This window comes from Prosopis cineraria, unplaced genomic scaffold (assembly GCF_029017545.1).
Source record: "Prosopis cineraria cultivar Desert tree isolate PC_DT_omini unplaced genomic scaffold, ASM2901754v1 PC12, whole genome shotgun sequence".
Taxonomy (NCBI): domain Eukaryota; kingdom Viridiplantae; phylum Streptophyta; class Magnoliopsida; order Fabales; family Fabaceae; genus Prosopis; species Prosopis cineraria.
In genome coordinates, this window is record NW_026555343.1 from 730134 (window position 1) to 789922 (window position 59789).

General features: G+C 33.4%; 5 protein-coding genes, 3 long non-coding RNA genes and 1 pseudogene across 16 annotated transcripts; 6 read left to right on the forward strand and 3 right to left on the reverse strand.

The window, feature by feature from the left end:
* Positions 1-5128: 5128 nt before the first annotated feature.
* On the forward strand, positions 5129-11295 carry LOC129287907 (uncharacterized). The gene is given in 12 exon segments (XM_054924189.1): positions 5129-5247; positions 6470-6645; positions 6858-7039; positions 7133-7286; positions 7289-7728; positions 7807-7884; positions 8230-8554; positions 8641-8840; positions 9225-9301; positions 10150-10251; positions 10703-10889; positions 10980-11295. Coding segments are annotated over 11 exon segments (2010 nt in total). The 5' UTR covers positions 5129-5247; position 6470; the 3' UTR covers positions 11070-11295.
* Positions 11296-17761: 6466 nt separating this feature from the next.
* Positions 17762-19900, forward strand: LOC129288877 (uncharacterized). Of its 2 annotated transcripts, none has more exons than XM_054925681.1 (2): positions 17762-17989; positions 19475-19900. In XM_054925681.1, exons 1-2 carry the CDS (start codon positions 17879-17881, stop codon positions 19742-19744), a joined length of 381 nt encoding a protein of 126 aa, XP_054781656.1. In that variant the 5' UTR covers positions 17762-17878; the 3' UTR covers positions 19745-19900. The 2 variants fall into 2 exon arrangements, with proteins under 2 accessions (XP_054781656.1, XP_054781657.1); XM_054925682.1 differs by having other exon boundaries at positions 17776-17989; positions 19517-19900.
* A 6837-nt stretch (positions 19901-26737) lies between these two features.
* LOC129288714 (uncharacterized) lies at positions 26738-29180 on the forward strand (annotated as a pseudogene).
* A 1552-nt stretch (positions 29181-30732) lies between these two features.
* LOC129289448 (PRA1 family protein B3-like) lies at positions 30733-31997 on the forward strand. The gene has a single exon (XM_054926220.1). The coding sequence runs from the start codon at positions 31118-31120 to the stop codon at positions 31784-31786; it is 669 nt and encodes a 222-aa protein (XP_054782195.1). The 5' UTR covers positions 30733-31117; the 3' UTR covers positions 31787-31997.
* A 3219-nt stretch (positions 31998-35216) lies between these two features.
* Positions 35217-38666, forward strand: LOC129289534 (uncharacterized). Of its 2 annotated transcripts, none has more exons than XM_054926310.1 (3): positions 35217-36243; positions 36589-36686; positions 38170-38666. In XM_054926310.1, the coding sequence occupies exons 1-2, from the start codon at positions 35362-35364 to the stop codon at positions 36643-36645; spliced, it is 939 nt and encodes a 312-aa protein (XP_054782285.1). In that variant the 5' UTR covers positions 35217-35361; the 3' UTR covers positions 36646-36686; positions 38170-38666. The 2 variants fall into 2 exon arrangements, with proteins under 2 accessions (XP_054782285.1, XP_054782284.1); XM_054926309.1 differs by having other exon boundaries at positions 35219-36243; positions 38173-38666.
* Positions 38667-39204: 538 nt separating this feature from the next.
* On the reverse strand, positions 39205-40806 carry LOC129289635 (mitochondrial pyruvate carrier 1-like). 7 transcript variants are annotated; one of them, XM_054926443.1, is made up of 5 exons: positions 40629-40806; positions 40138-40290; positions 39975-40029; positions 39641-39776; positions 39205-39420 (listed from the first exon to the last, which is right to left on the reverse strand). In XM_054926443.1, the coding sequence occupies exons 2-5, from the start codon at positions 40228-40230 to the stop codon at positions 39381-39383; spliced, it is 324 nt and encodes a 107-aa protein (XP_054782418.1). In that variant the 5' UTR covers positions 40231-40290; positions 40629-40806; the 3' UTR covers positions 39205-39380. The 7 variants fall into 7 exon arrangements, with proteins under 7 accessions (XP_054782418.1, XP_054782417.1, XP_054782416.1 ...); XM_054926442.1 differs by having other exon boundaries at positions 40138-40312; XM_054926441.1 differs by having other exon boundaries at positions 40138-40264; positions 40612-40806.
* Positions 40807-42320: 1514 nt separating this feature from the next.
* Positions 42321-43835, reverse strand: LOC129287688 (uncharacterized). Its single transcript, XR_008587779.1, has 4 exons — positions 43758-43835; positions 43288-43411; positions 42762-43194; positions 42321-42456 (listed from the first exon to the last, which is right to left on the reverse strand). It is a non-coding gene; the product is annotated as an uncharacterized LOC129287688 (long non-coding RNA).
* Positions 43836-49133: 5298 nt separating this feature from the next.
* On the reverse strand, positions 49134-49953 carry LOC129289549 (uncharacterized). The gene is made up of 2 exons (XR_008588155.1): positions 49693-49953; positions 49134-49540 (listed from the first exon to the last, which is right to left on the reverse strand). It is a non-coding gene; the product is annotated as an uncharacterized LOC129289549 (long non-coding RNA).
* A 3905-nt stretch (positions 49954-53858) lies between these two features.
* Positions 53859-55463, forward strand: LOC129287826 (uncharacterized). The gene is made up of 3 exons (XR_008587820.1): positions 53859-54022; positions 54688-54753; positions 55303-55463. It is a non-coding gene; the product is annotated as an uncharacterized LOC129287826 (long non-coding RNA).
* Positions 55464-59789: the final 4326 nt, after the last annotated feature.

A 59789-nucleotide genomic window follows, 5' to 3' on the forward strand; every position in this document is an offset into this window, starting at 1 on the left:
CATAATAAAAGTTCCTAAGTCTTTGCTTTTATTTAAGAGTGTTCATAGTTTTCGTTTAGTTTAGTTTTGACAATTTATTAATATTTGAAACCTATTTTTTTAAACTGTTTGGGTTTGGTTTAAGTTTGAATTTTTTTGGAAATATTTTTTTAATCAATATATATACATATTTACTTATAAATTTTAACTATTAATTACTATTTTGAACAAAAAAATCATGAGTACAAAAGAATATTTTTGAACATAATTAACACATTTAACTGTTTAAAACAAATATATTATCTTTAAAATACTTGATTATAAATTTTAAAAAAATTATCAAAAATAATTATAGACAATGTTTTGTTAATTGTAATAGATTTTGCATTAGTGATATACAAATAACTAAATTGAGGAATGAGAAAAAACTTAGGAAACTTTATAAAAATATATAAAACAAATATAATAAGGTTTAATTTGATTTGGTTCTAGTTTTAAGAGATAAAAGCTTGAACCAAGCTAAATTAATCAATTTTGTCAATAGAAAAATCAAACCAAACATTATTCATAATTAGTTTTAATCGATTCATGTTTGTTTGATTCAATTTGATTTAATGTTATTAGTTTGAATTGATTTTAAACACTCTTACTTTCATCACCCGCTATTTTTTAGGTGAGAAATGAGGGATGATGTGCAAAATAGATAAAATTCTTATGATATAAAAATCAAGTATCATCAATAATATTCTTAAAGGGATAGCACTCATTGCAGTCTTTGTTAACAGACGTTGACTATTTCACAATTTATATATGTTTTACAAGTTATATATGCCTAGCTATTTCATGATTTACATTATTACATATGCCCATAATAGTTACAATATGTTTTATAATTTATATACAACACTTTCTTTGATATCTTCCTATTCCTTTTATTTAACCAGACCATCCCCATATTTGGGAGTATGCCCTCTATATTTTTATAATTATAAGTTATATATAATCATACTTCATACACGACAAGAAAATCATTAGATGATAATTGTTATATAAAAAAATTTATAATCCTTTTTTTAATATGTCCTCATTAAATATATTTTTCTCTCCCATTCTACCCACTTCATCATAAATTATGAATCTAATAATTTTTAATTTTTAAAGGGTCATTTATATATTAATTTCTTTCAGAAGTTACTGAAATAATTTATAGTATTATTTTGAAATAATAACTTTTTTAAAATATGTTTTGTAATTGAAAACAGGGAGGGTAGTATAAATAATTAACGTGTGCATGGTTAAGGATAAAATTTTTAATCCCTCAAGTCTGTTTTAATTATTCATTTGGTTAATTAGTCACAACAGCCTATTTTTAATGTGCATATATTTTTTTAAATATATTATATTATATTATATGAATTAACTTAATGATTAGCAAGAAACCTTTTAAGAATCCAATCTATTAATTTTCTTTAAAATTTTAAATTGATTTCTTAAGTTAAAATCATGTAAACAAGGAAAGATAAATCTTGTATACATAACATGCTTATCTTTAATGAAATTAAGACATGTGAATTTTTGATGCATTATATTGATTTGATCATGTACATTGGATTGGCTCAATCCAACCCAAGTGCATGAAAACTAACCACTGAATTCAGCCTAATATTGTCTTGTTTGGAAGATTCTCTTGTAAGAATTAAACAATCTTTAAAGGAAAGACGAGAATACTATGATGAAGTAGGGGAAGGGGAGGAGGATAATTTTTCAAAGTGTGTGTTTGATTTTCAATTTGTTAAAAGTTCATTTGATAAAAATTAGTTTAATGAAAGTCAATTGTTGTAATGAAATTTGTATTTAGATACATTTTTTCAAAAGTCAATTTAATATACTAAAAGTTATTTGATTTTTGATAATAAAATGTACTTTTAAATGTACAATTATAAAAAAGAATATTGATTTATGATGATTTACAATTTTTATTATACAAATGTAATATATTTGAAATATTTTAAAAATGTAATAAAGATTTTAAATAACATAAATTTTGATCTATAATGCTAAAAATTTGATCTCTAGTTATTTATATTTTTTTAATTTATAATTTTAGAAAATGTGATGAAGATTTGTAATTTTGATTATACATTAATGTTAAAAATTAACATGATTAATTATTCAATTTATAATACTAAAAAATTGATACGTAATTATTATTATTGAAACAAAATTATATTTTTAATGAACTAACTATTTTTTAAATAAAAAAATAAGATATTAAATTTGAAGTAGTATGATCAGATAACATCATACTTTTCAAATTCACTTGTCAAATGTTTCAAATATTTATATTTTAAAAATTCACTTTCAGCCATTATTTGAATATGCTTTCAGGATGTGGTTTCCTGTAAAATTTTACCCAAACAATTTTCAACTTTTTAAAAATAAAATTTTATTTTTTGAATGTGAAATGAAAGAAAATCAAATGGACCCAAAGTGAAAAAAGCAAGGGGAAAAAAAATAAAGAATTGAAGTTAAGCGAATATTGATGAGGTTGAAGTGGTTATATTCAAGACCATACGTTTTATTTTCAGGGAGATGCATAGAGTTTGCTCTACTGTATTTAATTATATGTATCATGTTCAATATCCTCTCTTGGCTGTTTTGTTTTTCATCTGCTACTTTCTTTCTATCTCTGGTTTGCTTTAATAATGTGACATAATTATTATAAGTTTTTTTTATAAATAGACTAGAAAAGAAAATACTGTATCTATTACACAACACAAATACACATGTTTGGGGTGTGTGTCTGTAACAAAAATTGATAATTTTTTTAACTCTAGTTATTTTAACTGGAGTATAAATTATTTTTTTATGAATAGACCTAGAAGTAGTAATTAAAATTTGAAAATACTAGCAACGTGAGCGTAACCACATAGAGAAATGAAGTGAAACGTGTGTTCCATTATCATGCGTAGAATATGAATAGAGGATGTAATAATGAAAAATATTTGTATTTAATAGTTCTGTTTGATATAGAGAATGTATATAAATGGTATAAAAATAAAATTTTAGCTAAAAAGAAATAAAATAAATTTAAAAGTATCCAGCATTTTTTGTTTTTTTATTTTTTACAAATAAAAATAAAAAATAATTGTATAAATATTTCAAATATTATGAAAAATAATTCAAAAAGGAATAATCAAGGCAAAACTAAGTATATAACATAAAAATTATATTTAATCTATTCACATCTAGATATTATTAAATATTAAGCACAAAAGCAATAAGGGCAAAAGATTAAAAAAATGTGGAATCTTTGTCACAAACATAATTTGTATGCGATAATCATGCAAATAATATGAACAAAATATAAAATGTCTATTTTTTTATATAATTATTTGACTAAGTTAAATTCATATATTTTGAATTTAATTGAGGAAAGTTCTTCCAACTATTTTTGTTTCGGGTATTCACCCATACTTCAACATTTTATATTTAAGAGATCATAGCTCATTACACTAGGACAACGCTTGTCGATTTTTTTTTAAAATCAAATATGATATATTAACAATAAAAATAACTGGTAGAAGGTGGGAAGAAAATTAAAACAAAAGTATAATGAAATTGAAATAAGAGCCTGCTTGTTTTATATTTTTAAAAATAGAAAAAAAATTTAAAATTTATTTGGAATAAATGTTTTTCATTTGATTGTTTTTAAAAATTTTTTTTTTTTAAATAAAAAAATAGAAACAACTTCATGTTATTTCATGTTATTTTTTATTTTAAAAATACATTATATTTAATTATTAAAATTATAGTTTCTTTAACTAATTTATATTATTAATTGCCATCATTAACCATATATAATTATCATTATCAATCTATTTTTTAATTGACACAATCAAATGGATTTTCATTTTTTTGTTTTAAAAAAATAATTTTAGAAACTATAATATAAAATAATTTTTAAAAATAAAAAATAAGAATAGAAACTAAATAAACCCTAAAATTCTTGCATCTAATTTTTTTACACTAATGCACCAAAAATTTGCGTCAAACTTTTTATGCTAGTTGACGGCTACCTAGAAAATTCACCTTTTACACTTGTTGTCTTTATAAACAGCATAAAACATCTAATTACATTGATATCATAAAAATATATATATAATATTGCGATATACTCTACAAATAAAACAAAGTCGAGGACATAACAAAAAAAATTAAAAGCTTGTCTTAACATATCTTATAAATTAATTTAATAAATATCTTCTATTTATTTTCACATGAATTTTACGTAATATGTAACAATATGGCTTGTTTTGTTTAATCTTGTTAAAAAAATAAAGCCACATATAAGTTTGAACCTGTCAGGATTTTTGTAAATGTAAAATAGTTGGCAAACAAAAATAAAAGAAAAAAATGCATAGCATCGGGCAGATAGTTTCAAATAATTTTTTTTCTCATAATTATTACTCCTTTTATTTTAAAATGCAAAGTATTGTTAACTCAATCTTGCTCTTAATAAAAATATTTGTTCCCTCCATTAAAAAATATAAAATATTTTTAACTGAATCTCACTTTTAATAAATAGTTAGTTACTTTTAAATTAACTTTATCTTTTTATATTTACTCATATTAAATATTTTATAATAAATATAAAGTCATTATCAATAGAAATACTTTTAAAAAAAGACAATAATTACACTTAAAAAATTAAAAATGCTTTATATTTTTTAATGGAGGGAGCATTTGTTTTCAAATTAGCATCATTTTTATATTTATTTTTATTTAATATAATATTTTATTTTAAAATAAATATAAAATAATTTATTTATTTATTATAAACACTTTTTAAAAATATATTAATTATATTTTAAAATATTAAAAATATCTTTCACTCTTTAGCTTCCAACCCTTAAAAAATGCAAATGTTTTTGAAGGGAGGAAGTATGAGTAACTAATTAAAGAAGCCTATGGTATATTCATTTGCTATATTATATGTGAAAATTACATTCAAATCTTACCTAACATAATTAATTACTTTTAAGTTGACAGACTTAAAAGAATAACAATTGTTGATAATTAAATTTAGGAGAATGACGGCAGTTTTCAATCAACCTAAAAATAATTGATTATATCGGGCGGGATTGAAAGCAATTTTCCCACGTTATATACGCTGTTTGCTCCGTACCTCCGTTTGCATTTGGCGCTGGTTAGTGGTTTGTGTTCTTACGACGAACCTCCTACTATCTCAAGCCTCAACTTAGCAGAGTACTTTTCTTTTTTCAAACTCACATTCTCTGCCATTTCTTTTGCATACTCTGTTAATCATCTCTGTATTCTAGGAATTATGGGCAAGCAAAATGCTGAATCTTTATTATAGTTTTTTATATATTTATTTTAAGCGCAATGAACTCTTAGTTTTTGAAAATTTCTGGTGATTTCTGCGCTTATGAGTCTTAGGGTTCAAGATCATTTGCTCAGTTACGAATTTTTGAGTTCGTCTTTTTTTTTCCCGGGTTGTCATCTGTCTCGTCTCTTTCAATTCATATTCCGACAGGCGTTCTTCTTTGTTATGCCTTTCAGCAGAATACCAGAACTTTTTTCTTTTTCAAGAACTGGCATTCTTTGTTTTTTTTTTCTTGATAAATTGAAGAACTAGCTTTCTAAACCCTTGTTATTCGGCCATAAATGGAAATGAATGGGTCCTCTGAATCGGAATGTTTTCCAGGATCACTTTGCGATTATGGATAAACTTCCCTGCCGGAAATTTCATCGTGGCATTGACATTATTATTATTATTTTATTGCTAATCAGAATCATATACTTTTATATTTGTTAATTTTATTGGGACATGTGCTAGACTCAATACTGTCTTGCGGACTTGAAGTTAATGCTTAAAGTTTGTAAGCGTTTATCTTACCCATCCTTTTTCCCTTTATTTTGGTTTTAAGTTCCTATTCTATGTATTGGTAAATCTCAAAAATGTGATGTTAACATTGATTGGTTTGATTCTCTTTTGAGTTCATATCACACACTTTCTTTACGCTTCTTGTCTTAACAGTTTGTGTATGCAAAAATGGTCAGGGATCATATTCTAGAATTTTGATGTCATTTTTTTGTTTTTTGAGTTACTGTATTTGTATGTTATCTCAATCCATTTTCGTTGAAGTCTTCAAAATATTCAACTTTTATAATGGAATTTTTCTGAATTGCATGCATACTATGATTCCCTCAAATTTTACCCAGAAAAGGACCTTTTTCATAACTTACAATAGGGGAAAAAGCAAACCTGTTGCAGTAGCTATTTGTTTCGAGGGGCGGGAACGCTTGCATGCTATTTGCTTTTACGTTTTCCATTTAGTATTGGGGGGTACTTTGGCACATTTTGAAAGTTTTGATCATTTGATGGATACATGATCAGCATATTGATAAATTATATTTCTTTGAGGTTTGTTTCTTTCTTTCTTTGAGTTATCCCCTTTTATATTAGGATGGGGGCAGGAAGGGAAACGCAAACATTCTATCTCAGCGGGACTCAATCTCTGGCTCCGAATTCACTTGTCAGTTCTGTATGTGGCAGAAATTTGAAAAAAGATCAACTTGGTGGTGTAATATTTGGTTGCAAGACTGCTACCATAAAAGAATGTTTATCTAAACAGCTCTTTGGTTAGTCTTTTGCATTTGATTGCTTTTTCAGAAGTTCTTGGAATAGCTATTGTAGGATGCGAAAAAACACTAAAAGTGGTATTTTTTGCGTGCACATTACAAGTCTCCATCCTTTATGAGATGTAACGCAGATATGTTTCAAACAAACTACAAAACAATGAAAACATCATTGTGCTTAAGGAATTTATACTTGGGTTTTAACTTTTTCTCAGGCTTACCAGCTCAACACTTCTCTTATGTGAAGAATATTGAACCTGGGCTGCCTCTCTTTCTGTTCAACTATAGTGACAGGAAGCTTCATGGAATCTTTGAGGCGGCTAGCAAGGGGAAAATGTCTATAGACCCTTATGGATGGACTGCTAATGGCTCAGAGAGAACACAGTATCCTGCACAGGTTAATATATACCTGCTAAACTCTTGATTGATTTAGCTCTACTTCTATTGTGTGTGATCTTGGTCATGATTGACGTTTGTATTAATGTTTAAGGTGCAAGTTTGTATCCGGCTTCAGTGCCAGCCACTGTCTGAAGATACATTCAGGAAAGTAATTGCTGACAATTACTACCATGGCAATCGCTTCTGGTTTGAGCTAGACCATGGACAAGCTAGCAAGCTTATTTCCTTGCTAGCATCTTCAGCCATTGGCCGGGTACTTATATACCACAGAATACAATGAAGTGGGGAACTGTATCTCAATCTCTTCCATCGCATGAAACTTCAGTTAAAGATGAAGTATTTGAAAAACAAACATCAAAAGTAGAACATTCTACTCAATCAACTAGCAGATATCATTCTCCTGGAGTTGCTTCTTCCTTGGATGCTGATAGGGATATCCAGCAGTTGGATTATCATGGGGTATCAAAGGAAGCAGAACAGGATGAAAAATCCCTTATACTCATGAGACTAAAAGAATTGGCTTTGAATCGTAAAAGTCAAAACATTTCTTTGTCAGACAACGTGAAAGGCACTCCTGATGTGAATAACATGAACTCTGCTGAGAAGGGTTGTCTAGAGGCATCAACTGATTTGGAGAAGGAAGAGTGTCCTAGTCCTCCATTTGAGTATCATGACATCATAGCCCAGGTAGTTGAATGTGTTTGATGGAAATAGCTAAACCCTTAATTCTTCTCTTCCAGCAATTAACTTCTGGTGCATTTTCAGTTGATGCAAGAGGTCAAAGAATTGACAGCTTTCAAGGAAACACAAACTCAGAAGTGTCATTATCTAGAGCAGAAGCTGGTACTCTTTATTTTGTTGTTTATGCTTGCTAAATCATGTCACATCTCTTAACTGTTTTCCCATCCATAGCATCTTTAATTTATGTTGCTTGCATGTATTCAAATGTCCATGGTATTCATCTGACTTGACTATATCTGAAATTCTTCAGCCTGTTTCATCTATGTATTCTTGTTAAGTAATTATCACTACATTGAAAATAGGGTTCGGCTACTGTGTGAAGTCCTAAAATTTGTAGATTAGGCACTTGCAGCCTTAATTGTTACTCATTATATCCTGTTCTTAGACATTCATATTTATGTATCATGCCATGGAATTTTTGGTCAATTTCTATTTATGTCATTCTAGGTCATGGCAGAATTGGAAATTCACCATCTAAAAGACCGCTGTACAATATTAGAATCTGCATGTAATCTTTCTCTGGAGCATGATGACAAGACAATCATTCAGCCTTCTGATCATCAGCATTTAGACCTTAAAGAGTCATTGTTTTTAATAGGAGGCTATGATGGAGAATCATCCTTAGCATCTATGGATTTGTATTGTCCTTCCCTGAACGTGATGAAATCTCTGAGGCCCATGAGCTCAGTTCGCTCCTATGCTTCAGCTGTGCAGTTGAATGGGGAGCTTTATGTGTTTGGTGGTGGAAATGGCTGTATTTGGTATGACACAGGTACAATATCTTCCTGAATTTACCATTTACATTTCAACATTTAGCTGGAATGAAGTGTTTGATATTTCCATATCTTGTTGATGTAGTCGAGTCATACAGTCCAATTAGTGACAAGTGGACCTCGTGCCCATCTTTAAATCAGAAGAAAGGAAGTCTCGCTGGAGCTGGTTTAAGCAACAAAATATTTGCCATTGGTGGAGGCAATGGAATTGACTGTTATTCAGAAGTTGAGATGCTTGATTTAGACATAGGAAGATGGATCTATGTTCGTTCAATGCTAGAGAAGGTAATGTATATTACCTTGTCTGTAATACATGATATACAATCTGATGCTAGAGAAGCTATGATAATGCATTACTTCAAAAGACCTGAGGGTTTGCGTTCAACTTGTGCTTTGAGGCTAGCTTCTCAAAATGCCAGTCTGTAACAAATATTTGATTACAATTGATTTACTTTTATGAATTGCTTTTGTTAGCTGTTTTCCACTGGACATGGAAGCAATATGGTTGGTCTCATGCTTTTAATTCTTTTGTACATTAGACACTTTAGAATATGAAGTCACAGATCTGCGTGACCTAGTCTCTTTAGACATTAGGCCTTTTGGTTTACTTGTTTATGAAAAGCATCCAAATCAATCATTGAACTCAGGACTGTGCTTTTACATTTTCAGAGGTTTGCTCTTGCTGCAGTGGAATCCAATGGTGTTATTTACGTCACTGGTGGATTTGATGGGAATGACTATTTGCAGTAAGATTTATGGCTTTATCTCCTTCAACTTAATCAGTTCATTGATATCAAAGACCCCTATTTATAAGCACTAGCAGGACCTGTCCATATAGGTGTCCATTACCAATAAAATATCTGCATGACACTCCTACTAATACATGCATTATGATCCCTATGTTTAGAAGATCTATGATCTTTCTCATATTTATCACATGTTGAGCTTTGCTGGAATTTATGTGTTACTGTTTTTCTGGTGAACTTGTCGGTGTGTGGATGTATTACTGTTTATTGTACATAACAATCTTGCCACTAAGCTGTATGCTTGGTTGATTTAATTTAAGTTGATAAATGTTATCAGAGAAAATGTCTATACTATTCCTTATCAGCCAAGTCTTTGTCTAGAAAATTGTTGTCGACTTGACTTGATTAAATCATAAAACTAGGGAACAAACTGGCTTGAAAGAATGATGACAGTGGCATTTCACAGTTCTCAACCATGTTTTCTTTTGATCCATGGAATAATAATGTCCTGTTGAGTGGGTTTTTGTTCTGATTGTTGATCTGACATTCTTATTTCCATCAGATAGTTGTCTTCTCAAATTCTACTAGAAGGCAGCATAAAATAGAGTTGATTTGTACTTTAGAATCTCTGTAGGATTTTAATACTCTGCTCCGACCTTCTGAATATGATTTGATCTTGATTTGATCTGAATTGAGAAATGCACCTATCTCATTTTCTTTCTGGGTACATTTCTCATGTCCTTTCTAGATAACACTTTTCCATGTGCCAAACATTGCCTAAGAGTATTTATGTTCAATTTTACATTTATATCTGAATTAATGGGAGTGGCACTTCAAACTTTCTTTAGGTCTGCTGAAAGATATGACCCTAGGGAATATCATTGGACCAAAATAGCAAACATGAATGCAAAGCGGGGCTGCCACTCGTTGGTTGCCCTAAATGAAAAGTTGTGAGTTCAACTTCTCCTTTTCCTTCTCTGATTTTCTTCATTGTTTATCTTAATGATGCTGAGACTTGGGCTAGCGTCCTTCATTGTAAATTATGAGTTGAACTTGAATTGGTTTACCCTCCCAGTACAATTTATGTTGACCACATCCGCGGCATGATTTTGAAAAGCATGTGGGAAGAATTGGATGCAATGTCTTGAGAAGCCAAATTGTCGTTCTTAAGTTGCTTGAAGTAATTTTAACAGGAGATTTCTTGTTTCTATAAGTATGTAGTACTTGTTTGGGGTGCTCTCAACATATCTGCCAATGACTGTCAAAAAACTTCGTGATCACTAACAGGGTCAAAACACTATACAAAGTATTGCTGGTGTGGCTGCGGATTTTACTTTCCTTTTCAAAACATCCAAGCTTAACTGATACATGCATCACTTAAATTCTAACATTTACGTGTAGGTATGCTCTAGGTGGCTTTGATGGAGACGCAATGGTTCCCACTGTTGAGGTTTTTGATCCCCGACTTGAGACATGGATGATGGTGGAGCCCATGAATCATCCTAGGGGGTATTCTGCTGCCACAGTTGTCAATGATTCAATTTATGTGATTGGGGGAGTTAAATTTGGTGAGAACATCTTAGATAATGTAAGTATAACAGTTTTTTTTTAAATATTCTAGTATGGTGATATATTAGATGTAGCTTCATGTTTATATATCTTAAAACTCAAATGACAGGTTGAGAATTATAAGGAAGGTCAGGGATGGCAAGAAATTTGCAAATCAGTCGTTGGCAAAAGGTGTTTCTTGTCAGCTATTGCCCTGTAGTCAATGAGGCACTCAAGGTTGTTCAGACTGTATAGAGAATGCACATTACTAACATGATCTTTTTGATGCTCTTGCTCTTCATTATTCATCAGAGCGATTGCTTTATATATATTGTTTGTAAGTTTCTGGATAGGCCGATAGGTGTAGATTTTGCTTGACATAATGTCATTGGGATTTTACAAAGAAACTTTTAACTTAATATAAAGAGTAAGCTAGCATTCGGGTAGTTGATCATTGCATTCTCCATAGTTATAACTGATGTTGCTTTTAAATTTTGGTGGTTGACAAGTTTCACTTGGTCACTTCAAGTCAACTCAATCTGGTGCTGTCAATGTTGCTTACAGTTTTCCACCTAATTGGGCACAGGGAATTTATTGTAGTACGGGTGTTTATAAGTTATAACAAGAATCGCCCTTGGGATGCCAAGTGCTATAAAAAATTTAAAAACTATCCGCATGCCAGATATACTCCCGTCAAATATTCATGGTTTTAATAAAATGTTAGTTAAAACTTTAAATTTTTTTTTTTACAAAATTTACATATTTTTAATTTTTCTTTATCAAATACTCGGTATGAGTGTTTTAATAATAATAATTAAAATTTTAATGTATTATTTTTTCACAAAAAATAAAAATAGGAGTATAATTGAAAAAATAATTATAAAAGTTACTTAATGTTTTATATTTTGAATTAAGTAAAACTTCTAAAAGATATCCTATATTATGATATGAAAATAGTAATTATTAATTAGTATGTAAGACACATGGAAAGGAACCTGAAGTTAAAGATCAATGGTGCTTGCACTATTTTTATTAGACTCAGGCCTAGCTCCAACCAATTAAAATCACATGAATATTTATATTTTTTGTGAGAGAACTTAAAAACTAGTTTCTTAATTCTGTTCAATGTTTAGTCAATTAGAAACTGTTGTGATATGGAGTTAGCCACGACCTACGAATCTGGATTTGGATTAGGACATTCAGCTTAAGTTACATCTAAAATAATAACAAATGTCAAATATTGTAAATCTAAATATCATATGTTCTATCATCAAGTAATTGGGTGAGAGGATGAGATATATTTCTCTACATTTACTTCATGTCTTGCCCTCAATGTTATTTCTTTTTTTAATCAAAATGAGGACTGCATTAAAACAGTAGTAAATATTATAGATTAATGTTAATCATTGTCTCATCATTCTCCACCTCCAAGGGCAGAACTTGTGAATGATCACAGAAACAAAAAGGCCTATCTAAAAGATGCGAATATCTAGCTAGAGCATTAGTTTGTCCTACATTTTCTCTAAAAGCATGTTGAAGCTTAAGTTTCCAGTCACCATCTGGCATCACCGATAAAAGATGCACTCTTATCATTTTATATTAAATTGACATTTATTTAAATTTCCTGCTAAACTGGCACCTGTTAATACTTGCTAAGTGTAATTTTAAATGTAAGGAAACAGACGTGAAAACAAGTAAACAAATAAGGTTTCGTTCAATTTTGTTATTTTCTAATTCATAATAATTCAGCAATGCACTAAGAGTAATTATTTGTTTTGGTTATAGGTCTGGTTTTCAATCAAAACAAGAGGATATCACGACAACTACCAACACGAGATGTTTTCCTAAGCCCAAAAAAAAAAAAAATTTGATAACATAAACCAAAAAAATCTTCAATGCATCGTTTATAATTTTAAGAGCGTGTTTAGAATTTCTATTCATAATATATTTTTTAAGTTATCAGTTAATGGTGGTGAACGACAAGTTTGAAAATGCAAGTGAACGACTAAATGCACATTCAATGCATAAGGATGGCAATTAGTTAACTAGGCGGCATTATAGGATTGAAATTATAAAAAAATATGAAAAATCACAGACTTCTGATATACGTGAAAAAGTATATGTTATTTATATATAGAACGGCCCTACATCTTTCTTCCCACAATATGAGGACACAAATCATGATCTATAACCATTAGGCAATCATTTTTAGATAATAATTTTAGTTCCTAAATTTTCCTAGAATATCTAGTTAGTCCTCAATCTTTGATTCAGTTCTTTTAGTTTATTAAATTAAGAAATTATAAAAGTACTGAGTTGGATTGAGCTAAAAAAATAAAGATTGAATTGCTTTCGAATTAAAAAATTATAAAGATTGAATTGTTTTAAATTAAAGTTTTGAATTGATAATTAAGAAAAAAAATTAAAAACTACAAGTTATATATTTTGTCATATTTTGTTATAGAATATTTAGAAAGGCCACTGGAACATTAACTAGAGCTAGAATATATCATAACATCAGTCAATGAATTAACATATTATCAATATTGAATGTGTGTGTATTTACATGAAATAAAACTGTTAAATTATTAAAGTGTGAGTGGACATAAAACAATATAAAAATTCACATCAGATAAAGTTGACTTTAATAATTAATATATAATGAAGATGAAAGACTATCTTGAGCCTTAAATTTTAAGTTAAGATGTGATATTTTTCTTACTGTTTTTGTTTATCTCTTCTCTCCCCCCATTTTGGGCAATCTCCTTGTTCAGGGCAATATCTCCCCAAATTTAAACCATAAAGCTTGGAACAAAATTTCTTTGTGGCGAAGGCAAGCGATATATTGAAAGGGGAAGGAAACATGGGAGTCGCTTTCATTGGGGGATGATTCGCACAGTCATACACTTTTTGAACGTGGAAACTCTTCTTATTGTGACTTTGCTACCGTTCAATTTGCAATTCTCAATCCCACCCAAGTCTCTGGTCTTAGGTCTTTATATTTTATTTCTTATATGTAATTATTTCTCATTTTAAAAAATGCAGTGGGCCTAGAGAGGATTTGACAAGCAACCAACACACCCATTTTCATTAATAGATGGGTCCTCGAAATGATGTATAAGAGATCATATTCAATTGTATGACCAATTATGGGACCATCACTTCTATTTTGAACACATATTACACATATTTGCATTCTCCAGCACCATCGACATTTCTTTCTATCTTGTACCATCCTAAAGTGAGAATCTTGATGTAGATAATCTTGCCAATGTCAGCTTATATATGTAGTATGGCAAAAAATATTTAAGCTATCTTTAGTGGTGACATTAATTTCATAAGTGGCAATTGAAACTTTGTTCATCATCAAGAAAAAGCTGTCTTACTTGATTAGATGTGGATTAGTGAGAGTTTAAGGAGGTTTCCGAATGTCGAGTGATTTACTGAAGAAAACAAACAAGAAGAGAAGAGGAGAAGAGGAGAAAAAATTGGTGGGATGCATGATGGAAGGATGGAATGAGATGAATGAATGTGGAAGTGTCAGAATTTGTGGGAAATGATGGATCATACATAATGGCCATGGCACTCATTTGTAATGGTGGGATCTCTGCATGTGTGCCATTCCTCAATGCTCAATTTACACACGTCTCCTCATAAATTGGGACTAGAATTGTTTTCCACTCAACACCCACAATATTTTGTTTTTCCCCCCACTAAAATTATTTATGAAAAATAAAAATTCTTCGATTTTAAATTATAAGACATTTTTAGATAAAATTTTATATGCTAATAAACCTCATTAAATAAACTTAATAGCCTTATCTTTTCAAAACAAAAATATAAACTTTTTAAAATATCCATCATTTAATATATTGAAAAAAGAAGTGATGAAATTAATTATAAAAAAAACGGGTAATATTGAAATTGATGCATTTAATGAAACTTTAATTTACTCAAAATATTTTATATTTTGGGATGAAGAAACTCCTTTAAAAGTGCCCTGTAATTTGGAATAGAGGGAGTATTTCCTAAAATTTGTGCCAACAAAAAAAGGAAAAATTATCAAAAGTCCTCATCCCTTTTAAGTTAGATAAATAATTAGCCACATAAATACTTTCTAATTTACAATGTATGTAGTGGCGGAGCCAAGATTCAAAGCCAAAAATGTGAAATAACTTAATAAAAAATTAATATTTTTTAAAAGATAATAATTATATTATAGGAATAAAATTATAGTAGCATAAATATATTGATTATCATTTTTTTTTAAAAAATTATATTGAAGATATGATCTTTTATATAAAAATGCTCTTTATATTGTATATAAATTATTAAAATATATTAATTTAATAAATTTTTGAATTTAAATATTTTTTATTTAATTTAAAGAGGTGTAAAATATTAAGAGTAAAGGTTACATAGTTGTAATCACGAAGCTCCGCCATTTGAATGTATGAATATTGTTTGGGCAAGTTGTCAGCGGAGCAGGAGCTAATAAAGTTGGGGAAGGCGGTATAATATTTGTATACAAGGTGGAGAGCTATATGATCACAGCACATTTCATTAGTCACCCACGTGACAAATATGATATATTATTTAAATACGAGGAAAAGTCAGACATTGTAAGCTGAAGCATACGTCTAGGATGATGAGTGAAGAGAGAAATTAAACTAAAATCCATATTTTTTATAGTAATTTTCATGACTTTAACTAAACATTGTGTGTGTTTAGTTTTTAATTTGTTAAAAGTAAATTTAATAAAAATTTATTTAGTAAAAGTTAATTTAATAAAAGTTAATTGTTACGATGAAATTTATGTTTAATATATTTTTTTAAATACTTTTTAATATATAATGACTAAAAAGAATATTGATTTATAATAATTTGTAATTTTTATTGTATAAATATAATATATTAGAAATGTTTAAAAAAAGTGAACAAATTTAAAAACATAAAATTTTAAAAAATATTGATTACTTTAAATTTTAAATTTAAAAATAAATAAAATTCTCCTAATTGGTATTTCATTTAAATTAATTTTATAACAAATAGACAATGATATTTTATTGTAACTTATACTAATATTTTAAAAGTTTAAAGTTTGAAACCTTCTTAGCAATAGGTTGATTTTATTTTGTTTTAATAATGAAGAAATGATCAAAGATGCCCATATCTTTTATGTTGTAAAATAAAAATTTTGGGAACTTTTCTATAATTTTTTCAATTGTTCTTTGTTCAGATTTTTTTCCCTTATGTGAAGAGCAAGCATCGTTCAGCGTCTTCCTTTTCCTTCTTTCCATCGACAACAATCTTCCTCCTTTTTCCTTCTCTTTTTGTTAAACATCGTTAAGCTTCCTCCTTCTCTAGTTAGCTTGCCGTCAATAGGTACATCATCCCCATCTGGAGCCGTTGCGAAGTTCTACTGTGTGTCATCTCTGTTGCTAGATCAGGAGCTTGGAGACGGAAGAATGGATAGAGTTAGATTTGTGATCAAATGGCAGGGGAGAGATAGAGGAGAGAAGGACGAGAAGCACTAGAGATATGAAGGAGAGACGGCGGAGTGAGACGAGCAACACACACAAAAGAGAGAATGAAGATGAGTTCTGAAACACGTACATTAGCTCAAGTAGGAGGATAAGACAAACATTAGGAGAGGGATATCATGGTTATTTTAAAATAATAAGTATCATTAATAATGCATTTTCTTTCAGTTCACGTTTCAAAAGCTACTCTTACGATCTTTTAAAATTTTCCCATTTCAGCCCATTCAAAAAGCACATTTGAAAAGTCAATTTTATATCATAAAAAATTCTCAAACAATATTTAATTTCATAAAGTGAAAAATAACTTTTTAATGTTAAAAGTGGAGAAACCAAATGCATTTATCAAAAGTTATATATCTCCACTTTCCTCTCATATTTGTGAATGAATATAATTAACTGTTATAAAGTGAGAGACTTTAATTCTTATGTGTGGTCGAGAAATAAAAAACGCATCATCTTCAATTAATGTACATATATAGAATTACAGAGTTACACACTTTTTTTTTGGGAAAAAATCTATGATAATATATATATATATATATATATATGATCATAAGCATGAGAATACAAAAATGTGCATTAACTTAATTATTTTAGATATTGCATAGAATTACTTATAGACTTAAATTATATCCATTAAATTTATTTTTAAGTTAAGGTGCATTTTTATCCCTAAATTATTTTACAAGGAGCATCAAGTATGTTGTGACAATTTTGTCTCTAAAATAATTAAAATATAACATATTTTCCTTTGACAGTAAATACCCCAACATTGACTGTTAAACATGCTGATCGAAACTTATGCAAGTGAGTTTGAAAATATACTACATTTAATTATGTTAAGGAAAAAATTACTATACAACAAATATTTTAATTAGGACATTAGGTGCTCCTTAGGAATAGTTGAGAGATAAAAATGCATTTTAATTCAGATTCATTAGCATGATGGGTGATATTTTCAGTTAAACTTAAATCTTAGTTAGCATTTTTAATAGTCAATATTGGGGTACTTAATATTAGAAGAAATAATGCTATATTTTAATTACTATAAAGGCAAAATTACCACGACAAATGGTTTATGACACTAGATGCTTTTTGAAAAATATTTAAGGATAAAAATGCATCTTACCCCTTTATTTTTTTAATCAATTACTGCTTGATAATTGTTAATTATTTCGGTTGAGTTGTCAATTGAACAATTCTAAATATAATGACTGCTTAAACGAGATGAAACTTCAAAATAATTTTATTATTTTATGAATTTTTTATATTAGATTGTTTATTGTGACCCAGAAGTAATAGTTATTTGGACAAAAACAAAAAGTAACGGGAAAAGGAGGGATAAGGTTGTGTCTCATCAAAAGCTTGACGATAAGAGGTGGAACTGTGGAAGAGCTGCTGGCATATAAATAGGAAGGAAAGGATCTGCGTGTGTGTGTGTGTGTGTTTACAGAGCCCACCTGCAGCAATCACTCATCCAAGCAACATGCCTTGCCTTTACATCACCACCAACGTTAACTTGGATCAACTCGACACCGATCCCATCTTTTCTGAAGCTACTCATGCTGTCTCCTCCATCATCGGAAAACCCAAACAGGTCTCTCTCCTCTTTCTTCTCATTGTTCTTAGATGTTTGTGCTTTTGATTTCAAGCTTATCAGATCTTATTTCTTTTATATGTGGTTGATACCAAGAATATCCTATCCATGCATATGACTTCCTTGATTATTCTCTGCAGAATATGGATTTGCATATTGTTAGGCAATAGATTACTTGGCTGTTTAGAAATTAATACACTTATCACTTTCTCTTTACTCTTACTATCTGCGCATAGATCTGCATTGAGAGATTCTTTATGATATTTACCCTGAGTGCCTGCATAGATCTGCATTACTTGACAAAATTGATGATATTATTCTCTCCTTATGCTTCATGCGCTTGATAATAATCAGACCAAACAGAAGCCAGTAAGTTGTCAAGAAGTTGGCTGTTGAGCGAGCAATAATGTGTGTGTCTGTTTGTGTGTAAATATAAGATAATATAATGTAAATAAAATCGGGACTATATAAACAAATAGAATAGGGGGAAAGTAAGTCCGTTGAATTGTGCAGAAGAAAACAACAGGTGATAGATACCCTACAGGTACGGCTTGAATTAATTAAAGGATTAAATGGTCAGTATACTTCCAAAATTTCTTCAATGCCTTAATTTTTCCTCCGTATCACAAGCTTACCAATTAATGGTGGGCACGTGCACTGCTTCTGCAAATTGCGCTTCAATTCAAGAGCACTAACTGGTGCACCACTAATAGTTAATTAGCAAGTGCTTTATGCATGATAGAAATAAAATATAATAAATAATTAAACAAGAATAGATGAGTCCTATAAATATTTTTATTATTTTCGTCACATCTTTTTATTTTAAAAATCACTATAAATTTGATTAGCCATTTGGGATTATCTCAAATGCTAAGGGTAATGAGGGAATGGTAAATGATCATGATTCAAAGTTCAAACCCAAGCCCTCCTAATAATATGTGATTGTATCTCGTTATTATATTCTTCGGTTGGTCGAGCGATCATCATCACATCATCTATATAAAATTGATAGTATTTATATTAGATCAAAGGCGCTTGCCTAGATGGTACTATATCATTTTAATTAATTAACCATGATATTTTAAATATTCATGCGTTAAATATAACAATTATAATATCAACCGTACACCCTACATCAAATCACATTTTAACTTTGTTGTATTCGGCAAATATATATTGTGATATTCAAGGCACTAAAAAGTTGTAAAATATAGCCGCATGATATACTAGATAATTGTGTAATGTATGTCCTAGTGGCACGAATGATGGATTCTATATCCCACTATATGTTTCCAGCTTTCGCTTACGGTGTACGATGTGAAGGGACTCTAGCCTCTTATTGGCTAAATTGATGATTTTGAAAAATTGTTATAATCACTGAATAACAATATTATGGTATCAAATACGATCTCTTAGCTTTATAAACAGTGCTTCTTCTTCCAAAATAGCCAAAAAGGTAATTTAAAATTCTGCATATATGAATAGGTAGTGTATTTATGTAACAAAAATGAATGGAACGTAGTGCAGTTTGTGATGGTGGTATTGAAAGGATCGGTGCCAATATCATTCGAAGGGAACAAGGAAGCAGCAGCATATGCTGAGATAGTGTCGATGGGAGGAATCAACTCTGAAGTGAAGAGGAAGCTCATCGCCACGCTTGGCTCCATCTTGCAGAACAAGCTTTCTATTCCCAGGACTCGCTTCTTTCTCAAGGTCTTCGACACTACTGTCTTTCGCAACGCCTCCAAACTCTGATTCACAAGCCACACCTAGGCATTCATCAAGTCATGTTTTCATCTGTGCTTACATTTTTTTCATGCTTGTTCACTTATATTCCTCCTGTTTCTTATCATTCATCTGTATTAATTATTGGCTTAATAATTAACAATCCACGACCACAACTGCGTATAACTCTTGACGCTTTGATTTATCAGCAGTGAATCTTTTTTGTAAAGCTAACGGAGAATACCTATGCATGTTCATGGACTAATTAAAGAAAAGACGGTATAGATTTTAAAAAATAGACATTTTGTATTCATAATATATTGACCAATTAAGAAGTCAACTATTATATAATTTAATAAATTAGGGTAATGGGTGGTCCTGGTCCTGGGACTAACTTTAACATGCATAAACAAAGGTACTTAAGAGCTTCCTAATATTTATGGAACAATTCATTTGTTTCACATTTTAGCCTTTAGGATTGAATCAGACGAAGCGTAGATGGAGAGCCACTTAATTCATTTTGTGATTAAACTAATAAGATTCTCAAAGGGAGCAGCCAGGAGAAGAAGAGCATGTCATGATTCTGTTTGCCACCATTTTATCCTCGCCATGACCTCACACTCATGCCATCTCTTAAACTCCTCTGTTTATGCTGCATGTGGAAATATACTTTGCCCTTCTAACTTTTTTCAAAATGAAGACTGAATACAACAATAATCAAGAAACTAAGGACAAACATTTACATCAAGTCATTACATATTGTTAACTCTTCTCATCATCCACTAACTCCCCAAATGAAGGTTGGAGTTGATCGAAGTTACAAAAGATAATATGAACCTTGTGTAATAGATTAGCAAGTGAGTGAGCACATTGGATCGCTTCCCTTGCGACTAACAGAGAGGAATCTGCCTTCTGAAAGAGTTTAGCAACATCTATGGTATCCTTAAAGGGGTTATTGGCAGGGAACCCCTTTAGAATTCAGTTACCATTTATTATTATACGTATGACTCCATAACAAGTTAACAACCCCCCTTCTAACTTGATTCTCTTATGTCTTATTATTATTATTTCATAAAAATCATGTAATGACCATTTTAAATGATTTTGCTTTAATCTTCCTATAGTTAGTTAGTCTTAAAGAATAAACATTATACATAAATTGCTAGTTTCTTACAGTGCCCACCCTAAAAGAAAAATAGTCTAATCAAACTATTTATGTGTGAGAATAAATAGTGCGTATGTGAAGTGGGATTAAAAACATACAACAAATCATATATCTACATGTATAGTTATAGTATGATATACACTATCCACATCCCACCTTATATCTTTCTTAAGTCTTCCAACTGAATCTATGGGTTGACAATTCAACAGGACTAAGTTCATGTGACTGGATTGGCCTAAGCTTACCATTAGTAGGAGGCAATTTTGGCCAAGAGTGCCTTCACCTACTATGAACCACAAATTTTTTCGTCCACAAATATTAAGGATGTCAATGCCTAATCTACCTCTCGTAGTACTGAAACTTTTAAACAATATAATACTAAGCACTGAGGCCTTCACGGTGCCAATGTATTACATGAAGTTCCAAACAATGTTCCTAATAACACACTAGAGTAAACTTCCAATTTCTCACAATGATCATGCCAAACATATGCTCAATAAAGCCATATATAGTCATAACATATCATTCCCGGAAATTCTCATTTCCACTTAAACATAAAATTTCATAAGTAGTTATACTTAAAAGAGCATTTTGCCTTAGAAAACCACCACACTAAAAACATAACTTTTCATTCCACTTCACATAGTTTCTAAATAATAAACATTTCATATCAATACTATATTAATACAAAATTAGGGTATTACTCTTAATAACTACCACACAATCATCCAAACACATAGAAAGAGAGTTTAGACAATCTAATTACCTCAATCCATTTGTCACTGAAAGGGTTACTGTGGTAAAACAATAGCTCTACATATGTCCACTATCACCATAATGCTTAATCAATAGGTAATCTACAAGATTAAACTCTTAGTCATCAATCCACACACTAATTATCATATTTATAACACAATTTTAGGTTCCCACAATACCCAAAACCTTAATTTAACTTAAGCAATTCTCCCAACATACTCCATTAATTCTATTAAACACCTAAACACACTAAAAACCCCAAATCTCCAAACACGTTGTTCTTAATCTCCCTATTTTTAATTAGGGTTAGTCTAAACCCTTTTCAAAAACTTCAAATCACTATATGATCTATAAATCTAGGTTTAGAGGCATGATTTAACTCCCCAATACCTTATTTAAGCTAATGAGTTTGATTATAACCCATGAACAACTGAATCAAAGCCTCAACCATAACTAAAAGCATCAAGAATTCACATAAAGGGAGAGGGAGAGGTGTAAGAAGCTTATCCAAGGGTGAATCTTGCTCCAAATACTTTCAAATTGTTCCAAAAATTGAGCCTTAGTAGCCCTAGGTTGATTTCTCAAGTTACTCTTCTCCTACTTCTACTTTTTAGTTTAGTTTGTGAAACTGATAAGTACAGATTTTGTACATGCTATGGTGCATGGCACAGAAATGGCCAGACACGTTTTGGGCCTCTCTCCATGCCACGGTCCACTCAAACTCCAATCTAACCCTCTTCAAAGGCTATCCAATGGGCCATTAGCTACGTTAGTCTCTTAAAAATATCATTAATTAAAAATTCACTTAATTTTACCATTATACCCTTCTAAACATCGAAAATCCTCAGAATTGAAATTTAAAATGTTACACTTTAAATTAAAATATGTAGCATGCTAGACGAGGACATATTGGTAAAAAAAGAATGATCAAACTAGTATAAGAAGGTTTGCTGAGGAGTGTTCTAAAACAAGAAATGTCTTTGTGTGAGCATTGCATGTCTTGCTGGTAAAACAACAAGAAAACCTTTTAAGAAAGGAACTAGAGTCACATGTTCTATGCAATTAGTACACTTTGATATTTGTGGACCCATAAGTGTAAGGACTCAACACGGATCATGATATTTTATTACCTTTATCGATTATTTCTCATTATATGGCTATATTTACTTGATTTCTTGCAAATATGAGGCTTTTGAATGTTTTAGAAAATATATCAACATGGTAGAGAATCGGCTAAGTAATAAGGTCAAGATTTTAAGAATCAACAAAGGTAGAGAATATCTCTCAAAATAATTTAAGGCCTTTTATAAAGAGAATAGAATAGTAAGACAACTTACCATTCTTAAAACTCTTCAATAGAATGAAATTGCAGAAAGGAGGAACAAAAATCTCCTTAATATGGTTAAGTCTATGATGGCACAAGAAAACCTAACAACTCTATATTAGGGGATGCATTAATGATAGTTGTTATCATACTTAACTGTGTGCCCTCCAAATTAATCACAAACACACCTTATGAGCTATGGATAAGTCGCAAACTAAACTTAACTATTCTAAAACTTTGGGGATTAGTAGCATACGTCCATGATTCTTCTCACAAACAGGAGAAGTTAGGCCTTAAAGGCAAGAAGGGTGTCTTCATAAGATACTATGAACACTCAAAAGGTTACATCTTCATCGGCGAAGATGATGATGGCTCAGTGACTGAGGTTGAATCAAGGGATACAATCTTTTTGAAAATAGAATTCCTTAGTAGGGGAGAGATTGATGGATCAAAAAATCTCTATAAGACTGATGATTGATCTAATGAGAAACTAGTGAATATTCTTCAGTTTACTAATCTAAGTAAGAGAGATGAGTCATTTTCACATGAAAACCTCACTCAAATACAGGAAGAGAATCTTAAAACTAACCCACTTTAGAGAAGTAGAAGGTACAAAGTTTAGAGAAGATGGTTCTCAGTTGAATGAGCAGCCTTTATTGTTAGTCTAAATAGAGACAATGAAGATTTTATAAGTGTCAAAGAGGCATTTATAGGACCTGCTAAGGAAAATTGGCAAAAGGCCATGCATGTAGAAATGGCTTTCATGAAGACCAACTAAGTTTAGGAGTTGGTTGACTATCATCATGCTGAAAGGCAATTGGAAGCAAATAGGTTCTTAAATACAAAAGAAATGTAGATAGATCAATTGATAAAGCAGAAGCTCACTTGGTGGCTAACGATTACACACAACGAGAAAGAGTAGACTATGAGGACACTTTCTCACCAATTGTATATTTTAACTCAATTGGTTAATCTTGGCTCTGATAGTAAGTTTAGACTTGAAATTACATTAGATGGATGTAAGGACCGCTTTCCTTAATGGGGAACTAGATGAAAAAATATTTATGGAGCAATCAGAAGACTTCATATAAATAGGTAAAGAGCATAATGTATGCATACTTTTTCAATCCATATATGGGTTATAACAATCATCTAGGCAATAGAACTTAAGGTTTCACCAAGCAATAACCTCATTCAACTTTAAAATGATCAAAGAAGACCATTATTTGTACATTAAGCATTTTAGGAGTGAATTTATCATATTGTTCCTATATGTTGATGACATATTATTAGTCAATACTAATCTCAAGACAATTAAAATGATCAAGAATTAGTTATCCTTGAACTTTCAAATGAAAGATATAGGTGAAGCAAAGTATATCTTGAAAGTCAAGATAAATAGAAATCGCTCGAGGAAACACTTGTCTTTGTCATAAAAGACTTACATAAGTAAAATTCTTGAGCATTTCAACATGAGGGACAGCAAACCCATGGACACCCTATAGTCAATGGTCACAACCTAAGTGAGAAAATGTGTCCCACTAAAGAATTTGACATTAAACATATGAAAAGAGTCTCATACTCAAGCATAGTTGGCAATCTGATGTATGCAATGTTGTGTACTTGACTAAATATTTATTATGAGGTTGGACTTATGAGTTAATTCCAATCTAACCATAGAACCAAGTACTGGACAGCTGTGAAGAGAATAATGAGAAACTTGAAAGGCACCATAGACTACAAGTTATGTTTCCAAGGAAATAGTCTATATTTGAAAGGTTAGGAAGGAAATGTTGATGAGTGACATTCAACTTCAGGATATGTATTCATGTTTGATAGTGGAGCTATCTCCTAGAGTCGCAAGAAATAAAGATGTTATTTCTGTCCTTCATGGAATAAAAGACATATCGTGCTTTGCTGCGGTACAAGTAGCTGTGTGGCTCAAGACATTTCTAAAATGAGTGGGAATAAATTGCAAGGAAAAAGGTCTAATCCTGGTACACTATGATAGTGAGGCAACCATAGCTTATGTTAAAGACCCTAAGTATCACAATTATGATTAAGCACATAGACATTAAGTATCATTTTGTTATAGATATGATTGCTAATAAGTAAGTCAATGTACAGTAATTATCTACTCATAAAATGTTAGCTAGTCACTTTATCAAACCTAAAGCCAAAGATCTATTTGTGAAACATGTGAAGGCTTTAGGTATACATAGGTTGTAATGTATTGAACTTATCTCATGAATAAAATTATGCACTTACTTAGTAGACATGAGTATAATGATATACAATATTTAAGTGTGTCGTACAGGTTTGAATGGTTGGTGCTCTCACACGAATAGTCACCTTTAATGCTCATGCAAAGTAAAGAAGATAAGATATAATATGATCACTACCCACCACTTAGAGAAAATATTGGAATAGTTGAGAAGAATCACATAATAAATGTCACCTCGAACAAATTGAGATGAGATCCGGAGCCTAAAATCCATATCACATCAATGATACTCATGACCTATGATACTTATAACCAAGTGAATAATTTCTTAATGAGAACATCATGAGTGATTACTGGAATTCTAGTTCAGGTACTGTGTGTATATGAGACTTAAACTTTAACAATGTTGATGAATCAAAATGTTATAAACTCTTAAAAGAGAAACATTGTAGCATGCACTTCATATTACATGTGCTTATTTGACCATAATAGTGAAAGTGGACGGAAGGAGCCTTGTTCCATCACTGTGAGAGTCATAAAAAGGAGTAAAAACATTGTATAGTACCCTTAAGACTTAGACAATGTCATAAGAGGCTAATTTACTGACAGCTACTTTAGCTCGTACCCTATGATCATAAGTGATTCCACTTAACAAGTTGAGTACTAGGAAAGCAACTGAGTCTCATTTAATTGACATATAGTTTGAAGGAAGATTAACCTTGAAATATATAATAATGATAGTGTTTGAAACATGTCCCTTACAAGTTATGAGAAAAACTTGTAAGTGCAGGTACTAAGCATATGTGAAGGCAATCTGAGTTAAATAATTTACTCGAGAGGGATTAGATATAGCATGAGTAATGTGTATGGGTAAATTTGTGGTGTTTTAGGAAATTTATAACTGCAATGCAAGTATAAAATAGGGTGTCTTTGTGTGCTGATCCTGTCATAGGATTTCTAGTGTAAAAACATGCAAATCATGGATGTTATGCCCATACAATCACAATAGAGCACTAAGTATGAAGTAAGAGAGATAGGGTTTGTACGATGGTAGTCCCATCAAGTGCAAGTAGGAGATGTTGGAATTTTACAAATGATGGAAATTAGATCATTATGTTAGAGCAATTAGTGGATCTGAAAATATTTCGATAATAATAAATTGACCAGAATATGAAATTAATAGTGATTGAATTCTAATTGAATTCTAAAATAAGAAATATTTCTCCACAATTATGTTAATTATTTCAATCATTTATTTCCTTTATAATGAGGTGATTTAATGTGGATTGAGTTTTCTTTTTTCACTATGGCCTGCCTTTACTATAGATAATGTTAGCTAAAGGAAGAGCACATACCATAGCAAATAATTCTCCTCATTCTTCCTTTCTCTCTTTGGTGTATCTATTATGCAATTTAGTTTAAACTCTAATAATCTAAACTCGCCTGAGTAGTTGGGTAAACTATGCTTAAATCTAATAAAACTAAGACTCACACTTGGTTTATTATTTATCTTTAATATTCCTTCACATTGACCTTTATGGGGGAGAGATTATGATGCTGATTATAAAGGAGATTGATTACAGTAGAGTTGGTTTTACGCCATTGTCAATTGTACAAGGCTACAAGCTGCTAAAGGGGAACGAGTGAAGAAAGATGCCGTGCTTGAACCTCCCCACTAACGTCAGCCTCGACAGCGTCGACACCTCCTTCATTCTCTCAAAAGCCACCTCCACTGTGGCCAAGCTTATCGGCAAGCCTGAGGCCGTACGATCATCCTTAATTCCTCTACTGACTTCCATCCTGATTCTTCCATGTTTTATATGCTTGCCTTTGTTTTTCTCGCAATTGTCCTATCTGACTTTACCTTTCTTTGATGATCTTTCTTTCTTTCTTCCGTCTTTCCAAGCATGGTTTTGGAGTTTTGGTTCTTGCTATCTACTCATGCTGGAAGTTCGTGAATCACTAAATTGGTACATTATGTTCGCTGCTTCTGCGAGGATAGATGTTTAGCTATCTGATTTCTCATTTTAATAAGTGGTAATTATTAATTTGGTTTGATAGGAATCACCCCTTCATGAGAGATTATACAGCCACCTGAAACCAGAGTTTTTGTCTAGTTATTCTCATAAGACTTAAGGGAATTCTTGTTATGTTGTAAATTGGTCCAATTTCAGTGTATTTCAAGGACTCTTGATAATTTAACGAAGTTTCTTTCTGTTCTGCTGAATTTTTGGTATGTCATATATTTCTTGAAGGTTCTACAATTTCACATCCGAAAATTTTCACCATGCTTTTTATGAAGTTGTAAATTCTTTGATCAAACACTACAAAGTTTGTCATGTTAGTATTACTACCCTGGAGGCATCGAAGCTACAAGGAACTTTAAAGTAATTTTTTTTTTGTTTAATTTCAAGTTATGTTTCTGAATTCTTGAGACGCACTTATAGTTTAAATTTAGGTCATCTATCTGTGGCAGTTTACTGATGATAATGATCTTACCGAATTTCTACTTTGTCAAACTGATAATTTTTTTAGTGTGCTTGAAGAATGCGTCTGAAATGATGCCAGAAACGTGATGTACTCGAATAAAAAATTGGTTGTTTCTTGTTGGGTGAATATTGTTTCTATTTTTCTTACATGACTATATCTTGTTCTCTCTCTCTCTCTGTTTTTTTTTAGTGTCCTAAACCCTTTAGGTTCTGCTTTTCTCTTAGTGCAGTATGTAATAATTGTCGTGAAAGGATCTGTCCCATATCTTTTAGTGGGACTGAACAGCCAGCTGCTTGTGGTGAACTGGTGTCCATTGGTGGTCTTAGCCCTGACGTGAACAAGAAGGCTAGTGCTGCAATTTCCTCAATACTTGAAACCAAGTTGTCTGTTCCCAAGTCACGGTTGTTCTTGAAATTCTACGACTCTAAGGCAAGTTTAGCTATAACTTCAAGCTGTCCTTAAAGATAGGAGGAATTGCTCTGTGCTGTTTCCTTATTTCATTCTTCCTCTTTGTTTAGGTAAATAGGAGTCAAGAGTATGAAGTGTTTTCATGCTTTTCTCCAGCAATAGATCACTTAGTATGGCTCCTTTTTATTTTTCTTAACAACACACATCTTACGTCGACCTGGTTATAAACCCTTTTGGGAGAGGCAAGACTCAAAAATTAACTAACAAGGGCAGTCCCATTATATTTCATATTCTAATTTAGAATCCATAGTTCTGTGTGAAACAGCGGTGAGAAGGAAAGAGAAAAGATGGATAGATATAAAAGGCTTTGATATCATCAAAACTTTGGTAGAGCCCTACACCAAAATTTAGACTGTGAGATCTTTGATTTTGCCCAATAGAGTAGATTATGAGATTGGATAACCAATTATTCATGTAAGCCCCACATTTAAATCTCATTCTTATAATGTGGAGCTGAAGTCCTATACCTTGTAAGTAGTTGACTCAAAGTGCTCTTTCTTTAAAAGAGATAGATTAAGTCAATCATGAATAGACAACCAAATATAAAAGAGATGATGTGGGAAGTTCCTTGACATGCATACTTATCCATCATGAACTTCATCTGCTAAAAAAATCTCCCTTGTTGATAATCCAACTTAAATCCATGCAATATTGATTATACATCTCAATAATGTCTGCAGTTCTGTTCATTTAATGCTGACTGGTTTCTTTACTGCTTGGTGGTGCTTTCTTTGTTATGCAGGGTTCCGACTTTGGTTGGAATGGATCTACATTCAAATTCCGTTTTACTTCGATCGCCTGTGGGGCATCTAGTGTTGGATAGATTCGCTGGTTGTATATTGATGTCATGTCTTAAGTACTCCGACTTTTTGATAATTAATGAGCGGTGGCTGGGTGGGGAAGTATGGGAAAAATGAAGATAATAAAATGTTAATTACTTGGGAATAAGTAATCAGTGTGATTTGCACTAACTCATGAATATTGGTTGCGACTTTTTTTTATAAATTTAATATTACATATTGATTTTGATCTTTATCTACTGATGGTTGTGATATACTTGATATGAATGCTGCAAGTATAGAGTGAAAAAATGCAAAGAAAGAGTTTACTAGTTGCTCTTTTCTTTCAATGCTTTGGTTCTTCTTCGTCTTCTTAACGTGTTTGAAATTTGAGCCTCACATTTTCGACATTTTGTGCACGCAAATGACGTGAAGCGTTCACTTTTATAGGGTAATAGTCATGAAGTTATGGTGATTCAAGGAGAAGAAAGATTAACGATAATGCATTGTTTTAATTTCCTTCCTTTTTTAAGACTGAAATATATTACAAAACATTTTATTGATTTCTAATATTTTCTTTGAAGACAAACCACAAATAATTGGCTTAAAATGGGAAACATGTGATGGATAGCTTAAGATGAAACTCCATCAAAGAATGAAAATAGATTAGGCAGATGCTGACTGAGTATGGACATTCGGGTTTTTATACTCAAGCAGAGTTACTGTTAAGGTAAGGGGTGGCCGACACTTTGGTGCAAAGAAGCCACAATGCTGAAGCTGATGCTGTCTTCTGGAAGCAAGCCCCCGAGGGACGATGAACTTTCTTGTCTTGTGACAAACATTTTTGTAACGACCCATTTTTGACATTAAAAAAAAAAAAGAGGAGAGGATAATGAAAAGAAGAAGTGCTCTAATTAACCATTGAAGGCCAGATAAGAAAGAAGTCAATATTCATCTTGATACTATTACTGGCTTACTTAAATAGGCAGAAAATGAGTGGAAAGGATCAAGTTGCGGAGAGTAAAGTGGAGGAGGACGAAAGAGAGAAGATGGATACTGTGTTTGACACTGGGTGGGAGTAAAGATGCTGCCTATGGTAAATAGGTGGCCATTGGAGATCTTAATCCTCTTATCAATACAGCAAACTTCATGCAGTTAAATGAACATAAGGCACTAGGTTGGACGTTTGGTATTGCACGATCCATGGTAAGAGAAGCTAATTATTTTATTTGTTGCAGGATTTCAGCGGTGGATTGAATTGGTTCTAGCATGGTGGTGAGTCCAGGCGAAGGCGCAAAACATGGAAGATAATGGTCGTCATGTTTTAAGGTATTAGTTGTGGTTTCGTTGGAGCTTAATGAAAAAGGAATCATCATAACTAGTAGGTAGTCAAGTTGGTGGACTTAACAGCTTGGTGCATGTGTTGAAGATATAAATTAGTGGGCTTCTTCCTATTAATTTTATTATGGAATTACTATTTCGGCAAGAGATTTTATCTCGGTCTAAAAAGAAAGAGATTCCCAGACACATATCTCAAGTCTCAACGCAGAGGGTGTTAGAGAAAAGGAATGGCAGACATAACCAGCTGATGCTGCTTTCGCATCGAAACATGCAGATTTCACGTTTCAATGTTTCATGCAGATGTTCAATTCCAAGAAACCAAGGAACTCAATGTTGTTTAAAGAAAACACTTGAGCAAGTTCAACAACAATCAGTAAAACGAATAATTAAAGGATTGAAATGAAAAATTGGTATTGAAACAAAAGCGTGAGAAATGGCCAAAAAAGAAAAGAACCAATAGCGTGAGTAGAGCTTAATAATAAACTAATAATTTATCTGAAAAAATGCAGAATCACGAACGGATTTTAACTATATTCTGTTTGAAATTAGAAAATCCGAAATTAAATATTATGAAAAAAAAAACCTTAAAAATAGTGTGAGAAGTCACAGGGAGGATGGAACAGTAGCGAAGCGATCACGAGCGTCTCGCTCGAAACGGTGTTTTGCTGTTATCTCTTTGCGCTTTCCTTCGCTTTCTAAATTCTCACATCAAACCCTTACCTTCCAATCCCCATTCCTCTTTCCTCTCTCCCTCTCCCATTACATACCATTTTCTCAACCCTCACTTTCTCTTCTTCATTCCCATTACATATTTTTTTTCCTTTTCTCTCTCCCTTTCAATTCATTCCCATCCAAAATGGCCTCTCCAGCCACACCAGTCCTCCCTATTACCAGTACCAAATCCGCAGGCGCTGCCGCCGACGCCCCCGTCAATGAAGTTCAGCCCCCACTACGTGCCTTCATCTCCAAAGCCTCCGATTCCCTCCGCCACAGCCTCTCCCAGCGCCGTCCATGGGCCGAACTCCTCGACCGTACCGCATTCTCTAAACCCGAGAACTTATCCGAAGCCACCTTCCGCATCCGCAAGAACTTCTCCTACTTCCGCGTCAATTACTACGCCATCGGCGCTCTCGCTCTCGCCGTTTCTCTCCTCACCAATCCTATCTCCCTCGTCATCCTCTTTGGTCTTCTCGCCGCTTGGGTCTTCCTCTATTTCTTCCGACCCGCCGATCAGCCTTTGGTCCTTTTCGGTCGAATCTTCACCGATTTTGAAACCTTGGTCCTTCTCTGTGGTTTGACCCTGTGTGTCGTGTTTCTAACCAGTGTCGGGTCGGTTCTAGTGTCTTCAGCGATGGTAGGTGTGGCCTTTGTTTGTGTTCATGGCGCCTTGAGGATGCCAGAAGATATGTTCATGGAAGCACAAGACAACTCCAAGCCCAATGGGTATGTCTCCTTTGTTCGTGGAGCCGCCGCAGTTAACGCTGCTATTGTCGCCACCGCCACATCTCCGGCCCCCTCACGATAGATTGGGTGTACAGGAACTTTAACTTGATTTTTCAGTTGATGTTTTGAAAGAGAATTAAGTGCAGAATAATTTTTTTTTTCCGATGTCAATGTTTTTATATGTTATACAAGCACATCGGGGAAAAGCATGCGATCTGTATGGATTTGATGTCTCTTGATTTTGCTTTTGTTTTGTGTAGGATTTGTATCTCTTCTATGTGATGTTTCTTTTATAGGTTTATTCATTGTGTTGTTTGACTGATCATTGTAGATTCTGGATTACATAAAGGAAAAGAATTCATCGTCGGTATTATTTCTTTTAACTTGTATATATATATATATTTTGTATTTTCTTAAAAATTTAATAAGTTAAAAGATTCAATTTTTAACAATAACACGTATATGTTTTAAATAATATTCGATTAGATGCAATATTTATAGGCTTTATTATGATAAATTTTTTTGAAAGGGCTTAAGTGTTATTCTCCCAAGGAAAAACCTCTGGTTTTCAAATTAAAGAACAGGAGAAGCATTGTATGGTTTTTGAGAATTTCGTTGGTATAGTCCCTATGCTTTTTACTTTCGTTTTTGGTCTAATCGAAGAAAATAAAAAAGCCATGGCGATCAAACTTCAAACTGAACAAAAAACGTCGTTGAAAAGATGAAATTGGAAGAAGAAAACTTGGGAACAGAGAGGAGATATGATCTCTGAGCGAATCAAAGTCCAGTCCAGGATTAGCCAAAGGCTGGTTAATTCTTCATTTGGTTATCGTCAAATTTGCTGATAGCCTGACCTCTGCATTAGAACCCTTTGCGATGTCAGGCTCCGATTGTTCACGAGGCCAGGGTAATCCATTTTGCTTTCACTGACATCATTTCTGATTTCTAAGGAGATCAATATGGCTATTTGCTCAAACACTTGAGCTGCTCTTGTACTACTTTCCAGGTGTGGATGATATTACTATAGATCTATTGGTTTTATATAAGGCAGTCTATTCTGGCCAAAATTTATGCTATGTATATTTATTTAAGGCAGTCTATCAATTAACTTGGCCCAAGGTATCTTCATAATCAAGTCATCCATGAAGCTTTTAACTTTTTTGTTAGTTAAACAGGACCATAATAGCTTTCATGCTTATCACCACGATAGTACTTGATATCGCTTCACAGTGAAATAAGTTTGCCCTTACTATGTATTCCCCACTATAATATTCTTAATATTTTCGACCTCAATCTGTGTTTAGTGCTCAAATAATAGCTTTGTAACGGTTCATGGTCTTATAAACCAGAACAGGATTTTGTTATATATTGACAAACTGTGTTACTTTTCTTTTCTTTTTTTTTTCCTCGCCAGTGTGTTGCTTTTAAATCATAAACAACATTATATATTTATATATATGTATATATTCATTATTTAGATTTCCATTGTGTCTTAAAACATAAAATTGATAGAATAACACATCAGAGGTAAGTTAATGAGCTGTGCAATTTTTTTTTCAAAAATAATATATGAAACAAGTATTTAATTAATGATTAAAAACTAAAAATAAGAAATTATCCATTCTAGACAATAATGAATACTTGCACGAGTATATTCAAACGTGAATAGTGAGTATTATATATATTTTTGGGTACTAGATTGTACCAATATCTTGTGATATCTTAAGTTCATTGCCTACCCCAAATTAATCCGAACCCCTGTATTAGAGACCTTACAGTAGTTACGAGTATCGATGGGATGACCTTTTTAAAGCTGCTTTAATTATCACATTTGTCACTCCTCAAGGTTTAAACTTTTGCCCTAAGCAATGCCCCTTTCCAACTCATACAAATGCCCATTGCTAATATCATATTTATATTATTAGGTGAAGAATCAATTTTGTCTCTAAACTATACATAAAAGGTTACAAATAATTTTAAATTTAACTATAGGTTATTTATATCCCTTAATTTTAAATATTTTTTTATTCTATTACCTTGCCATTCATTTGTTCATTTTTTCCGCCCACATTTGAATATTTAAATATTTTTATTATAAAATATTATTTAGTTGGTTTCACTTTTTTAATATATTTTATAATATAAAAATTCTCTCTTTCTCTGCTCCATTCATCTATTTTCTCTCACCTCGCTCTCCCTCTCTCGAGTCCATGCATGATGCAGCCTATTTGTGCATTTTCATTATCATGACTACCGTGCGAAGGAAGCTCCAAAGAGAAGTTGAAGGTGAAGGTATTACCAATGACCATCTCGATCTTCACTCTCTCTCTCCTCCCTCCATTCTACTTTGACAAAAAAAATGCTTCGAGAATAACCCATGTCAATTTTGGCTCAGCGTGGCAACTACCCTCTCTCCGCCACCATCGTTCATTTTAAAATGAAATGAATGGTCTTGTAAGTTTTTGATGGTGGCTCATCTCAAAACAAGTTCTCAAGAAGGTATATTAATGTGAGAAAGATGAGACGAAGCAGAAGGTGGACGCTCTATTTTATGGGAACTACAGAGAGATGCTGAGGGAGTTGCCAGTGGTGACAGAAGAAGATTGAAAATACTCATTGAGAAGGGGGAGGGGGAGAAGGGGGGGACTGGTTCAGTGAGCATTGGAGGACAAAGGACGTGAATGGAGGAGAGAGAAAGTGAAAAGGGGAAGAAAACCAATCATCATGAGAACTGGACGACAACTAGGAACAGGAAAGTAGGAAAGAATCTAGCTAACAGGCTTGAATCTAATGGAAAATGCTAAACTCTTATAATACAATGGATGGATATTTGAATTTTCGTTGAAAAGATACATGTGAGTAACAGGGGAAAAAAAAAAAAAAAGGAAGAAAGCTACTCCCAAGTCATAAAGTTTTCACACACACACACACACATTTATATAGTATGTATACATATAGAGAAGTTTAAATAGTACAACTCGTTGAGTATAAAAAAAAAGTTATGGTTAAAATAGCATAATACATTATTAAATATTAATCAGTACTTTCTATTGGTTTTCTTTTACCTGAAATTCTCTATTGTTCATTTACAAAAATTGCAGCTAAATAAAGTCAAGTTGCTAAAAAAAAAAAATTCAATTAAATCATTTGAATTTTATCTGTCCTTTAATAATCTTTTAACCATTGATTATTAATAATTAAGTCTATTAAATCTAACTGAAGGAAATGATTATTTATTATATATTTAGAATAATGCAATTTGCATTAAGAATCAAGAGTCTGATAATAATAAATTTAAATTTAAAATGTTAATAAAGACTGGTTCAATATTTCAATTTCAATTGACAAAAAGACTTGGCCCATGACTTTAGGACATAGGTTCGAATTTTATCACTCATGTCCGAGCCCTGTTAAATTCCTAGACGTAACTCACGTGAACTCTTAAATTATTATTATTAACATAAACAAAATTATTAGAGCGAATTTCAAGAAAAAAGAAAGAAGGAAGGAAATTATTAGAGGCAGCGTCGCTGTAATTCAAGACTCAGTTCCTTGATTGTCCCAAAATTTTGGCCGCAGCGGAATGCGGTGCGACACTGCGTTGTTTCACGAGAGACATCTGTAGGTGTGGCTCCCTGATCTTCTCTTGGCGCCGACATGGATGACCTTCCTTTCCACAAGATTGCAATCTCTGGCCCTACCTTAGCCTCCGTCATCCAACGTTTCTCCAACTCCCCCGGCGCCGTTGACGGCCTCCTCTTCGGCCACGTCACCTACGTCACCCCTTCCACACTCTCCGACGACTCCGCCTCGGAATCCTCCACTCTTGTCGCCACCATCACCGGTTTTCTCTGCTCCGGTACCATCAATAGCTTCTATGACTCCACTGGTGCCGTCGAACTTCCCTCACTTCGCCGCCTTCTTAGCGACCCAGTCCTCGACCACCACCCCTCCCTCATCGGTTGGTTCTCTGGTCGCCGGAAGACCCATATCCGCCCATCAATGCGGGAATTCGCCGTCACCGCCTCTCTTTCTTCCATGACGCAGTTTTCTTTTCCTGTCAAGAATGCTCCAGGATCTCCCAATTTTAACCCTTGTGTGTTTTTACTATTGGCATCGCCTTTATCGGACCAATCCATCCATACTCATGAGTACCGCGCTTACCAATTTCGCAGAGTTACCGAGTCTTTCCACCCTATATCGATGGATATTGTTAACATTGGGCCTGCTTTTCGCGGGCATTATGGTTCGTTTAGCCCTAATGCTCCCTTCCCATCATTGGCTTGCGATTTTCGGAACTCGCCTATGAATGAGGACTGGGATGAGAGGAGTTTGAATCAAATGAAGAAGGTTTCTAAGGATCAGAGAGAGATGGATGCGTGTGCTGGGGGGTTTGATGTTCGGAGCTTGAGTCGGTTGGTGGGGCCAGAAGCAACGAGTTATACGTCTGGCCTGGAGGATTTGTATGAGAAAATGCTCGTTAAAATTGAAAATTTGGCCAGACAAGTAGAAAGCAGTTCTGCTAAGGTTCTTGAGCAGGTGAATTTTATTGTTACTGCAGAAGATGTTCCAAATGCTCTGGGTTTTAGATGGTGCGAATTGAATACGGGTTTCCTCGTTATAATACCTGACCTAATACATTCAATTGTTGGTTTTATTGTTTTAGGGATATAATCACTTGTGCCTTTTACTTCATTATATTTTTGTAATGTGGGATTCAAAAATTGTAATCCCGCATGTGGATAGCAAAGAATTTCTTAGTACGGAATACATCAAGATTTACACATCTCCATTTCTTGATATTGGTTGGGTCTAATCAAAAATCTGTAAAACATGATGCAGCAACCAACTAACTTGTGGTTGTTTTTCTTTATCATCTAACAGGAAAACCATAATAGGAGGTTGAGATACAAAATTTTGAAGTCTGCTGTCCCAGAATAACCGTCTATATCATTTCTGCCGACCATTTCTTTTTGTACCAGGTAACTTCATATCTTTGTATTTGAGCATTTAAATATTCAAATTTTAACAATGTTCTTTGATGATTGAGTAACTTAACCGCTGAAGATTAAACTGTTTAGTCTGTCAGCAATGTTATAGTTCATGAGCTTATATCTTTTGCGTTAATGGAAAGCATTAACGAGACTATTGTTCAAGTTATACGACAGGTATTTTCTGAGACAGTCCAATTAGGGATTCAAGGGTCACCCTGAATTTTGGTTTCGCCTTTTTTTGAAATCGCACAATTAGTTGAATTTCACTTTGACAAAACAATGAAATAGGGACATGATAACTAATAACAGTATTCCCATCCAGCTGACCTTGACAATGTTTTTATCCTGTTTTTTTTTTTTTCCCTGGTGCCAACTAGCCAATAAAGTGCATCCTGGGGTTAACTTTTTCTTAAATTTACAAGCCATGGTCCGTCTATTGACAACGAGTGCATGACCTTGGATTAGAGTTGAATGGCTTTGCGAGTACTGAGTGCTAAATGTTCACAAATTTATATTTATAATTGTTGAGATAGAACTCTTTAGCATAGTTTCATCCAAAATGTGTGTCTTTGTATTTCATGAGGACATCACAACACTGCTGATCAGCAATGATATGAACCTGCTGTATTTTACTCAAAAATAGTTGTTAACACCATGCCATGACATGCAGCAGACACATGGTGCATTGCCATAACATGTTGTGCCGTGCAACACCTTTGGTGCTTGACATGAGGAAATTTGTGCATGGTATATGCAACATCCTCCAGTCAATAAGTCACAATACAAAAGCTTACAGCTGGTTAAGAATATCCACAACAGCACTACATACCCAGATTTAAGTCTGACCTCTATTTTCTCCTTCTTATCTGTTCTTTTCTTCTCTATTTTCTTTTACCAGACAAATGCAAGCACTTCACCTGTGCTATGATCGTGTCAATTTTCTCTCTAACTCATGCCTTGTTGTCAATATTTAGTAGTTTACAATTGTTAACAAACTTTCTTGAATTTCTTGTTTGGGACATAGTTGTCTTGTTGATCATTTGTCTCCCCTTGCATATTTTGCCAAGATAAATTGCCCTTCTTTTTATGCATTTGGTTTAATTACCATGCTTTGTTTTGCATATGTAGTTTCTTAGTTTATTGACTACCGCTAAGGCCCCTTTTGGTTAGCACCAAGAAAGGTAATTCCATTCCAGTGTACAACAGTCGATATGTGAAATATCTGTTATAACCCTATACTCATTATTGATTACAGGGTTATATAATGATTATAGGGTAATATAATCCATATTCCTATCCGGACTATGTTATAACCCTGTACCTTCTCTTGTGCTTGCATATTGTATATGAACCTCTTGCAAAAATCATGGTTTGTGAAATAGAATGTTCAACTTGTATGTGCATGCATTTTGGATGGGAAGGCATTGCCAATCATTTGTGTTAACAATCCTATATTTGGTGTGGTTCAAAGCAGAGAATACAAACCATAAACAACAGACCTCTTTGCTTGACACGGGTCATTGACGGTTTCTTCTGGAATCCACTTGAAAACATGTGTGACTGAGTACTTTTTTGTGGAAATGTGGCATTTGCAGTTCGGGCATTGTTGATGATGTTGTATTTTAAATCTTTGGGGACTCGTTAGGCTGAAACGGGTAATAGCAATTGTGCAGGGCAGTCGAATTATATTCATGTAATTTGCTGCCATCTATGTTTTGTATTGCCTTGTATTCCCAGCGTTTCCTTTCACCCATGTTAAATGAATACCGCTTCAGCTTTAGTTGAAATTTGATGTATTTGCCTTCGTAAGGTTGCTTTATAGGAGAGAAATGCTACATATTGATAACATTTAAGCCCATATTGCTACAGTATGCGTGCCAGCACTTGCGGGAGTCGCAAAGTAGTAATTGAATTTGAAATATACGATGTTTCGGATATGCCTAACTTCAGGCATCATCTTTTCATGCATGTATAGCTAGGAATATGTAGTGTCAAATGATCTATGCTACCCGAATAAACAACTGTCTAGAATTTTGATTCCATTCAATTCAATCATTAAATGAAAGTATTTGAAACGCATATCAATCTTATTTGGTAAATGGCAGGTCTTTTTTTGTTTTGACTGAAGTTTCAAAGGATCAAATTTTGGTGTCGCGTACAATAGAATGAGTAACGTATCATAATTTTCCTATAAAGGGTGATAGGTTTTATGTCAAGAAAAATCTTGTGTGCAAAAAATACATCTCTAAATTTTTGAAAATTTATGAGTGCAGTTGGCTCATGTTGATATACAAACAGTTTATTATTAAAAATTTAAAATTTATAAAATATTTATTATTAATATGCAACAATATATTATTGATAATATAATAAATCGATCGTACTGTAAAATTTAACAAATATTGGGTTGATTGTTTAGTAAGCTTCTTATTTTGTAGCGCATTGTGGGAAAAAAATTGTTAATTCTATTTAACAGCAGGTGAATTCATTAGGCAACAGTGTCACAAACAAAACCAACAATGAAAATCACTTTACGGCTTACTTGTGATTCATGAATAACCAGTTAATGTGGGAAAAATTACATACAATCAAATCATTCTTGCAATTTAATGATCAAACGCATTTCCACATGGTTCCCTTGGTAAGAGTATTGTATTGATACGTTCAAAATCAGCATCAATTTTACCTAGAGGCAGCTTCATCCTTCTTCCTTGACAAGTACCTATCGAGAGAAAAATATTTATGGATGCAAAATAAGACATGGAAGTAAGATAACAACTATTTGCTGTTATCACCAAACATCGTATTGGTTTATTATCAAGTCCTTGAATATAAAATATGAATAATTTTCACCTATCATTATATTATATAAAAAAAAAATTGAAAACTGTGCGAGTATTTTGCTTCCTAGGAAACAAAGAATCAGAAGCTCAGCTGCTTACCCGTTGGCGTTTGCCCAGCGGTAGAATTGAGAGAGTTGTACGGTCTCGTTGGAAGCATGACAAGCAAGCAGCAGATAGTTGCGTGGTCGAACCATCCACGCAAATCTCATATACAGTACTGAATATATACACATTACTGCAACAGATTAATTATCTTCATCAATAAATTACTTTCGAGCTCTTGTTTAAAAAGTAACAGATTGTTAAATATCATAAGTAAAAATATTATGATATCATCAAAAACTTAACAGCAAAGCAAATATGAAAGGAATTTTTCACGCAAGTTACAAGTTTTGTCCAGTTTCAAATTTTGAAGAATATAAAAATATTCAACCTGATGTCATGTTGGCAGAGATCATTTCAGGAGGTTTATTCATGTCTGCTGCCCCCTATAATCAAACAGCTTTACAAACTTGATCATCAAGGGTCTCATTAAAAGAAAAAAACAAACAAACAAACAAAGGAACGAGTGAGGAGTGAAGGGAAGAGAAACGTACTGCGACCACAAATCTAAAATTGGCAACAGGTCCCCAAAAGTGTGATGTTTTTGGACCAACAGGACTGTTCCAAAATGCTCGGAAATAGGCCATCTCTTATCTAATGCTGATGCTCTAGCTGCTGCGGCTGTCAAGGCTAACTAATTTAGCTCACTGTCATACCATGCAAAATACTCTGTAAAAATCACGACTTTTTGAGCTTCAACAACCAGAAAATGTTGGCGATACGCCCAAAGTCACACAGCTTTGCGTGGATTGCTAGGAACAAAGAAAAATCGGAAACTAATAACAAATGACCCAACAATCCCATTGAGCAGAAAACTCAGGCAGCATATATAGATAAATATATACGTACACGCACACACAGTCACATAGACCGAAAATCAACGTTAAAACACAATCCAAGTTCACAGTCAGATGAAACTGTGATGTGATAAGCATGACGATATCCACATTAACAGAGAAGAGCTTTACCTTATTAGCAAGCTTACAGGCAGCTAGCTTGAGCAAAAGTAAGGACTGAATCTGAGAACGAAGATGGCCAAGGAAGTGAAGAAGAGGGGTTGGAGATATGATTATTACGTGGTGGGTTCAAAACAGGACCAAATTGAGTGAATCAGATACATGAAATTTGAATGAAACAGATCTGAACTAGTTTTTTACATATAAAATTTTATCAATATGCCGCTAATATATTTTGCCTGACAAAGTATAATGAAGAATCATTCCACGCAAAAATAAATTGACATTAGTTCTTTGACTTCTTTTCAATTTGACTTTTAAAATAAAGAGTTGGCAGTGGGTTTCGTGCATTGTAAAACTAAATATTACATTAAAACAATACAGGGCACGAAAAACATGCAATGCAGGATTCATGTATTTAAAAGATATTGAATAATAAGTAGTAGTCATAGATGATTAAGTTTGAGTTCATTTTATATAGTATATTAATTGATTGTGTGGTGATGGATGATTGGGGAAACCAATACCTTGTAAAACAATCATGAATTAAATAAAAAGTAAACGGGCGTGAATTATGACTGAAACTTGGGTCAAATCAAATTCGATCACCAGGAATAAATTCATTATTTTATAATATCAACTAATTTGATTCAATTTATTTCTAATTCAAATTGAACTAGACTAAACAATTATGTATCCCTAATTACCCAAGCAAATTAGAAAATAACTTTTTTTTTCATTCTTGATGTATCCTATATCTAATTATTGCCATTAATATTTTGGACCTTGTTCGATTTGAAATTAATTTATTCTACTTTGATTTAAAAAAATTACATTAATTATACGGGTACTTAAGTTTTCTTTAATCATATTCATTCATTTCTTTTTGGCCAGTTAACTTGGATTCATTCATTAAACAAAGCAATTTAATCAATATATTGATTTAAAAGGATCAGAATTTTGCATTCAAAGTCCAGTGGTGTTTGGAACAGATAATAGCTTCTGAAATTGTGTGGGACAGCATAACTTTGTTTCTTAACATTACATTCACATCTCCAATATTTTTGAAGGTTAAAAAAAATGCCAAATAAATTATTGTTGACGAGAAAAATGGTAATTTTAATTTTAATCTGTATTGGCAAGAAATCATCAGTATACAGAACTAAAGAATGCACTTATTCAAAAGATAATATGCCGTTTGAAAGAATCCTATCTAGCATTAAGATATAGGGTCTGTTTGTTTTGGTTTTATTATTTTAAAAATTGATATTTTATAGAATATGTTTTAAAAATAAAAAAATAATAAAAATGATTTCTTTTTGTTCTCTCTTGTTCATCAAAACAATAATTCCAAAACACTTGAAATTTTTTATGTTTTTCTATGCTTTAGAACAATATTTTATTTTTTTTCTTCAAAAAACTTTGTAAAAACACATTATTAAATAGATTTTTTTTTTAGAAAAGAGAAAACTATTTCTATAACAAGTTGTCAAACAAGCCAATAGTTTTTTGAAAGAGTGACTATTATATAATATATTGTGAAAAAAATAACATTGTTAGGTGAGTTAAACAACACTGGAATTCTTTAAGTTCAGATCTGGCCTCTTAAACAAAATCTGCAATCAAAGTTATTTCAGAGCTTATACCAGAGAATTTTGAATAATCAGTTAAAATACAAGATACACTCAACAGGAAAAGGCATATAACCATATCATTGTTGCATTTGAATGATCAAGGGCAACATGCTGCTTTACATGACTCTGCTGGTCAGACTATTTCACTAAGATGTGCATAGCAACAGCAAAATCAGGATCCATTTACTTGGACTCAGCTTCTCCGTTCTTCTCTGACAAGTACCTAAATACGGCGAGATATGATGAGATGGAAGCAGAACCACAACTGTATACATAAAGTCTCATAATGAAATGCCATCAAGTTTTTTAACAGCAATATAGTATATGGATAATTTTCTAGACTGTATCCTGTGGTTGACTCATCAACAAAATTCTTTCACATCTCATGACCTCATCATATTGAAGAACTTGATAGCAAGCATAGTTTAAAAATTGCAGCATAATTTTATCTTTCAACAGAGACACAAAATTAAACAAGATAGAGCTGTTTTGACTCAGTCACATCACATCACATGCTCAGCTGCTTACCCGTTCCCCTTTGCCCAGCGGGAGAGTTGGTATAGCTGCACAGTCTCTTTGGAAGCATGACAAGCGAGCACCAGATAGTTGCGTGGTTGAACCATCCACGCAAATCTCATGAACAAAGCTGAATATGCACACATTGCTGTGGCACCAACACGGGCTAGAGGGAAGATTTAGCCTTATCAAACACAGACCGAACTTAGGTGCACTTATTGGGAATTTGCTATCATATTTTCTTTGTAAAAACATATATAATAAGTGGATATTACATCTTTAGCTCTTCAAATGTCCTCCATATATTATTGGAAAGCTTGATAGCAAACACCTATGGAACTCCACTCAAGTGTCTAATTCCAAATTCTCAGGAGTATACATAGTTTCAACCTGCTGTCATGTTGCCGGAGATCATTTCTGGAGGTTTGTTCATGTCTGCCAGCCCCTGTAATGAAACAGCTTTATGGAACTGGTAAGCCGGTATGTATAACAAAAACATTCTTTGGCAAAAATAAATAATGAATGCAGCAAAACATACCGCAGCAACAAATCCCCAATTGGCAACAGGTCCGCAAAAATGGGCTGTTTTTGGACCAACTGGGCTGTTCAAGAATGCTCGGAAAGAGGAGGCCATGTTAATACTGATGCTCAGGTAACGCTACCTGTCAAGAGAAAAATTAAGTAGTCGACATAATAGGCAATAAATGGAATGAGTTAATTATTCACTGAAGTTGATCCAAAACACCCAAAAAAAAAAAAAAAAATACCACGCACGCATGCAGATGCACACAGGTAGAAAGTTGGGTGAAAGATGGACATTCTCATTGGTTCTTCAAGAACAGATAAACACAATTATATCTTGATTAACCGTGCAACTCTCAGCGTCCTAAGGAGAGCTTATGTTTAAAAAATGTCCCCACGAAAAACTAATCCCAGATTCACAATCGAAAATATTGATGTGATGAGAATGACAAAAAGTACGTTCGAAAAAGAGAGCTTTACCTTTACCTTATTAGAGGCTCTGCTAGGCTGAGGAGAGGAATTCAGAAAGAAACTAATCGGCAGGTGCCTGCACCCAAACCCAACAGGTCAATGGCAAAACGGTGCTAATTATGATTGTTGTTGAAGTGCCCATCACCAACTTCAACGGTTTGGTTTCAACAAGCCCAAGAAACCTTCCAAGAAAAATAACAGTTTGGTTTTTGACAAATTTTACCTTTTATTATGTGAAACTAATTATTTAACCCTATAATTTATAGGATTTTTTAATTCAGTCCAGAGGAAGAAAAGGAAAATCCAGGGTGCATTTGGTGCTTGACATCTGAGTATCTGACACCGGTAAAAGCTTTATTTTTTAATTCTTTGGTGTAAAGTCCCTCTGCAGCTTTGGGTGAGTTTTTCAACTTTAGCAACAGTTGAATTTGGCCATTGGTAAGTTGAATTTTTTTTGCCAACAAGATAAGTTGATTTATATATATAACTTTGATTGGATCATCTTGGAGTATTAGGGATAACTTTTTCGAAGATTAAAACCAAATCTTTCTAGGTGAATTATATTTAGCTTGATCAAAAGTTTTAATGGGCCAAGGCCATCAAAGCCATTCAAAATAGTTGGTTTGTTGTTTTTAGCCCAAAATCAAAAAAATCAACTCGTAAAGGTATTTTAATCACCCATATAATCCATATTTATGTCAGTAAAAAATTAATTAACAGAATTGAATATAATTGAAGGAACTAATTTTTCATAATATGATGAACCAAAGTTTGAATCTTCATTGAAAAAGTGCTTATATATAGTGCCTCACAATACAGGTAACTTAAAAATATAATTAGTAGAAAATCATGTGATGGAAGGACTGAAGGAGTGGCTATGAGGCAAAGAAGAAACATTAGAATATAATATGTAAAGAACTTGTAGTAGATAAATCTAGAGTATGCAAAATAAGCAAAAGCAAAGGAGAGCAGCGAACTCCAAGTCTCACAGTAGGAGAGTAAATTACTCTCGTTGCACGATATGAATTGCGTCAACAGGATATTAGTATTGCATCTAGAGGTAGTAAATGGGGATATCTCCTTCTGCATACTTAATGGCTTGACCAAGCATCATGCACTTGCTTCAACTTACTAGTTCAACCCAATACTTAAGGGATCAAATTGTTGGCCTTTAAACTCATAATCAGCCATAATTAAATCTAGATTTTATTATACAAAACATGATCTATAGAAATCCACATTAAGATTACCAACATATTTAGGGCAAGCTCCTTATAAGTCTAAGAAACTTGAATTGCCCTTTCAATGCAAACACTTTCTGCCTCATACAGGCTTGGCTCATCTTCAATTTCAATCGTTAAACTTCATTTTGTTTGCATTTTAGCTCCAACGTTCGAACAAGTTATGGTAGAATACTTTTACACATAAAAATCTCAATACTTGCAAATCATCATCTATTCAACAATATGCGAAATCAAGTTTGCTGCCTCCACTCTTCTACAGCATTATTCCTACAGTGAGATTGCACAAGAAATAGGGAGATAAGACGGCCTTCAATAATACGTTAGAATTATATAAGTTTATGTTAGATGCACAAAACACTTGTTATGAGCCAAATTGGAGTAGGCAGCAAAGAAGCTTGATCTTTCAAAAGCAGTCCACCTCACATAACCATCAATAAATACATCTTGTCAAATGTTACACATAAGGATGAGACTACTGAATGATCGAAGAAAATTTTAAGAATTTATTGAAAGTTCAGAGAAAATTATAGTTCAGTGGTTTTAATTTGGAGGATGTAACTGCATTTTTTTCCCTTTTTTTTTTTGACAAAGCATTGTTTTGTCAGAATTCAAATCAGATTAGGTTTCATGTAAGATAAAGCTCTCCCAATATGGTATCTTTTTTATTTACAGGCAAGGCTTGAACTTGGGATTCTTTTTTTTTTTATAGCACACAAATGTCAATAAAATTAATTTTATTTAAGTTACGGTCAGGCATTAAATGAGTAAATGTGAGCATGTTTTTTAATAAAAACTTAGATATTAATTTATTACGTATTTGTCCTTTATGTTAAATTTAATTCTGAATTTATTTTTTCGGCTGGGGAATAAAACTCAAGTTTTTATTTAAGGGGGACGGAGTTGCTGATCACTTGTCCCTATCAACCATAAGTACAATTTGTTGTTTTGAGAGTTGTTTGTTGGATTGGGCCTGTGCAAGGTCTGGGCCTTGTCCATTGGAATGAAGAAAAGGTGGACAGAGGACTTGTAGCTTTCTTCAAGATTGGACCAAAAGAAGAAACTCTTCTCTTTAACTTTCCAAGAAATGGGCCTTCTGACTCTCCAGCAGATCCTAGTGCACAGAGATTAACAGTCATCTGTTTCATCATTTGGGCCCACTGTATTTAATATATGTAGGTCCACTTTTTGGTGAATTTCTCTTCTTTGTGGGTTCCACTACGTGGTCCCTGGCTTTCTTCTCCCTCGCCTCATCCTCGTATAAAGATGCTTCATATAGTATTGTGTACTTTATAGTAATTAAAATTCTCCACCCACTCGGCTTTAGATTGTTTTTTTTTTTTTACCCAAAAGGGGCTTTTTCAATAATTTCGGTTCAGTTTTGTTTTCATAAGCTTTTTTAAAAAAAAAAGAAAATTTAAAGCACTAAACTAGCTTGAGAAAATATATTTTTTAGATTTTTCCAAAAAACATTTATTGCAAATAATTAAAATAAATGAATATGATAATAAAATATATACTCATTCATGAAGAGGCCTTGGTTTTAGTGGAAGGAACTATGATCATCTAAATATGATGTATCAGTAAGTTTAGATTTGTGTGTAAGTAAAAAAAAAAAAAACATCTTTAAAAGAACTATCCTCAATTAGATTTGACAATGCTTGAGTATAACTAATTCTGATAACCATATGCAAAAAATACCACCTTATTGTGAGGGGGTGGGGGAATAACTCGTGCTTATCATTAATTTTTAAATCAATTTTGTAATAGGACGCTGCTTTCAATTTTTCCGCGTTCTGTTATCTTTCTATTATTTGATTATTTGAAATGGTGGGGTTTTTTTTTTTTTTTTGACCTGAATTTGAAATGGTGGGTTGCAACTTGCGAAAACTTTTGTGAGACAGTTTCTTGAGTAAAACAAAAATGGTAAGATATTTAAAGTTCTGAAATGATCACATGGACTTAAGTTGTGGAGGGTACCATGTTCAGGTGTATATTAGCGTTATTTTATAGTGACAAAAGAGTACCGTTGTTGACATTGAATGATGAAGTTCCAAAACCATTATTAATGTTGTCCTTCTTCACTGTACAAGCCTCGTCCCCTCCCCAACTTTCCTCTCCCCCTTACCTTATATTTTAGTTGGTTTCCAAACAAGACTCATTTGCACTTGTAATACAAAACTCTGTATTATGTTGCAGTGAATGTTATGAAGGGGTTCATTTGATCCATATATAGACACTTAGACCACTGCTCAAGATTTTTGTGAAAATCAATTGATTATTTTCTTGTACATATATTGTTGGCTATGCTCTTGTGTAATAGTTAAGGATCTTGGTGATGTGATTTCATGCTGTTAGTGTCATGTCTTGCACTAATAATAAATTGTCTCATAACCAAAGGTATTTTTATTTTAAAAAAACGAATTATATCATGGATGAAAGCTGCGTCCAATAAACTATAATTATGTAGCTTTGGCAAAAAAAAAAAAAAACTATAATTATATAGAGTCAAAGATACGCCTTCGCTCCTCCCAAATCTGAAAAAGGCTACAAAGTCCCATGAATGGAAATAGAGTAGTTCAAGATCACACATCAGTGGTGGTGACTTTTTTTTTTTTTTTAAATGCTACTCCTATCAACGTTAGTTATAAATTATAAAAACATTCAAAGTTTTTGTTTATGATTTTAATTAATGGTCGAAAATTAATATCTTTCTGGTAATATAATTTAGAAAAAATTTAAAATAAGATCATGAAATTTTCAAGAGGCGTATTGTACATGGCTTACACAAGTTCGAACTTTTATAGTCACGGAGAATTAATTTTAACAAGTTATTTTGGAGTGCAGGGCAGTACTATATCGATCAGAGATACACAAATAAAATAGAATACTGCAATAATTAGGTTGGAGTAGGGGGGAAAAAAGGGCAAGTGTGATATAGTGATATCTTTGAAAGGATCTGATTGACCAAAGCAGTAGTTAGAGCAATAATTAAATGGGAATGAAGATTCCAGAAGAAGACAATTACAAGCAATTTAGAATTATAAATGTGCGGTAGCCTGCATTTCCAACTAAATTAAGATTTGTTTTTTTTAATAGATCCTAATTAATAAGATTTAAAATAAGGAGCAGAATATCTCCAGATTCTCCACTAAGCTATATAGCTTGCCGACATTGGTAACCCAAAAATAGGAAAATAATCCTCATTTGCTTTCTCATGACTATTATGATAGTTGTCTGATTCTCTTTCTTTTACTTATAGGACTTGCATTATAATGTCTTCACTCTGGTCTCTGGTACTTGTTACTGGAAGGGTTCAAAATCGTATTTGGACTACAAAAACATTTATAGCCCAAGTTATATGTGGCCTTTGTATAATTAATTTTTCTGTTAGAATTACATTTGTCCTCTAAATTATTTCTCATTCATTTTCGCCAATGCATCACCCATATCTTTATGAGCATCGGTTTTGATAATTACTCAGGTTTTGTAGAAGACACAATTCTTACAGTTCAAAATTTCCTTGCATAAACGCAGTGAACAAATATGTATAGAAACACATAATAATTGTATATGTTACGCATACTTAAAATTTATAAAATCCTACCAATAAAAATTAGTTTAGTGGACAATAAGAATTTGATTTATAATTTATAACATCGTGAAATTAAATTTCTTTATCAACATAAAAACTTTATTCATAGCCAAATTATGAATATCTATATAAATGCCTTTCGAATTTAAAAACATGCTTTTAGTTCTGACAAGCCCCATAATCCAACTCACCTGTATTGTTGTTGATAAAAAAATTATAAAATCCGTGATCTTTTAATTTATTATATTTTTCTCATGCCATCAGAAAATTAAAGTAAAAAGAAGCGAACTGTTGCGAAAATATCAGATTGATTTGTAACAGATACATGCAGAATGGAACACATGACTTACACCCATGTATTGCATAGGATAACTTGAAGGAGCAAAACATCCATGTATGAAATACAGTTCATTAATGAGTAATTTGTTAAAATGAATTATTTATCTTCATGGATTTTTAACGTGAAGTGAGGAAGTTGATTGTGGTGAGTATAGTATAGAAATGAGAAATCCGATCCATGTCAAAATATAATGTTCAGTTAATTACATAAGTGTCTTGATAAATTAAAATATTTTATTTATAACCAATTTAATATATATTGAAGAGTTCAATATCTGATTTGGTGTTTAATAAAGGTTAGAGGAGAAGGAAGGGGCTGGAGAGGTTGAAGTGAGGGAAAGTAAATAATTGAGAAACGCAGTGTCATGGCGTGACGTACACGAAGTTGGGACTCGGGGCAGTCTAAGTCAACAATCAGCAAGCAATTCAACAGATAGTATATCACATATCTCTTCCCCGATCAACCCACGTGACGACCATCCATTTTCATTTTATTATTCAATTATTTTATTGCTCACTGAATGAAGACGACGCCAAGCAGCTCCTCCAAAAAGGTGCAAGCAGTATATGCAGGCCCAGTTGTTGGATGAACAGTCCCCTGAAAGTGAAATCGTCTTCAACTTCTGAGAAACCCCAGAAGCGGAGGGCAAAAATTATATTACGCGGGCTGTTAATTACACACACAAGCTTCCCCTTAAACTAAACCTTCTGAGAGCAATAATTAATGCAGCTTAGAAGGAAATAAAAGGGAGAGGAGAGGAGAGGAGAGACGTACCTAGAGGATGTGACGAGGAAGAAGAAAGGGAGAGAGCATGAAGAAACCATGAAACTCAGGATGGATAGCGCAAGGAGGAGAACGACGACACAGAGGAAGGGTGAGGTTCAACCGTGGCGCTATCCCTCCTGAGCTTGACGGATTCTTCTGCACGTGCATAGGTAAAGAGAGGAAGGAGCAGATCAGAGGAAGAGAGGAAGAAGAAATATGGCGAGAGGGTGAGGAGAAAGGGGACGTAGGAGTGGTATTTATACAGCCAGACTCCCCCATCCTCTTATTTCTTGACATCCATGTCCCCACCCCGTTTTCTCTATTATTTACTATCCTCTTTCCACAACTATTTCTCCATTTCATTCTATTATTCTATATCCCACAAATCTATTTAGGTTTTTGCACTCCGTACCCGGCCCCAAACCATTGTTTTTTTTTTTTTTTTTGTGGCATGTGCATCGGAGCCCTTCGGATCCCCACTAATCCCGCTGGAGCCGAGTTAGATTACAAAGACAGTAAGCTCTTTTTAACAAGTATTTAACACTACTATGTATTCAAAAACTTTAATTAAGCGAACACAACATCTAACCAACTAAGGAGTATTAATTAAAATGATCATTTTCAGGAAACCTTATTACATGTGTAGACTGTAGAACATCCTGTGTATTAAATTTATAATTGTTACAAAACATTCAGAAAATGATGAGTTGTTATGTTGTGTAGTAGGAAACCATAGTTGCAGTATTGTTTTTTTTTTTTTAAACAGACAGAAAATTTTAAAATGTGAAAATGTTGACAAAAATTGGAAGAGGATAGGTGCATGTATACATATTGTAGTCAGTGGAGGTGACATGGGATTAGATTGGACGATCGCAAGGAAGAGGAAGGTGCAAAGTGGGAGACAGGAGAGAAGAGTGGTGTGAGGTCAAAATGAATCAACTGTAGTCATTCGGTTGATTGTCATCTGCCACATGCCGATTAATTACAATTTCTGGAAGAATGAGATATATATTTATAAACAACTTGGGGATACAGTGTGGGAAGATTTGAATGGGGCGGGTAGTTCAAATGTTATACTAATAAATTCGAGCAACCTATAACTCAACTAGTTGGAAGCTTTATTAGTTTAATCAGAGATCTTAAATTTAAACCTTGAATATGTAACTAGTTAAATACTCATCAAGAGAGCTTGTTGTCCTTATAATTCGATTTGGCTCAATTCCAATTACTAGTTAGAGTATGAAGGACATGGGATACAGGGTTTACATGCAAAAACAAAAATAAAGATGGAAAAGGGAAAGGGAATGGAAAGGGAGTCGACGAGGGGGAGTGTTAGGAAGGAGATGAGTTTTCTTGCTTATTTTTGAATGAAATCTGAACCGTTTATATTTTAATCTAGATGATCTAAATTTAAAGAATTATTTTATATTATATTTATTAAAATAAAAATTTTAAAATAATTTTATTAATTTTTTTATTTTTAATCTAGTTTAGATTTAATTTAGAAGGTCTAATTTAATATTAAAATATTTATAATTAAATTATATTAATTATTTAAATGTATTTTGCACAATTCAAATTAAGTAATTTTTTTAATCTGAATTATGCAAAGTAAATCTGGATAATCAATATAATTAATTATAAAAATTTTAATATTAAGTTAGACCCTCTAAATTAAATTTAATTTAGACCAGATTAAAAATAAAAAATTTATTAAAATTATTTTATGATTTTTATAATTTTTTATTTTAATATATAATATAAAAATATATAACAATAATTTAATTTTGGATCGTCCAAGTTAAAATTTGAATGGTCTAAATTTCATCTTTGGTACTCATCCTTAGAATGAGTAGGAAAACTAATCCTGAAAAAAAAGGGTGGGTCGCTTTCTATTTTCAAATTCATAATTCATTTGATTTGTCCTTCTTTCTCCTTCGGTCTCCCTCCTCATTTTTGTTAACCTGTCTCTCTATTCTTTTTATATTTTTTTATCATGGATTTAATTATAGTTAATATTTTAGTCACAACTTAAATGATACTTATATACTTCCAAAATATAATACTCCAAAAAAATATTATTTTTAACTTTAGAAACGACTATGATTGTAATGATGTTCCAAACTGTTCGTTGCATTCATACTTACACGTGTTAATTGTGTGATGTTAACGGGAAATTTATAATAATTAATATGAAGATTGTTTGATGAACGTAATTGGAACAATAGCTAACTACTAATACTTCAGGCACTGCTTTTTTGTTGGGGGTCAAGTTCAAGTTCCATGTTCAAATGGGGTTCTTACAAGTGATGATAATTGTTGACAGTTTGCCTAAATTTTCCTTACTTGAACCAATAAAACTCTCAATTAGCTATTCTTCCACGAATAAGTTGCATTGTTGTACCGTATATACCCTCAAAATGTATGTGTGTGTCCATTCAAAATATACACGCACACGTAGTATATACTCAAACGGAAAAATCCCATGAAATTCTAGAAACTTAATTATGCCCCTCCACAACCTCATCATGAATTATAATAACTCTTTCGTTAATTACATGACTCTTCATGAATTCTCATAACCTTCATAAATTGTGCAACCCTATTTAGTTTTACTATTATTGAGAAAGCTAGCTTAGGAGTACGACACCCTATAGTGTGATATTTAAGAAAAAATCGTGTAGCTTTAGCCAAGTAGCTTCTCACAAATAGAAGGCTTAGATAGTCCAATCACATGAATGCATTCCTTGAAATAACTCACAGTTTCATGTCAAGCATATCAAGAGGATATAAGGATTGTCTTGATCAAGCATAACATTAAATGGCCATAGATTGTTATTATGGTGGTCTTGCATAATATTGATAGGGGCACATGGCTTATGTCCCTTGTGTAAAATTGATAATCATTACAAATTTGAAATATAACTTGTGATTGTGCTAGGCAAAATAATTGTTAGTATTGTGGTTAGAGATAACATTTAAAATAAAGTATAAACATGTGGAAGTTTTATTTTTCCACTTGCATAATTATAGTTGATTGACTTGAATTTATATAAATTAGATATACCTTAATTATTGAGTGATTTTACTCTCATCTCTCTTCAATATTTACATAAGCTAGCTTAAGTCGAGATAGCAAAAAATGCTATAGGCTTAGGATCTGTCAATCTTACTATAGGCCTCTAATAGTAAATTTTTATGTGTATTTTGATTTGATATTTGCCAACTAAGAGTTGCATTCTTTTGTCTTACTTACACTATTTGTTGTTTGTAACAGCCCTCCTGGGTCACCACTGCCTCTCCAGGGTCTTTTCCCAGGCGCTGGACAACACACATGTCACCACATGATTGCCGGCTTTAGCCCAGGTGGTACTGAGCGTATTCCTCACCCCACCCTCACGGGGGTCTTTTGGAACCTCCCCAGACTCGAACCTCCAACCTCTACCACCTTAATGAAGTTGAGGCGAAGTCTGGTACCATTGAGTCAAGTGACATGTGGTGACATGTGTGTTGTCCAGCGCCTGGGAAAAGACCCTGGAGAGGCAGTGGTGACCCAGGAGGGCTGTTACATAAAAGGCGCCTTTTATGTAACAGTACGGAGCCACCCCTTGGGCCTCGACTCGGTACTGGACTCTGGCCCATCACTGGACCAAAGCCGACTTTCCCACAGGTGGTACTGTGGTTATTCCTCACCACTGCCTCTCCAGGGTCTTTTGGAACCTCCCCAGACTCGAACCTCCAACCTCTACCACCTTAATGAAGTTGAGGCGAAGTCTGGTACCATTGAACCATTGTAACATCCTGATTTTTTATATAATAAAGAAATTGTGGAATTTAGGTTTTGAGAAAAAAAAATGATAATAATAGAAATTTATATTATTTGAGGTTATTTAGAAATAATATTATGGTTAGGTATTTAATTATGAATTTAAAAATTTAAATTTAAAACCACATAAGCAATATTTAGTTAAGATATAATACATAAATAATTTTTTTTATGTATGTGTTAAAAAAAAAAGAGAGAAGGTAGAAGGAACAAAAAAAAGGGGGTGGAAGGTTGTTGTTTCTAAGTCCCACATTGGTTAGATGAGGGAAGAGAAGAGGTGCCTTCATGTATAAAAAGGAGGGGGTGTGTGCATTAGGAAGCATGAGAGGCTAAGATGCAATTTAGAGAAAATTACAACTTTTGGCCCAAAGATTTGAATAATTAAATTCAAACCTATAGTTTTTTTTAATATAATTTTGGGACTCACAATCCCATTTTTATATTATTTTTCTCTCTTCCTCTCACGTTGCTCGGCGTTTTCTCACAAGGGGGGATTATTTTCTTTTTCTTCAGGTATGTTCTAACTTTCCTGTTTAGATTAGCATTTAAAAATTTATTTAATTACAAAATTAATTTTATAGTTATTTTTTAAATAATATTAGCTTTCTAGTGATATGATTATTTTGTAGGATAGAGTAAATATTTTGATTAGGATTTTTCTATAGGATAGTTAATCTGATGATATGATGGATTAAAAATATAGGTTAAAATTCTTAGGGATATAATAAATATTATAGAATATTTTCTTGAGGTTGAAACTCATGTTTAAGAATTTTTGAGTTAAAATCTAGATCTATATGGTTGAATTTATGTGGAATCTAAGACGTAGGGATAAACCTATGATTATTAAATATTTATTTAAGTATGAATAGGTATTTTTGAGGTTATAGAAAGGTGATTTGAGGCTTCAGGATAATTCTAAAATTTTTAATTTATTTTTGGATGAATTTTTAGAATGTAGAAGGATGAAATTGTGATACTAGAAGTGAATTGAGGATAAAAAAAAATAGTTCATTAGGGTACGAGAATTTTAGAAAAGAATTTGGGAAGTTAAATGAGGCATAAATCTTAAATTAGTGTTAATATGGACTATAGATTTAAGACTTTCTAACTCTTTAAATTAGATTTATTTATTTTAATGTAAAATTAATATATAGTATTGTGAAATAATTATGTAGATTATATTGACAAAGATAGTGGTGAAAAAGGAGTTGTGAAGGGGAACTTGTTATTCAAGACACAAGGTAACCATTATTAATGTGTTGTGATGAGTGTGTTTGTGAATGGTTATGTGTTGTTTTGTTGTTTGGAAAAATTATGAATTATTGAAAATAAATACTGTATATACTTGTTTGAAATTATTGCCAAGTGGATTAAAAATTTATTTTTGTTTATCATGATGAGATATTATTGTTCGGATATATTCCTGTTTGGATATTTGAATGATGCATGACTTGTCAGGGTATTTTAATGTATGGTGTTAATGGGAATTTCTGTTCGATTAATTATTACCACGTGGTAAGCCCTCATTGGACCCAATGAGTGGCGTGTCGCTTGGTCCAACTCACCTTGGGCCGGGTGATTTGGCGTCCGAGCATGGCGAAAGGAGGATATAAGGTGCAGTCATGCAAATTAAATACTTGTTCGGTTTGTTTGAAAGTATTGTTCGGTTAAATGTTTTGTGTGCCCACTTAGCAATCGCATGATTAGTTACATCCGCATGCATCATTACATATTAATTTTTGGTTACTGGGACTTTTAAGTCTCATTCCCCGTGGTTAATATTTTTACAGGAGCGAGTCCGGCCGAGAAAGCACCAGAGGTGTAACTGTGGTGTATGAGACACCATCTTTTACGTTGCCTCTTATTTTAGATTATACAATGTATCTTGTGCCAACTTAGGACATATCTTCTTTGTGAAGCATGTAAACTCTAATCCTTTTTATTAAAAGTATTTATATGACCAAGAGGATTATGTCTGTCCCTCTTAATTTATTATCTGATTTGAATAACATGCTATGAGGATCATGTCTGTCCCTCATGGTTCTAATTGTTTTTTTTTAGATATTTTAAGACCTGTGGTATATTGTCTTGGATGTATCGTGGTAGAAATTTTTCTACCATGATAATGGTTTTAATAATTTGCGAAAAATCGGTCTGTAAATTTGAGGGTGTTACATATTGGTATCAGAGCATTATGTTTCGAGCCTCTATTTGAGTAACACTTATTTAAATTTTTGTTTGAAACTATTATTTGTGTGAATTTAATATGTATTTATTATGTATGGTGCATTGCATATAGTCGGTTGGCAATATACATTGTTATGGTGCTTCTCATTGTATGGCCATTATATAGCTAGGCTAATTTTATTATTTATATCTTGTATCCTTTAGGAGGGGAGAGAAAATGCCTGTTACTCGTGGTAACTCAGGATTCCAACATGAGCACCTGCCACCGCCACTGCCAAATGAGGAGCCTGACTTGGCGGAATTAAGAATGCTTGTAAAAACATTAACAGACAAGGTTCAAGGATACGAACAAGAGTTGACGGAGCTAAAGAGGCAAAAGGTAACTGAAAATGGAGATAGGGCTCATGTTGAGAGTCATGTGGGGGAAGGCAGTTCCTCACATCCTGCCACTCCGAGAGATCATGAGTCTAGAAGGAAGGAAATTAGGCAGGAGGAACAGAGAGCCCCACCGACCATTACTGATGTGTGGGAAACTGTTAGGAAGTTTAACCCTCCTACGTTTGATGGTAACCTTAAACCATCCGTGGTAGAGGAATGGGTGAAGAGACTCGAATCCATCTTTCGAGTAGTCACATGCACCAGCAATCAAAAAGTACAAGTAGCATTAGTGCTCCTAGTGAAAGGAGCAAGAGATTGGTGGGAGACAGCAGGGCCCAGGGATGATTCTACACTCACCTGGGAGGAATTCAAGGAAAAATTATTCAGGCATTACTTTCCATCAGAGTTAAGGTCTGAGAAGGAAGCGGAATTCCATGCCTTTAAGCAAGGGAACCTCGATGAGGACACATTCATTGCTAAGTTTCAGGAGTTATCTAGATACTCCACGTACCTGCAGTATAGGGATGATTCCGAATGGAAGGCTAAGCGCTTATTGGAGAAGGCTAGACCAGAATTGAGGGAACAATTGGCTCATCTAGATATCCGAGATTATGATGAAATGTGCATAAAACTACAAGTAGTAGCTCGCAGTAAGAAGGAGGTTGAGAGAGAGAAGAGGGGTTATTCATATAGTAGACCCCAACCTACCCTCGACCCACCGGAGGCATTATGAAGAAAAACCATCAGGGTTCGAGTAGCTCATGGAACCAAGGAAGGCAGAAGGGTCCATTTCAAAGGGGCCAAGGACAGAGGAGCTATCATAGTAGTTATCACGGGTCACAGAGGAGCCCAACAGTATCTACCCCTGCCCCGAGTACAGCGAGCTCTCAACAGTGCACTAAATGCGGGCGTCGTCATTTCGGACAGTGCTGGGTCTGTTACATTTGTGGGAAACCCGGTCACATTGCAAAGTTTTGTGGGGACAACCAGGGCTCAAATATGAAGAACCCTTCCCAACATCCTACTGTCTCTGGTCGTGTGTTTGCTCTTACTCAGGACACCATGAACTCCCCAGATGCCATTAGAGGTAACATCAAAATCCTTCATCATGATATTGTTGCACTATTTGATTCGGGTGCTACACACTCTTTTATTTCTGAAACTTGTGTAAAGAACCTTGATTTGCCTGTGTGTATTTTACCTTTTGATATGAATGTGTCTACTCCTGCGGGAGAATCTGTAAGGACTGCTAAGGCATGCCTTAACCTAGTAGTCGAGTTTAAAAATAGGAAAACAACTATGGACTTAATTATCCTACCACTGAGAGGTATGGATGTAATTGTGGGAATGAATTGGATGGCTGCAAATGGTGCTATCCTAGATTGTAGAGAGAGGAGTGTGTCTTTATCTTCTTTGTCGGTGACCCCAGTCGAGACTCAAGATCATGTTTTCTTGTCGGCGGCGCAAGTTGATAGATGTATGAAGAAGGGTTGCCAGGCCTACATGGTTTTCTTCTCTATCCAAGCTGAGATTGATGAAGGCGTGAAGAATATCCCAATTGTCAAAGAATTTATGGATGTATTTCCAGACGAAGTCTCCGGTTTACCCCCAAAGCGCGAGGTAGAGTTCTCAATTGAATTGGTACCCGGTACAGGGCCAATTTCTAAGGCTCCTTATCGGATGTCCCCTTCAGAGTTAGCGGAACTGAAAAAGCAAATTGAAGAGCTACTTGAGAAGGGTTTCATCAGACCGAGTGTTTCACCTTGGGGGATCTCCAGTCCGGAAGCCTTCGATTGTGCATTGATTATAGACAATTGAACAAAGTAACCATCAAGAACAAATATCCACTTCCGAGAATCGATGATTTGCTGGATCAGCTTGTGGGATCCGCAGTTTTCTCAAAGATTGACTTAAGGTCAGGGTACCACCAATTGAGAGTAAGAGTAGAGGATATACCTAAGACAGCATTTCGGACGAGATATGGGCATTATGAATTCATGGTGATGCCGTTTGGACTTACGAATGCTCCTGCGGTATTCATGGATTACATGAATAGGATCTTTCGACCCTATTTAGATAAGTTTGTAGTAGTGTTTATTGATGACATTCTTATTTATTCAAAGGATGAGGAGGCTCATGGTGAACATTTAAGAATCGTCTTGCAAGTTTTGAGGGAACATAAGCTTTATGCCAAATTAAACAAGTGTGAATTTTGGCTCCAAGAAGTAAAGTTTTTGGGCCATGTTGTGTCCAGAGACGGAGTTGCGGTGGATCCTAGCAAGATTGATGCAGTGATGAAGTGGGAACAGCCAAAATCTGTTACAGAGATACGAAGCTTTTTAGGTTTAGCAGGTTATTATCGTCGCTTTATTAAGGGATTTTCGCAAATTGCGATGCCCTTAACTAAGCTGACTAAGAAGGATGCCCCATTTATTTGGACTGACAAATGTGAAGCTGCTTTCCAAGAATTGAAAAAGAGGTTAACCACTACTCCAGTATTGACTATTCCTGACCCTGTGGTGCCGTACACTCTGTACACTGATGCTTCTTTAAAGGGTTTAGGATGTGTTTTGATGCAAAATGACCGAGTGGTTGCCTATTCCTCCAGACAGTTGAGACCACACGAGGAAAATTACCCTACTCATGATTTGGAGTTAGCTGCAGTTGTGTTTGCTCTGAAGATATGGAGACACTACTTGTATGGATCTAAGTTTCAAATCTTCAGTGACCATAAGAGCCTGAAGTATTTATTTGATCAAAAAGAGCTTAATATGAGGCAGCGACGATGGATGGAATTTCTAAAGGATTATGACTTTGAATTACATTACCATCCGGGTAAGGCTAACGTGGTAGCTGATGCCTTAAGTAGAAAGACTATTCATGCTGCACATTTGATGGTTCATGAATATCATTTATGGAACAGTTTTCATGATGTTCCAGTAGATGTGATTGAACATCAAATGGCCGCACTCCAGGTAGCAGACTTTGAGAGCAAATTCTGGGAAGATCTCAGAGTCTCACAGCAGAGTGATGACTACTTAAGGAATATAAGGAAGGAGATAGTGGTAGGTAAGGCCCCAAATTTTACCATCTCTGAGGACACAGTGATGAAGTATAAAGGTAGAGTTTGTGTACCTAATGATCCAAGATTGAGGAATATCCTTTTAGAAGAAGCTCATAGGAGCAAATATACAATTCATCCCGGTATAACTAAAATGTACCATGATTTGAAGCGAGGTTGGTGGTGGCCAGGAATGAAGAAAGATGTAACTGAATTTGTTTCTAGATGTTTAACGTGTCAGAAGATAAAGATAGAACATCAGAAGCCAGCTGGAACACTGCAACCGTTAGATATTCCAAAGTGGAAATGGGATGATATTTCTATGGATTTCATCACTGGACTGCCAAGAACACCCTCGAGTAAGGATGCTATTTGGGTGATAGTAGACCGACTCACCAAATCAGCTCACTTTTTGGCGATCAAGTTTACCTCTACATTAGAGAAATTTGCTGAGATATACATTAAGGAGATAGTTAGACTTCATGGTATACCCTCTAGAATTGTGTCAGATCGTGACCCAAGGTTCACTTCAAACTTTTGGGGTGCGCTACAGAAGGCTATGGGTACCAGACTGAGTTTTAGCACCGCATACCACCCCCAAACAGATGGACAAACAGAGAGGACGATCCAGACTTTGGAGGACATGTTGAG

Excerpts from the sequence above, each read along its gene's own strand:
- LOC129289448 (XM_054926220.1), top strand. The coding sequence starts at position 31,118 with ATGGCCTCTCCAGCCACACCAGTCCTCCCTATTACCAGTACCAAATCC.
- LOC129289635 (XM_054926443.1), bottom strand. The coding sequence starts at position 40,230 with ATGGCCTATTTCCGAGCATTTTGGAACAGTCCTGTTGGTCCAAAAACA. Across the intron at positions 40,030-40,137 it reads ATTTTAGATTTGTGGTCGCA|GGGGCAGCAGACATGAATAA; the intron begins GTACGTTTCTCT and ends GTTTGATTATAG. Across the intron at positions 39,421-39,640 it reads CGCTGGGCAAACGCCAACGG|GTACTTGTCAAGGAAGAAGG; the intron begins GTAAGCAGCTGA and ends TTCTCTCGATAG.
- LOC129289534 (XM_054926310.1), top strand. The coding sequence starts at position 35,362 with ATGGATGACCTTCCTTTCCACAAGATTGCAATCTCTGGCCCTACCTTA. Across the intron at positions 36,244-36,588 it reads CTGCTAAGGTTCTTGAGCAG|GAAAACCATAATAGGAGGTT; the intron begins GTGAATTTTATT and ends ATCATCTAACAG.
- LOC129288877 (XM_054925681.1), top strand. The coding sequence starts at position 17,879 with ATGCCTTGCCTTTACATCACCACCAACGTTAACTTGGATCAACTCGAC. Across the intron at positions 17,990-19,474 it reads TCATCGGAAAACCCAAACAG|GTAGTGTATTTATGTAACAA; the intron begins GTCTCTCTCCTC and ends ATATATGAATAG.